General features: G+C 35.0%; 2 protein-coding genes across 5 annotated transcripts; one reads left to right on the top strand and one right to left on the bottom strand.

The window, feature by feature from the left end:
* Positions 1 to 2,349: 2,349 nt before the first annotated feature.
* Positions 2,350 to 5,049, bottom strand: LOC115722868 (protein TRIGALACTOSYLDIACYLGLYCEROL 1, chloroplastic). 4 transcript variants are annotated; one of them, XM_030652211.2, is made up of 4 exons: positions 4,686 to 5,049; positions 4,427 to 4,491; positions 3,587 to 3,722; positions 2,350 to 3,497 (listed from the first exon to the last, which is right to left on the bottom strand). In XM_030652211.2, the coding sequence occupies exons 3-4, from the start codon at positions 3,628 to 3,630 to the stop codon at positions 2,489 to 2,491; spliced, it is 1,053 nt and encodes a 350-aa protein (XP_030508071.1). In that variant the 5' UTR covers positions 3,631 to 3,722; positions 4,427 to 4,491; positions 4,686 to 5,049; the 3' UTR covers positions 2,350 to 2,488. The 4 variants fall into 4 exon arrangements, with proteins under 4 accessions (XP_030508071.1, XP_030508073.1, XP_030508068.1 ...); XM_030652213.2 differs by having other exon boundaries at positions 4,706 to 5,049; XM_030652208.2 differs by having other exon boundaries at positions 4,432 to 4,491; positions 4,686 to 5,048.
* Positions 5,050 to 29,288: 24,239 nt separating this feature from the next.
* On the top strand, positions 29,289 to 45,811 carry LOC115722918 (phosphoglucan, water dikinase, chloroplastic). The gene is made up of 20 exons (XM_030652293.2): positions 29,289 to 29,395; positions 29,579 to 29,939; positions 30,289 to 30,877; positions 31,263 to 31,349; positions 31,427 to 31,558; positions 31,974 to 32,099; positions 32,179 to 32,357; positions 34,127 to 34,211; positions 35,604 to 35,765; positions 35,872 to 35,924; positions 36,441 to 36,649; positions 36,744 to 36,862; positions 37,193 to 37,263; positions 37,427 to 37,544; positions 37,916 to 38,002; positions 38,084 to 38,170; positions 38,245 to 38,321; positions 38,458 to 38,608; positions 38,739 to 38,847; positions 44,369 to 45,811. Exons 2-20 carry the CDS (start codon positions 29,749 to 29,751, stop codon positions 45,271 to 45,273), a joined length of 3,537 nt encoding a protein of 1,178 aa, XP_030508153.2. The 5' UTR covers positions 29,289 to 29,395; positions 29,579 to 29,748; the 3' UTR covers positions 45,274 to 45,811.
* The last annotated feature ends 26,278 nt before the right edge of the window (positions 45,812 to 72,089 follow it).

Genomic DNA, 72,089 nt, shown 5'->3' with positions numbered 1-72,089 from the left:
AACAAGTATATTTAAAGATAAATACAATGACAATTAAGGTGACGACCAAGCATTAACTACGAAAATAACAACACATCATAAAAGCTCTAATATTATAGAAGATCTAATTAGGGTGAGAACAAAAGAAATGAGTATACCAATAAATTCAAAAAGGGCAAAAGCACATGTTTCAAACGATGGGCAGATTCAAACAAATTTGTAAAGATACAGATTATAATAAGCATACGTGTATGAGAAGGTCCACCAACACAAAGGTCAAGGGTGTTATTATCCACAAATGATTTATACAAGCCAACTCATTCTGAATTAGACTACTTTAATTTCAATGCAAACTCCACACAAGGCTCATTCCAATCCAATTAGCAAGATATTATCATATCATGCTTCTTCTTCTTCTTCTTTTCTTTTTTTAACATGAGGTACTTTTTAAATCATGTTGCACCATCTAAGACTATCATTATTCTCTTTTATCATGTTTTATTGTAATTATGGTTGAAAACACTAATTATTTGTAGCTTTTTTTGGAAAAATTCTTGTATTTCTTCTTGGATATTATCATCTCTACATGTATGATATTATTAGAAATTATGTACATTTAAAAATTATTAAAAAATAAATATCAAAACTATGCTCGGTCAAATCTATATTACTTAAAAAAATACATTAATTACTCTTAAATAGTCCCATTTTATGGGACACAAGCCTCAAGCTAGTGCTATCTTGGAATGGTGTAGCAAATTCCTTCATGAACTTCAAGAGAGTGTTGTGCCGAAGCAAACTGGACAGCAGAGAGAGGCTACAAGATGGACTCCACCTGTGCGGGGCTCTTTTAAAATAAATATTGATGCAGGAGTCAAGGTTGGGGAAGGAATAGCAGGTCTTAGTTCAGTCATTCGGGATCATGAAGGTCGTCTTTATGCTGCTACTAACAGCTTTGTGCAGAAGGAAATCACGCCTTTACAAGGCGAACTTCAAGCGATGTTGACTGGTCTTCAAGCTAGTTTACAGCACAACCTGTCCTCTTTTACAGTTGAATCCGATTGCCTCCAAGCAGTAAACTTAGTGCAGAATGAAAGGGTGGCAGGGATTTCTTTTGTATTTAGAGAAGCAAACCAGGTTGCGTATGTTTTAGCCAATGATGCTTTGATTAACAAAGCTAGTGTCATGTGGGTTGGGATTGTTCCCCTTGTGCGAGTCAAGCTATTCGGCGAGATTCGCTTTATTCATTGTAATGTCCTTTTGATTAAATGAATTCTGTTTTTTTAAAAAAAAAAAATAGTCCCATTTTATTATTGTCTGTTTAAATAGAATACATGTGGCAAGTATTACTAAAAGTAAATTACATTTAATTTTGGGATGGTTAAACTCAAGAAAATTACACTTTACACTCACTTTTTATTTTTTATTTTAATTTTAATTTTTATTTTATTAATCTTTAATTTATATCCAATTTTATCGATTATATTCTAATTACGTGTATTAGATAGAAACTTTAATTTGATAAGTTATGTGAAGTTATATTTAATACTTTGATTATAAAAGAATATTGTGTAATAAAAAAAAAAGATAGTTTTCAACATCTTAAACTTCACTCAAATGTTTGTAAGAAAATTAAGTAATATAAAAAGAATAACATTCAAGTTTTATCCTTAAAAAATAATATTATTAAATGTGAAATGTTTTGAGGCCACCCTTTATAGTTACCAAAACCGATTACAATATTATTAAATGACATCAGCATTTTCTACCGTATCTCAATTATAAAAAAACAATATTATATGTAACTATACTCACATTAAAATTATATATATTAATTTTTTAACAGGTCATGCCGATGGCCAGGTTTACATCCATTCTAAATTGAAGAATGTGTATTATTGTCATAACTTTCACGAGTAAAATGAACAAAAAACAAAAAATAAAAGAAAATGTTTACTAAAGATGCTATTAGAGCATTTGTAACTAACACCACACCACTTATATAATACTTTATAATTGGTTAATAATTTCTCATACTATTTATTAAATTAAAAATTTATAAAATATTAAAATACACCAATATTAGTATACTACATCTTTTAGTACTTAACACTTTAAGGTTATTCTTCCCAAAAAGAGGATTTAGAAAACATGTGGCACATCTTCCAATCTATAACGAGTAACGAACACCACCAAAATTTCTCAGGAAAAAAAAGGGTTTTTTTCGTAGAAGCTACTAGATTCTAGAGGATGCTCATTATAGAATGGCTATAGTTTTCACTTAAGCAGAAAAAAATTTGGACAACATCCATTTCACGAACTAAAAAAGGCTTATTTCCTAAACGTGTATAATCACAAAAGAGAAGAGAATGGCAACAAAATTATGAGAATTACCAAAAGGCATGCAATTGATCGTGCAAACACTTGATTCATTCCCTGCTCTAATCAGATCGAATTTGAATATACCCATAAACAAACAGAGAACACACTATTAGACAATGAAACTTGCTTACACACAATTCTTCAATGAATCTCCTACTCCCTGGAAAAAGAAGTAGGATAGAACGAAGTCCGCAATGAAGATACCAACTAGGGAGATGACAACTGATGAGGTTGTGGACTCCCCGACACCCTTGGCACCTCCCATGGTGGTAACCCCCCAAGCACAGCTCACAATAGAAATAATAGCACCAAACACCTGTGACTTAATCATTGCACTAATAATGTCCCATGGCTTAAGGGCTCTTCGAGCTGAATCCAAGATAATGTTGATACTGACACCATAAACAGCATCAGCAAGAAAACCGCTTGATGCCATACCTACTATGAAGCACATTAATGTCAAAAATGGCAAAGCAACAGAGGCAGCAATCACCCTTGGGGTCACAAGGTAATCAACAGGGTTAGTCCCAAGAACTCTCAACGTGTCAGTTTGCTCGGATACTTGCATTGTTCCCAACTCTGCAGCAAAAGCACTTCCAATACGTCCTGCGACCACTATCGACGTAACCACAGGACTCAACTCCCTTGCGAATGCCAAAGCTAGTACTCCACCAACAGATCTGCTTAATCCCAACCTGGTGAATTCCCTAACAAATTGGATAGTGAAGGCCATTCCAACAAAAGCTGAAGTTAGGAGACAGACCCCAAGTGATTTAGGCCCAACTCTCTCTAACTGTTGAAGAGTATTCCGCCAATGGATCTTTCCTGTTAAAATCCTTACTAGTACCTGCCCTGCAATAACAAGAACTGATAATCCCCTCCACAAAAACCGGGGAGGGGACCAATGGTGAAGCAAGGATTCCACTTCAGAGTTGGGGGAATGATTAGTGTTCGAGTCTTCTAGCTTGGAGACAGATGGGTGCCCATCATTTGTGTTCGGAACAGAAAACAGTCTAGTATTCTGCATTAAAAACTTACAATCCTGAGGTCTTCGAAGAAAAGCAATACTTTTAACCCGTTGAGGTGAACATGGGATTTGCATTTTAAACCACCCATCCGGTTTTATGCTTCTTTTTCTGCATTATTGACAAGGCATTTAACAAAAGATGACCAGAGAAACTCACCGTGTACAAAGGTAAATGACAAAATAGACGATAAAAAATACCTGTTAGGACAACAAAAGTATAGATGACTGGAAATTATTTGCATAGCTGATTGTGTTAAATATCCGAAGTCTATGAAATGAGTTCCTTCTAAAATACAGCAGCAACGCCAAACCAAAGCTGACTCACCTAATTTAACTGGACAAAAACAAAACATGAATTTTATGAGAATTGATCCGAGACACCAAATGTTTCAAATCAGTCCATGACCATAAAAGGAATAAAAGTAAAGAAAGTGTCCCCTTCTCCATCTATTCATGTGTTTACTGTACCATTTAAGAAACAAAATTATAATAGTACTCTTCACATGACTAGTAGATTAGTTTAATAAAAAAAAAAATAGTCCTCATTCCTCTCCAAACCTTTTTCCTTAATATTATTCTCTTCATTATACATTAGAAGACATTGCCTTAAATTTGAAATAACATACTGAAAAGAAATCCGATTTATCTCCAATTTTTTTTAATCCCATTTGGATTTCCGTAAGCATAGCTACAATCAATCAAGAAAATCGCAGAGTAATGGTAAGTTTTTATTTTGAAAATGACAAAAGTTCAGTCTCAGCCTCTTTTGATGATACATATGTGTTAATCCAGTTTAAGGGAGGAGAAAAAAATAACACAAACTGAATTCTTCTTTGAAGGTTATCAAATCTCTATCCCCAAGTTTTTCTCAAAATAAATGGAGGCAATGAAGAAAAGGAAAATGAAGTATCTCTATTTGGTTGAGTAATTTTGACAAACAATTGGTGAGTGTTGGCAAAAGAAAAAATCAGTACATGTAAGTATAAGACTAAGAGGAGGAAATCAAAAGTAAATCGATCATTGGAAGAAGGAGATTACGTTACCAGGTCATTCGGAGGTTCATCACCCGATTCAGTGGTTCGTCTTTCAGCTTCTCTTTTTCGCTGTCAAACCAATATTAGTATTAGTTTTCAGAAAGGTGAAATATGATCGAGAGAGTGGCCCAAGGGAGACTAACAACTACGGAATTTAAGATAATAATTCGAACCACTCCCAAATTGCAGTCAACCTAATAAAATTCTATCTCTATTTCACACTAAAATTTCAAAAGAAAACTAAAGGAAAAGCAATCCCCAACCTGTGAAAAAAAATACAGACCATGTATGTAGCTCTCTCTTTCTCTACAGATAATGTTAATCTGTCCACCAAATCGGCATTTAAACTCCACCCGTTAGCGTCGAGGTTTGGCCATAGAAGCAAGCTTCGAACTCTGTAGATGGCAGTAAGCGTCGTCAAACTCCGAGTTGTGGTAGCTCAGATCTGGCGATAAAAGCAAGCTTCAAGCTCCGACGATGGCAGCAAGCATCGTCAAATACTCCGGCTGTGGTACGTAGCGTCGACGCCAATTTAGGAAGATTTAAAATTGGTTTTCCAGAAAAGGATGGTGGTGCAGATAGACCAGAGAGGATCTCCAATGAAATGAAGTGACATAATTGGGATAATGATATATTTTGATAATTTTGTAATTAGGATTTTTGTCCCGACATATACCAAATTATATCCCTTGAATTTTCAATATCGTTAAAAATGTCCCCTGAATTTTTAATATCCTTAGAAAAAAATTCTTAAGTCCAACAATCTCAATATTCATGGGGCAGAGATTACATAGAGTCAAACATGTGCTAAAGGTGTTCAGTAGGCAGAGAGTGGGGGATGTTGCTCTTGATTATAAGTCAGCTAAGGAGATGTATTGTATTGCCCAAGAGGAAGCAGCTAGGAACCCGAATGACAACTTAGTTCAGCAATCGGTCAAAGAGAAACAAAAGGTGTATGTGATTGCAAAGGAGAGATTAGCTCATGTTCTCAGTCAGCAAAGCAAGGTCAATTGGATCAAGTTTAGTGATGAGAACTCAAGCTATTTTCATGCAGTTATGAGGAAAAGAAGATTGGAAAATAGGTTAACTACTTTCACTAAGGGAGATTTGATTGTGGATGATTTTGAGGAAGTAGTTAATCACTTTGTCAAACATTTTGAGAATTTTATGGGGAACAAGAGCACTGCAAGTAGCTCTATAGATAGGAAGTGTATAGAGTATGGGAATTGCTTGAACTTGGAACAACAGGTCAAGTTGATAAGGCCTTTCACAAAAGGAGATGTCAAGAAGGCTCTCTTCAGCATTCATACAACAAAGAGCCCTGGTCTTGATGAATTCGGTTCTGGGTTTTATAAGAGTCTTTGGAATAACATTGGTGATGATGTTTCTAGTGCGGTGTTGGATTTTTTTACTAGTGGTCGGCTCCCAAAGGACCTAAATGAGACAGTGATTTCTTTGATTCCGAAAGTGATTAATCCTTCCTCTGCTAAGGATTACAGACCTATTGCTTGTTGTAATACGGTCTATAAATGCATCTCAAAGATGATCTGCGCCAGACTATCAGAAGTGCTTCCTGATATTGTGGATAGTAATTAAAGAGCGTTCATCAAACATAGATCCTTGGCTCACAACATCATGATTTTTCAGGATTTGTTGAAAGGGTACACTAGGAAGAACATCTCAGCCAGATACATCATGAAAATAGACCTAAGCAAGGCTTATGACACGGTTGACTGGGAGTTTGTGGAGGACCTTCTCAGGGTGCTCTGTTTTCCTTCTTGGTTCATTAGTTGGATCATGACTTGCCTGAAGGGAACAAACTATCATCCTCGTCTCAACGAGAGAATTCAAGGTAGTTTCAAAGGGAAAAAAGGCCTTCGCCAAGGAGATCCGATGTCCCCATTGTTGTTTGTTCTGATTATGGATTATCTCACCAGGTTGCTTAGGCAAAGCTCAAAGGAAAAAGGGTTTGGCTTTCACCGTTTATGTAAGAATCTTAGATTGATGAACTTGTGTTTTGCAGATGATCTTGTTATCTTTTGCAAGGGTAATCTAAACTCGATTAGACTTACTCAAGATGTGTTTGAGAGATTCTGTAATGATACAGGTTTATCTGCTAACACCTTGAAGTCTCACATTTACTTTGGGGGAGTTAGAGATGAGATAAAGTCTAAGATTCTGAATATTGTGAAGATTGAAGAAGGGGGATTCCCCCTGAAGTATTTAGGGGTCAATCTAAGACCAACTAAATGAAAGGTTGAGGACTGTGGTGTCATTTTAGACAAATTAAATAAGAACCTCAAATATTGGGTGAGCAGAAACCTTTCCTTTGCGGGGCGAGCTCAATTGATCCACTCGGTTCTGCTTGCGATAAGGAACTTTTGGATGAACATTTTCATCATCCCTTCGAAGATAACAGCTGCTATTGATAAGAGTTGTCGGGATTTTCTGTGAGGATCCTCTGGGAATAGGAGCAAACTTCACCGAGCTTCTTGGGAGAAGGTGTGTCTCCCAAAAAATCTTGGTGGAATTGGGTTTAGAGAGGGGAAGAAGTGGAATAGGGCCCTGTTAGCTAAAAACTTGTGGGCTCTTGAAAGCAAACAAGATTTCTTATGGGTTAAGTGGATCAACTCAATTTATTTGAGGAACTATGACATATGGAACTACCCTAAGAAGACTGATGATAATTGGTATTTCAAGAAGATTCTGAATATAAGAGACAATGTGGATGAAACGAGACTGAGTCTAGCTGTTAAAGGAGGTAAATTCAGAGCTAAACTGTTTTATAATGTTTCTACTGAAGCGGAGAAGGCTGATTATGCTAAAGCAAGTTGGGATAAGCTCATTCTCCTGAAGCATAGGTTTGTGTATTGGCAGATTTTGAACTCTCAATTACTCACCCGAGATTACCTCAATCGAATCTTAACCATTCCTTGTGTGCTCTGCCCTGTGTGTGAGGCAAAAATTGAGACTCATGACCACCTTTTCTTCAAGTGTATCTTTACTAAACAGGTTGTTTCTCTTATCTTCGAGTGGTTGGGTAGCTTTACTTGGCCTAGCTTGACTGCTGAGTTACTGAACTGGTGCAGAAACTTGAACCAGCAGCCGCAATGGAGAGTGGTGAACACTGTTGTTGCAGCCACATTATACTCGGTTTGGATGAACAGGAATGGTTGTGTGTATGATCTGTGTTGTGTAGCACCAAGAAAGGTGAGCATGGAGGTTCGGAAAGTGGTTCAGCTAAGGTTGTTAAACAAAGGTCCTTTTGTTGATTGTAGGAAACATATGTATTATCTAAATGTAATCAAGAGCTGGTAGAGTTGTGTTGTTTGTTGTACCAGTTTTTGCTGGCTGTTGCCGAGACTTGTGGGCCTTGTGCCTTTGTGTGTTTTGTTTAGTTTTTGGAATAAAGTTTCCTCTTTTTCAAAAAAAAAAAAAATAGTTCATGGGGCATTTTTAACGACCTTAAAAGTTCAGGGGGCATGATTTGGTACATGTCAAAGTTCAAGGGGTGAAAATTCTAATTAGCCTTTTGTAAAAAATTGTAAGGTAAAGTCTGATTAAGTTTTTACTTTTATTTATATATCTTCACAGTGAAAACTCGTTAATTAAGTTAGTAATCGAAAAATGCAAAGTTATCAAAAAACATGATAAAGATAAATACAAAGATAAATGTGAGAAGATCTTTGAATATTGCTTTCTCTTTATTGAATTTAATATCTGAGTTACACCAAATGATATTTCAATCCCTTGTCACATCTAAGATAGGATATTTATAGACTCTAATGGCCTGGTGTACAAAGTGGTCTCGTGGAGACAAAATGTCGCTTTCCTACTCCATGTTGTAGGTGTTGGGGCGCAGTCTGGCCCCTCGTACCCTTGTCTTGTGTCAGGTGGTTCCCGGTTGCAGGAGAGTGGTCCCCGACTACAAGTTACAGGAGGGTGGTCGCAGTGTGTGGTCCCCGGGTACACGCGTGTGGTCCCCAATTACATGCAGGGTGGTCCCCGGGTACAAGTTGCAGAAGAGTGGTTGCAGCGTACCCTTGGTCGGGTTTTCAGGCCTCGGAGGTCTATTGTCTCAGTTACTTGTATGTCCTTGCTATCAAAGCTTCCAAAAAAGCATGGTTGCATGCTTTCCCCTCGCACGCCTTATCCTCTGATTCCTCTTCCAATGCCATTCTCATCAACACGCAATACCTTACATTCACGACCCTTGACCCATACTCACACAACACAACACACAAGCACCCTACTTGCTCCGTCACACACCCACACTACATACTCACACCTCACCATGCATACACCCCCACATGGCTCGCGTGCAAGCCTCCTACTTGCACCACTACACAATTGCACCTTGCCATGCCAGCATACACGCACGGCTTGCTGTGAGCGCCCTTCTTGCTTCAATACGCACTCGCACATGATCGCTCATATTTACATGTGCACCCCCTCATGCGCACAATTCTCATCCACATATATACAACTTCTCCCTCCTATGCCAGTACTCTCGTCATTAGATCACTAAGGGACTAAACATCGAATAACACAGGTGCTCCACCGTAGGTCGAACGGATGCTCCACTACTTGCATAAAGGCTCCATGACTCACCCAAATGCACTTAGCTCACCCAATAGCCATGGCTCGCACAACAGCCCATGGGCTTGCTGTTGGGTTTTATGCCCTAAATAAAACTCATTTCATATAATCAGATTTACTTATTAATAAAGATCAGAAATAACATTTTATGTTGCATGGTTCACATGATTTATTTCATGATTATATGTATATAATGTATGAATTCTTTTTAAGTCCAGAACATATGGGTTGGTTAAAGATTATAGTGTTGTCAGCACAGTGGAATATAATCTTAATCATATGTTCAAAAGTTTATTCCCTGATTTGTCAGAACACTGGATTTAGACTGACATGGTATAATCAGCGATAGGTATTCTTACACCGTGGAAAAGTGTTATGTCCTTTCCAGGACATTGGCAAAGTTTACCAGTATCGGATGTATGGAGTATACATCGGAAGGGACCGATATTAAACTTTGATTAGATATGTTAAAATTTACCGTAATATCTATTCAATTCAATATCACCTGTTGATCCTAAATCACATGATCGAAATCCTGATATGGTTAGGCTCAATTTCAAGAGTGTTATTCGTGTTCTTTGATTTGTTAGTTAAGCCTAGTTTTGTATCAGGGTGATACGTACATTTTGGGAACACGGTAATGCAATTGAGTGGGAGCGCTAACATAAATATGGAATCTATAGCTTCTATTTGGCAAATAGAAGTAAAGGATGATTTCCTTCGAGCTTCACCAAACGAAGATAAATGGTGGAGATCTCATTTCACTTAGTGAAATATCATTTATACAGGGTTAAGTGTTTTAAGGATAAAATACATTATAGGGTGTTACGGTAATTTAATCCCTGTACAGTGTAAATCATCTATATAGAGGATCATTGATCACATTAGGGTTATAACAATGGATAACTAATGACGTGTCTATATCGTGGAACATATAGAGCGTTTCTATATGACTGAGAGTGCAATTCCAAGTTCTAAGTGTGGATTCAATGAGGAATTAATAAGTTAGGGAATTTACTTGGTAAATTCGGTTCGACTTATTGGAAGCTCGGTTATATAGACCCATGGTCCCCATACTAGTTGAGACCATACTGGTTGTAAGACTCAGTTAATTGATTTTAATTAATCAATTAAAATTCTAAAAGTTAGACTATGTCTACTTTATGAATTTTCACTAAGCAAGGGCGAAATTGTAAAGAAAAGAGATTTTAGGTTTATTTATTGATTAAGAGACTTTATATGTCTAAATTAATAAATATATTAAATGGCAATATTATTTGATAATTATTTCTAAGTTATTTAATAATTAGAATTGGCATTTAAAAGGTTAAATTGGAAAATTGGTATTTTTTGAGAAAATGGGAATGGAAAATAACAAAATGGGAAAGTTGCAAAGTGAGGCCCAATACCCTTTGTATGGCCGGCCCTATGCATGAGAAATACCATTTGTAGTTTCCATTATTTTAATGCCATACAATTCTAACCTAAACCTAGAGGGTTTTCTATAAATAGAAAGTGTTGGCTTGAGGAAACTAAGACACACATCTTTGATCACTTTGTTTCTCTCAGAAAAAGCCTCACACGCCACCTTCTCTCTCTCTTTTCTTCTTTGTAATTTCGAAACTTTGAGTGAATGAGTAGTGCCCACACACATCAAGTGGTATCTCAATCATAGTATGGAAGACTATGGAATTTTTGCATCAAAGGAGGAGAAAAGAAGATCCAGGTTCAGATCTTGGTGATGCTCTGCTACAGAAAGGAATCAAGGGCTAGAGATCTAAACGGAAGGAGTCATATTATTCCGCTGCACCCACTGTAAGGTTTTCTAACTTTATATGTGTTTATTTTCATTGTTTTAGAATTCATATTAGGTTGTTAATCCAACATACTTGTTAGTAAATCTAGATCCTGGTAAAATAATTTCCAACACTTGCACGATAGCCATGGGCTCGCATACCAAGTTGTCACAATTCAGCAGTCTTAGTATTTTGGCCATTACTCTCTCAATATATATATCAAAATTGGGCGATTCAAGATTCGTTGAAAATATGAGAAAGAGACCTGTGAATCTTATGTTTATGACAAGATCCAATTCTGAACGTATCACTATGAAAATCCTCTAACAATTGTAACTTAGTAGGTTGATCTTACTAACTCTACTCATGAGTTGTTACGGGGTTGACCTCTGAGTTGCAAGGATATACCCTGAGACTTGCAAGCATGGATTCTCGAGATTAATGAGTCTTAGGCCATATGCGTTGATTCAGTCATTCTTCGACCGACTCTTACAGTGGATGTCTCTCGACCGCTGGGACTAATTGTTGACTAATCTCGAAAAGCAGCTCTGTCAATTTTTGGGGTTAACACTTGCCTCCTTGTTACGAATTTTATATTTACTACGCAAGTATACGCAATCAAGTAGTATCTCACGCAAGTGAGGTCGAACAACAGGGAATTGGACTAAGTACTACTAAATTATACTTATGAGTCTATCTGATAAAACAATACTTTTTGTGAATAAAATAGTACAATTCAAAAAATTAAAAAGAATAAATGAAGATTAATCAAGATGAGAGATTAGGGAGGTGAATCCTGCTGTTAAGTTACCAATGTTAATACCTAATTGCTATCCTTTTCTCAATGTGAATGACAGATTATGAATTAACCTAACTCTTTTCAAATCTTTTAGGTTCTAAATCTCATGTTCTCTAATTAACTTCTTAATTAAATCAACATGAAATCAGCATTAAGCAATAATCTAATTGTCACTAAGGCTATGTAAATACTTTCGTTTCACATCAAAACCTAGACTATCCAATTTTAGCATTCTCAATTCTCACTTTTCAGATTTCGAATTGAGATCATTAAACATGTAAAAGGTGATCAATCTTGCACATGGAATTAAACACAAATATAGATAGTATTCACAATCAAGATGGAGGAATGGCAATTATTTATTAACTAGGCATAAACTTAAACAACATTCATCATCCTCCCTTAATGGGAAATTTAGCTCATAAAAACAATAAAAACATCCATGATTAAATCTGAAACAAAACTAAACATAAAAGAAAGAAATAAGGGTAAAAGAAAGAAACTAGAAGGTGATATCGCTCCGGGTCTTCAAGATAGCTTCCTCTCCACCTTCATCCACTATTTAGGTCTATTTATGCTTAGTTTGACCTTCTGAGTCGTATTCCTTATATAGGGATGAAAGGTGTGCCTCCAATTGAGAGAAAAATCAAAATTAGGTCAAAAACCACGATGTCCGTACCTAGTCGCGACTACAGGAAAACCTCGAAAATCCTTGGTTCTGCCAAAATCTCGAAGTCGCGACCAGAGTCGCGACCACAGAAAAGGGTCGCGACCTGGCTCATTGGTGGTCGCGACTACTGACGTCTCTTGAGCAGATTTCTCCGATTTTTCGCCAATTTGTCCCGTCTTTTCACCAATTAACTGAATTTGAACTTTAATACCCCGGGAACCTGAAACAATGAAAATCAAGCGTAAAACCGCTCCAAAAGACACCAATAGACGAGAAAATGCTTACTTTTCAGACCCGAAACATATGCTAAATATAACCTAACACTCCTAGTCTACAAGAATTTTTTATTTAATATAAATTATTTAACAAATTAATATTAACGATTTAACATTCACACATATATCAAATGTTTAACTCTTTATTTAATAATTATTTACAAACTTTTCAGGGCATAAACCTAAACATATTTATAGGGGGAACAAATGTGGAGCTCTCTTCCTTTGTTACAATTAATTCGTGCAAACTCGCCCTTCATATTTCCTCGTGTTCTTCTCTTTTTCCTCCGCTCTTTAAGCTTCGTTTCTCTTGTTATCCAAGTTTTGATGCTCTTTAAGCTCTAACCCGCTACTCAACTTTTCTCTTTAATAAAACAATGTGTTTTGTAGTTATAAGAATAAAATTACTCTTATATCCCTAAATTATTTTTATCATTTACATTAGATATAAAATGTAAAAATAACTTAAAATACGTATTAAAATAGTTGTTTTGGTACACGTCTAATTATTTTGGCATCCAAAGAGTATTTTAATTTATTTTTTTCCTTTACAATCGTGTCCTTTGTAGTTATTTAGCACAACATGTAAATTTATAAACTTTCAAATAATTTATAAAGCTAAAAAATAAAGTTTAAATATTTTATTGCGTATGTAATTATTATTTTTTATACACGCGTATACAATTAAAAAAAAAACTCTAAAAACCCTCCCAAATGCCAAAATATATATAAGATTTATCGAATTAATTCTTTTAGAGATATAAGATTTATTATTATTATTAAAATAGGGTGTAAGACTTTCTGATAGTTAATATTTTGATTATATAATAATAATAAAAAATGATAGAAACAGAAAAGGAGAAGAAACATGGAGAGAGATTACACCAAAATTAAGCATCTCTTAGCCAAGATGCTAAGACCGCTAGGCCTTTCTATTTTGAGGCCTGGTGGACCAGGGACCCTCGTAGTGAGTTGATCGAGCATGCCTGGGGCTCCTTGTCTCATTATTGGGCCCCGGCGAGGATTTTCAAGAAAGTGGGGGCCACGCGCCTGGGGCTTAGTAAGTGGAGTAGAGATCAATTCGGAAAATTTGATAACTGGATTGCTAAACTGAAAGGTCAACTGAACTCCATCCAGGGTCTTCTTTTTGGGTCTAGGGTTTGGGCTGAGGAGTTGGAAATCAGAAAATCTCTCAACGAAGCTTTAAGACAAAAAGCCCTCTACTGGCAACAAAGAGCCAGGGTTTCTTGGATCAAAGAGGGAGAAAAGTGTTCAAAGTTCTTTTTCACCACTGCCACAATTAGAAATAGAAGAAATGTAATTGAGACTATCTTCAACAAAGATGGGGTGTGGCTGAGTAGCAGACGTGATATTGGTAGAGAGTTCTCAGAGTTTTTGGGAGGCATTTTTAAAAATACGGTATTCGGGCCGTTGGAGAGCTTAGACCATATGATTTCAGACCACCTTTCTGTTGGAAATTTATTTTACCAGGATCTTAGATCTACTCACAAGTATGTTGTTTAAACACCCTAAATATGAATTTTCTAAAACGATAAATTAAACACATATAAAGTTAAGAAAACCTTACATTGATGCAGCGGAATTAATGTCTCGATCTCTAACCCTTGTATCCTTTCTGTAGCAGAGTATAATCAAGATCTGAGCCCGAATGTCCTTCTTCTTTGAGTTTGATCCTTCACAGTCTTCCAATCTATGATTGAGTTACTGCTTGCTGTGTGTGGGCACTTACTCTTTCACTAGGGTCGAAATTTATGAAGAGGAAAAGAGAGAAGAGGGTTTCGGCCAGGTACAGAAAATAGGGAAGGCTCAGTTTTTCTGAAGAGAGAAATTTCAATCAGATTACTTATGAAAGCATGTTATTTGACTGAGCCATCACTTTTTATTTATAGGCAACTACTAGGTTTAGGTTATGAATTATTTAGCATTAAAATAATGTTAATATTAATTTGAAAATCCACAACTAGTGGTCGGCCATGGTGTTATAATGGGTCCCACTTGATTTTTGCAGTTTTATCAAATTTTATTTCTATTTTCTCAAAAACGCCAATTTTCCAATTCTAACCTTTTAAATGCCAAAACTAATTATTTAATAACTAAAATAGATTATTAAATAATATTGTCATTTAATTTAATTATTAACTAGACATATAAAGTCCAATAATAAATAAATAAACCTAGAATCTCTTTTCTTTACAATTTCACCCCTGCTTAGTGAAAATTCATAAAATTAGACATAGTCTAACTTTAGAATTATAATTGATCAATCACAAATCAATTAATGAGTCTTACAAGCAGAATGTTCTCAACTAGAATGGGGACCATGGATCTATATGCTGAGCTTCCAATAAGTGAACCAAATTTACCAAGTAAATTCCTACTTATTAATTCTTCGTTGAATCCACTTTTAGAACTTAGAATTGCACTCTAAGACTTATATAGAGCATATTATTGTTGGAATTTATTTTACCATGATCTTAGATCTACTCACAAGTATGTTGATTAACACCCTAAATATGAACTTTCTAAAACGATGAAATAAACACGTATAAAGTTTAAGAAACCTTACATTGGGTGCAGCGGAATAATATGACTTCTTCCGTTCAGATATCTAGCCCTTGATTCCTTTGTGTAGGAGAGCATTATCAATATCTGAACCTGGATCTCTTTCTTTGAATCTTTGATGCTGAAACTCCTTTGCTGAAAGTCTTTCTTCACGATCTTCCTCACTATGGTTGAGGTATCACTTGCTGTGTGTGGGCACTACTCATACACTAAGAATTTCGAAATTGAAGAGGGAAGAAAGAGAGAGGGAGTGGTCGGCCAGATAGGGAGAGAGAAGGCTCAGGTTTTTCTGAATCAGAATAAGTGTCAGAAGAAAGTGTAATTTTCCTAAAGCCTTCACTATCTATTTATAGCATTCCACTAGGGTTAGGTTTGAATTATTTGGCATTAAAATAATGAAAATATCAGTTTAAATTGCCTACAAAAGTGGTCGGCCATGCTTAGTGGATTTGGGCCTCACTTTTTGCAATTTTGCAGTTTTACCTTTTCTGCATCTAATTTTCTCAAAAACGCCAATTTTCTAATTCAACCATTTAAATGCCAATTCTAACTATTTAATAACTATAAATAATTATTAAATAATATTGTCATTTATCATATTTATTAATTGAACCATACAAAGTATCATAATTAACAAATATGCCCCTAAAACTCTTTCTTTACAATTTCGCCCTTACTTAGTGAAAAAATTCACAAATAGACATAGTCTAAATTGAGAATTATAATTGATTAATCAAAACCAATTATATGAGTCTTACAAGAAATATTATCTCAACAAGTGCGGGGACCATGGGTCTATATAACCGAGCTTCCAATAAGTAGATCAAGAATTTAGCACTAAAATTCACTAACTTATTAATTCTTCGTTGAATCCACGCATAGAACTTAGAATTGCACTCTCAGTATATAGAATGCTCTATATGTTCCACCATATAGATGCATCATTAGTTATCCATTGTTATAATCCTAATGTGATCAATGATCCTCTATATGAATGATCTACACTGTAAAGGGATTAGATTACCGTTACACCCTACAATGTATTTATTCCTTAAAACACTTGACCCCGTATAAATGATATTTCAGCTTATGTGAAATGAGTACTCCACCATTTATGTTCGTTTGGTCAAGCTCGAAGGAGATCATCCTTTGCTTACTATTCGCCAGATAGAAGCTATAGATTCCATGTTTATGTTAGCGCTCCCACTCAATTGCACTACCGTGTTCCCAAAATGTACGTATCACCCTGACCTAAAAGTAGGCTTAACTAACAAATCACAGAACACGAATAAACTTTCAAGATTGAGCCTAATCATAACAGGATTAAGAACATTTGATCTAGGATCAACTAGGCGATATTGACTTGAATAGATATTACGGTAAGTTTAATAAATCTAAGTCAAAGTTCAATATCGGTCCCTTCCGATGCATGCTCCATGCATCCAACCTGAGCTTTACTTTAACCAATGCTTTGGAAAGAACATAGCACTTCTCCAAATGCAAGTAAACTCTTTGTAGATTATCATATCAGTAAAACCCTATGTCTTATAAATCTAGAAAACTTTATTCACATAGTCATGTTTACTTTCCAATGTGTTGACAGCACAATAAACAGGATCAAGTATGTGAAAATGGTTTTAGATGAATTCATACATTATATACATATAATCATGAAATAAATTATGTGAACCATGCAACATTAAATGTTATTTCTGATCTATATTAATAAGTAAATCTGATTATATTGAAATGAGTTTTATTTAGGGCATAAAACCCAACAAACTCCCACTTGCACTAATATAAAACAAAAAGTGCGTTTCAAATAATCTCAACACCTTGATATACAAATCATGTGTAGTAGTAGTAAACTCCTCGTAATAGGATCTGAAAGGTTGAATTAAACACAACCTTTTTCCACCATTACTCTTCCTAATCACAATATCATTGATAATGTGAAATTTCTCTCTATATGTCTACTCTCTTGGGATACTGGATTCTATACCTTTGGCAACTACTTTTGGTTAATCAGGAAATTAACTCTAGTAGTTTAGGCAATTTGGAATGGTGCCAAAAATGTATAAAACTTTCCTTAGACTGAATAAGTACCTTTCCTGCAACTTTAACATTCAGTCTCTCTCTGGTAGACCTAGAGACTTCAGATAGGTTTTTACACTTCTCCAAAATCACTATTCCACCCCCAGAGTAACCACCATCTTATGAGAAAGATTTTCTAGCACAAAGGCAAATTTCGAAATCTGATGTGGTTTAGTCTAAGAGTTTTAAACACACCCTTATAGACTAACATATAGTTCATCTTCTTAATCTTAAGATTTACTTGATTGTCTTCCAATGTTCTTCTCCTAGATTAATCTGATACCTACTCATTACTCCCACTCAACAGCAGGTGTCTGGTCTAAGGCATACTAAAGCATATCTAAGACCTCTCACTGTTGATTTAAGAAATTCTTTCATGGCTTTATCTTTTCTGGAATAGTTGAAACTTTTCCTTAGATAAATAAAAACTATGTTTAAGAAGTTGTGAAGCTTCTATAGATTTCCATTAGAAAGAAAATGCTTCAGCATCTTACTAAAGTAAGTTGCTTGCATTAGAGTAAGTAATTACAAGGTATACCACAAGCCATAGGTTTAGATGAACTCAAACCTATAATACTAGGAACAAGAAGTTTCGTTAAGTCCATTGAATAGACTTATAAACGAAAATTTCCTTTTATGTCCTTGTATTAGAAAACTTTAGGTTATTCCATGTGAATGGATTAAACCATAGTTCTATTGGCTTTTCTTCTTAGTTTCTTATCTTGACAAACCATTACTTGTTTAAACTCACAATGGATTTTAATCACTAGTGTCTCCCAAGTCATAAGAAGGTGAGTTCCTAGAAACTCTCCCACTACGACAAGGTACCGTGAATTATGTCTAAGAAAAACTAAATGGTATTTATCTCTTCGGTTGTGACAAGACAACAGAGGCAGTGGGATCATCATATGTCAAATAAGATGATAGAACACTTTTGGAATCAAGAAATAAATATCTCTTTTATTTGTTACTTTATTTTCAGACTTAGTCATTTTCTTATAAAAGTAGTATTTGTTTAAACAAATACTTTCTTATCTATTGACTATGGGACGGTCCACCCCTAATCACTTAGAATAGCTAACAAACCATGGTTAACAGTTCTAGCTTTTCTTAAGATTTTGATTAGGTCATCCATGAATCTAGTAATGATTTACATTAAGTATACAACTATTACATCATTCTGAAATTGTATTACCATAGAAGGAATTAGGCAACCACTAGTAACTAATCATCAATATGCAACTCGAAATTTCTGGGGAGGTAAGTTTGGATATAATTCAAAAATCAATTGAATGATCTTTGAACTGCATATCTACTAACTATTTCTCCACCCCTATCAGTTCGCAAGATCTTTAACCACTTACCTTAATAGTTTTAACCATTGCTAGAAATTAATGAAATTTTTCAAACATTTCAAATTTCTTTGCATAAGGTATAATCTAGAGTTACGTTTTAAGAATACAACGAAAAACTCATATCCACCCCTGAATGTATATCCATCTGCGAATGAGATGAACTACTTTCAGTGGATATAGGCATATTAACTCTTTGCAGAGATTGATCTTGTCAAATCCACTATGAACAAGATACAAATGCCATAGATTAAAAAAAATGTGGTAGTGGCTTTTGATGACTTAGGTTTAGTTACATCAAAGAATTCTTAGAATAGTGCAAGTGGATTCTGGTCACAGAATACCTAACTCATATTCCATACAGTTTGAATCCATTAATAGAAGATGGATATTAAACATTTGGAAAGTGTAACTGTATTGCATCCTGGAATTAGAAATATAAGAAAATTTCTGTTTGGAATCTAAAATTAAAGTCAAAGACTTAAATTTATACTAAATATAATGAGTAATTCTATCTTGGACCACCACTACTAATTTAATTCTAAGTCTGATTTGCCCATACAAGTAGGAGATTTCTAAGATTGAGGATTTATATCAATTGGGAATAGAATTTCGGGATTATAATCATATGCGTCATTTAATTTCTTAAGAGAAAATATAGAATGACATGAAATGATTTATAGACCATTCATCCAATGATATGTTTTGAAGCTAATTCGAAATGAATAAGCTAAGAGGAATTAGGATAATTTCGTTGTTTAAATAAGAATCCAACGAGGCTTCGATTAACGAAAGTCAAAGTAATCTTATTTATACAATCTTCTTGTTTCATATCGTAAAAATACTAGTCTAAGGTGTCATCAATTAATGAACAGCTAGATGTCGCATATACAATATTTATCTTTCGAGATCTAACACTATTATGTATGTCTAATGGTGAAAATCCACTAGGGATTTATCTCATTAGATAAACAATCCAAGTTAGACCAACAATGAAGATTCGAAATTAAACTACAACTTAATAACAGAAAATAACATGGTTCAATATAAATTCATACACAATTCAGAAATTATAAGCATATAGCAAGTAGGAATGACAAGTGAAAATACTAAAACTTACAATCCTAAATAATTTCCAAGGTTTTTAACAAACTGATATCAGTGTCCCGTTTAGGCGAGAGTCAAAGCTACCATCCATTGAATAGAGTTGTCAGCTCATCTAAAATGTTAAACATTCTAGCAACCTTTTATTCGATCAAGATTGGAATTCAGCGTTGTCCCGTTTAGGCGAGAGTCAAGGCAATTCTATCTTATGAGCTTCCACCATTGTTTCGCAATTTGCAAGTCAAATATGGTCGCCACCATTAGGGTGATCCATACCATATAAAACACTTACAAACTACTTATCTTTCGAGATTAAACGGTGCGAAATCGCTAATGAAAAAATCATTGATTTAAGTTGGTCCAAAATTAAAATAAATAATTTACAACTTTAATCTATTTTTCAAATAAAATTCAAAATTCCAGCATTTAAGAAATGCAATTTCGAAATTTGATTAATAAAATAAAGAAAAAATATATTTTGAAAATTATTTAAATTTAGTTGAAAAATTAAATTTCAACTAAAAATAATTTTCTATTTAATTAAGTGTCATGAAAAAGAAATATTTAAGTATCATGATGAACATCAACTTAGATATTTAATTTTCAAATTAATTAAATGTATTAAATTCAAGAAATAAATAATTAAGTGTAGAGAAGGCTTAATTATTAACCTCTAGTTTAATACTAGGAAAAATATACTTAAAATAAATTGTACCAAAATTAATTATATAAATAATTAATTTCACAATGTATAATATTTTCCTATTTAATATTAGAAATAATAAGTAGTCTAGAAATAACTATCTAGAAAATATCTTATTTGACTAAGTATCTTTTCCACAAAATTTGAAAAAATATCTAATTTAAGTTGTATTAGAAAAAATCTAGAACTTAAATATTTTCAAATTTAAATTTAAGTAAATATCAAAAATTAAGTTGTAACCACTTAATTTAAAAAATATTCCATTTTAAGTTAATATTCGAAAAGATATTAACTTAAAAAATAGGGTAAATACCATTTTGGACCTTGTATTTTGCAAAAGTTACCAATTGGACCCTGTGTTTTGTTAAATGACAAAATGGACCCTGTATTTTTTAAAATAGTACAAATAGGACCCTGAATTGATTTTTAAAGTTTAATTATAATTCGATCTAAAAGTACTATGACAAAACTGTTTACATTTTTTGTATATGTTCGTATTAGGAATTATCTTCAAGTTGGTTGTATTAAAAAAAAAGTTGTCTAAAACTAAACTCAGGGTCCTATTTTTACCATTTTAAAAAATATAGGGTCCATTTTGTCATTTAACAAAATACAGGGTCCACTCTGTAACTTTTGCAAAACACGGGGTCCAAAATGTTATTTACCCTAAAAAATATCTAAAATATTCCATTTTAAGTTAATATTCGAAAAGATATTAACTTAAAAAATATCTAAAGAATCTTAATAACCAATGCCTAAAATTCCTCAACTTAATTTTGAAATTTTAAATCCAAAAGATATTCAGATTTAAGCTGGTTAGTTATAGATAACTAAATATCAACTTAAATAGGAATATTTAATGAAAAATTTAAATTAAGCTTCAGAAAGAATCTAGATGGTTATAATTCTATATTTAATTAAATACAAGAAAATACATATAGTTTAGCTTAGAATATAAAATTCTTTAAACTATGGTTTTCTTAAATTAATTTCAAAATAAATGAAATTAATTATGTTGTTAATCAATTTTATTAGGTTAAACTAGTGTAATTAACCTAGTACAGTTGTTCAAATCAGGCAAATGGGCCTTCACAATTGGGGTGGTTCATGTGAGGGGGTGTTGGGTTCAGTATGTCGTACCCACTTCTATGGCTCTCAACTCTCACACAAGGCCTAAAAGAGAGGAATTTAACCTTAAAATGAACAACTGTTATTAATTGAATAGACCCAAAAACTAAATGGGCCTAAATAAAATCTATCAAGAACTATGATAATTTATTTAGCAACAATAACCTATATGCATCTATAATGAAATTAAACACATAGGCTCACACATGCACACTTTGGATGGGTCCTATCATGTTGCTAGGTCATACACAGATGAAAGAAGATTGTAAATATACCTGTTACAAATTATTTACTTGACCAAGGGAGCCATCAGATCATTAGATCTGGCAAAAAGTAACCATGGCTATTTGCAATCAAGTAATAATAGGTTTTGAAAGCTTACACACATGCTAAAACACATACTCCTGCAACAAGGTTAGTTGGATAGTTGGATGTAGGATTTATTTAATTTTAAATTAAATAATTAATTTCGAAATAATTAATTAAATAAATAAATAAATAAAATATTTATTTTCGAAAAAATTAAAATAAAAAAAAATTCGAAATTTTTTTAAAAAAATTTAAATTTAAAATTAAACCTACAATTTTAAAAAATTAGGTTTCAACCAACCTAAATATCATTTCAAAATTTGCTAACCACTTTTAAAAATTAAATGTTATTTTATAAATAAAAATTAAATAAAAAATTAAAAAAAGATAAGTGAATATCTTTTTCAGATTTTAAATGTAATTTAAATAAATAAAATAACAAAATTTAAAAGTTAGCAAAATATCTTACATCTTTTTAAAATTACATGATTATAGTTATCTTATTTTAAATTTAAATTAGGTCAAATTATTTAAAAAAGATTTAATTTAAAATATTTAAAATCTGACGTTAAATTTGAAAATAAGATAAGATATAATCAAATTTAAAAATAAGATAGATTATTAAGCAAAAAAGATAGATACTAACTATTTTTAAATTCAAATTACACTAATATCATGAATTAAATATAAAAAATATTAAATTAATTCATTATGATAATTAGAGTTGAATTAGGAATAGTAATAGTATAAATACAGAACTACACAAAAAATCGGAAGTTAATTCCATGAAAAAGCATGAAAAAACGAAGAAAAACGAAAAAATTGCGAGCTCTACGGACTAGGGCTGTACAAAAAAATTTGTAAACCGCCTAAACCGAATAACCCGCCCAAACCGAACCGAAAAAACCGATAAAAATTACAAACCGAAATAACCCGAAAAAATTACAAACCGCCCAATCTGTTAATTGGGCGGGTTGAAAATAGGTCCAACCCGCCCAATTAAACCGACCAACCCGACCAACCCGATTTTGCACTTTTATTTTTATTTTTTAAAACTTTTTAATTTTTATTATATATAATATAAATGATTAAATATATAATAATATAAAGTTATATACTTAATTATTAGTTTTAAAGTCATATATATGGTATTGTACTTTGGTGGAATGTGATATTTTTAATTTATTTTTAAATTTTTTGTTAATTTTGACTTTAAAACTGAAAAAAACAAAAAAAAAAAAATTGGCCGGTTTGGGCGGGTTAACCCGACCAAACCGCCCAAACCGTTGGTCGGTTTATAGAATTTTTTTTTTTAAATTGGGCGGGTTGCACTTAAATTTTAGCAACCCGAACTTTAGATTGGGTTAGAAAATATATAGGATAAACCGCCTAAACCGACCGATGTACAACCCTACTACGGACATACTGTCCATGGGCGTGCATGGGCTGGCTTGGGCGTGAAACCTAGGCGCAGGGGGCTGCTAGCAGCCTCTCCGCGCGCGCAGGTGGTGCAGCGACACAACCCGATTTTTTCGAAACTTCAAAAAATCATAACTAATTCAAATTAAATCGAAATTGAGTTCTGTAAGTAACTTGCTTAATTTTTTCCATACTATCCAATAAAAATAATTCTAGAAACAGATACTCAATTATTTTTCACGAAAATTCACAAACATCAATTAATCATCAAATAACACTCAATACAACATGATACCATCCAAAACATCAAACAATCGTTTTAAAGTCCAAATTTCTTGCAAGCAAATCAATTACCATGGCTTTGAGGCCAGTTGTTGGAATTTATTTTACCAGGATCTTAGATCTACTCACAAGTATGTTGATTAACACCCTAAATATGAACTTTCTAAAACGATAAAATAAACACGTATAAAGTTTAAGGAACCTTACATTGGGTGCAGCGGAATAATATGATTCCTTCCGTTCAGATATCTAGCCCTTGATTCCTTTCTGTAGCAGAGCATTATCAATATCTGAACCTGAATCTCTTTCTCTGAATCTTTGATGTTGAAACTCCTTTGCTGAAAGTCTTTCTTCACGATCTTCCTCACTATGGTTGATGTATCACTTGTTGTGTGTGGGCACTACTCATACACTAAGAATTTCGAAATTTAAGAGGGAAGAAAGAGAGAGGGAGTGGTCGGCCAGATAGGGAGAGAGAAGGCTCAGGTTTTTCTGAATCAGAAGAAGTGTCAGAAGAAAGTGTAATTTTTCTGAAGCCTTCACTATCTATTTATAGCATTCCACTAGGGTTAGGTTTGAATTATTTGGCATTAAAATAATGAAAATATCAGTTTAAATTGCCTACAAAAGTGGCCGGCCATGCTTAGTGGATTTGGGCCTCACTTTTTGCAATTTTGCAGTTTTACCTTTTCTGCATCTGATTTTCTCAAAAACGCTAATTTTCTAATTCAACCATTTAAATGCCAATTCTAACTATATAATAACTATAAATAATTATTAAACAATATTGTCATTTATCATATTTATTAATTGAACCATACAAAGTATCATAATTAACAAATATGCCCCTAAAACTCTTTCTTTACAATTTCGCCCTTACTTAGTGAAAAATTCACAAATAGACATAGTCTAAATTGAGAATTATAATTGATTAATCAAAACCAATTATATGAGTCTTACAAGAAATATTATCTCAACAAGTGCGGGGACCATGGGTCTATATAACCGAGCTTCCAATAAGTAGATCAAGAATTTAGCACTAAAATTCACTAACTTATTAATTCTTCGTTGAATCCACGCATAGAACTTAGAATTGCACTCTCAGTATATAGAATGCTCTATATGTTCCACCATATAGATGCATCATTAGTTATCCATTGTTATAATCCTTATGTGATCAATGATCCTCTATATGAATGATCTACACTGTAAAGGGATTAGATTACTGTTACACCCTACAATGTATTTATTCCTTAAAACACTTGACCCCGTATAAATGATATTTCAGCTTATGTGAAATGAGTACTCCACCATTTATGTTCGTTTGGTCAAGCTCGAAGGAGATCATCCTTTGCTTACTATTCGCCAGATAAAAGCTATAGATTCCATGTTTATGTTAGCGCTCCCACTCAATTGCACTACCGTGTTCCCAAAATGTACGTATCACCCTGACCTAAAAGTAGGCTTAACTAACAAATCAAAGAACACGAATAGCCTTTCAAGATTGAGCCTAATCATAACAGGATTAAGAACATTTGATCTAGGATCAACTAGGCGATATTGACTTGAATAGATATTACGGTAAGTTTAATAAATCTAAGTCAAAGTTCAATATCGGTCCCTTCCGATGCATACTCCATGCATCCAACCTGAGCTTTACTTTAACCAATGCTCTGGAAAGAACATAGCACTTCTCCAAATGCAAGTAAACTCTGTTGTAGATTATCATATCAGTAAAACCCTATGTCTGATAAATCTAGGAAACTTTATTCACATAGTCATGTTTACTTTCCAATGTGTTGACAACACAATAAGCAGGATCAAGTATGTGAAAAGGGTTTCAGATGAATTCATACATTATATACATATAATCATGAAATAAATCATGTGAACCATGCAACATTAAATGTTATTTCTGATCTATATTAATAAGTAAATCTGATTATATTGAAATGAGTTTTATTTAGGGCATAAAACCCAACAATTATATGTTCCACGATATCAATATGCTATCTCATTTAACCATTGTTATAATCTTATTGTGATTTAAAGATCCTCTATATAGATGATCTACATCAAGATGGGATTTCTTTACCGTTCTCACCCCTCAATGTATTTTGCCCCTTAAAACACTTAGCTACCTGTAAATGGTGTTTAGTGATCTAATAATTAGTCAGTTAAACAAGAGCTCATCCATTTACTTCTATTTGCTAAGCTCGAAGGGAATCATCACTTGACTTCTATACACCAAATAGGTTATAGATTCCATATTTATGTTCAGCACTCCCACTCAATCATACTATCATGTTCCCAAAATATACGTATCACCCTGACCCAAAAGTAGGCTTAACTAATAAATCAAAGAACATGAATAGTACTCCTGAGTTGAGCCTAAGCATATCAAGATTTAGATTCTTTTAATCTTAAGATCAACTACTGATATTGACTTGGAAAGATATATATAACGGTAAGTTTGTAATATCTCAACTTAGTTGCAATATCGGTCCAGTCCAATGTATACTCCATACATTCGAAACTAGTATACTTTACTAATGTCCTGGAAAGAACATAACACTTACTCTAAGTGTAAGTACACATCATCGCTGATTATCACATTAGTGTAAATCCAATAACACTGATGAAACAGGGACCAAGTCTTTTGATTCATATGATCACAAACACATTCCACTGTGTTGACGATACTGTAATTGTGAATAAACATATGATCTGGATTTAACTGATTCTGTGTGTGAATGTAATAAACATATTAAACCATTAGCATGTAGAATTCATGCAAACATAAATCACTTCAAATTTCTTATATTGATAACTAATCAGATTGTAAAGAGTTTTATTTAGGGCATAAAACCCAACACTTTCAATCCAGGAGCAAAGAGATTTGGTTGTCATTCCGAATTCTGAAGAGATTAGACAGACGCTCTTTTCCATGGGTAGTCTAAAGGCTCCGGGTCCGGATGGTATGTCGGTGCTATTTTTTTAAGCATTACTGGATTCAATTGGTTATGATTTCTGTGAGGTTGTGGAAGATTTCTTCCTTTCTGGCTATATGCATAGAGGAATCAATGCAACTAATGTTATCCTCATTCCCAAGGTGGCTAACCCAAAGAAAGTCTCTCAATTTAGACCTATTTCCCTCTGCAACGTGGTTTATAAGGTCATATCTAAAATTATAGCTAATAGAATCAGATCGGTGCTCCCTAGACTGATCTGCCCTACTCAGGCGGCTTTTTTCCTGGGCCGAAGCATCAATGACAATAATATTTTGGTTCAGGAGATTATTCACACGTTTAAACATAAGAAGGGCAGATAAGGTTTCTTTGCTATCAAGATTGATCTGGTTAAGGCTTATGATAAACTCAGTTAGAACTTCTTGGATCACGTGCTCAGTAGTTTTAAAGCTCCAGACATTTTCCGGAAGTGGGTCTCCCAGTGTATCACCACTACTTCATTTAACATTCATCTCAATGGAGGGATGGTTAGCAGTCTTACTCCTAAGTGTGGATTACGACAAGGAGACCCCTTGTCCCCGTACCTCTTTATTTGGGCCGCTGACATTCTCTCTCGGATTCTCGAGAAGGCCATGGACCATGGCACCATTAAAGGTATCAGGCTGAGTAGAGATGGCCCTAGTTTATCTCATCTCTTCTTTGCTGATGACCTTATTCTGGTGGGCAGAGCGACTATTGAGGAGGCTAAGGGCTTTTGGAGCTGCCTTAAGAAATTTTGCAGTTGGTCGGGGCAATGTGTAAATAAGCTCAAAACCTCTGTCTTTTTTAGCAATAATACCAGTGAAGGGATGAAAAGGGTATCATGCAAGAACTAGGGTTGAACCTGGCTACCACGAATATTAATTACTTGGGGCTCCCGCTCTTTTGATCTAATCGCAAGGATGCAGATTTCAATTTCATTATTGACAACCTTGTGTCGAAGTTGCATGGTTGGAAATTAAAATTATTGTCTAAAGCTGGTCGTGCCACGCTCATTAAATCTGTGGGTCTGACTCTTCTGGTGTACACTATGCAAACTACCAAGCTCTCTAAGAAACTTGCTTCGAGAATTGATGGGATGATTAGAGACTTTTGGTGGGGCTGTGAGCAAGGAAATCGGGGCTTGTATTTGAAGGCCTGGGACCACATTTGTCTTCCCAAATCTAGAGGAGGCCTTGGTTTTCGTAAAACTATGGAGTTGAATCAGGCTCTCCTGGCTAAGTGGGGATGGGCCCTCCTTACTGAGGATCAAACTCTTTGCTCCAGGGTGTTGAGAGCCAAATACCTGAAAAGAAAACCTTTATTTTTTGGAAGCTACCTATAAAAATTCAGACTCTTGGTTCTGGAAAAATGTGGTCAAGACTATTCCTATCATCAGAAAGGGCGCTTGCAAGTTTGTCTCGGATGGTGAAGATACGAACGTATGGAATGATCCGTGGATCGTTCATGGAAAGGATTTTTACCCCAAACCCATCTCTTCGTGCCATGAGAGGGTGGTTAAGGTGGCGGATCTGCTCACGAATCATGGGGACTGGAATATCTCCATTCTCAAGTCCTTGTTTGACTCTGACACGATCTCGAATATCCTAAAAGTGGGGACGCCTTGTGGCCAGGGGAGAGACAGGTGGATTTGGACTAAGGAAAGTAGCGAAAAATTCTCCACTAAGTCTGCTTATTTGCTTCAGGCGGAGGAGAGAGCCCCTGCTTGTGTGGTGGCGCCGACCTTATGGAACAAACTTTGGAACTCCAAAATTCTCGAAAGGCACACATTCCTTTGGTGGGGTATTCTCTCTGATGCTTTACTGACCTGCGGCTTCCTGGCTAGGAGGATCCCAATCGATGACGACACTTGCCTCTTGTGTGGGGAGGCTGCGGAGTCAATGGAACACCTGTTCCTCTTTTGTAACTTTGCTTACCATCTCTGGAGATCCTCTCCTTGGGGAGTGTTCCCGATCCATGGTTTTGGGGGTCGAGTTTGGGATTGGGTGAAATTTTTGTGGAACATAAGGTTGGATGGGGTGGACTCAGACAAGCTGTTCCTTTATGCTTCTATCGTAGTGGACACAATCTGGACTACCCGTAATAACAAGGTACATAACTCTCTTCAGAGTAATATTGTGACTGCCATTGACTCTATCTCTCACTGCTATATAGATTATGCCTCCTGCTTATTCCCTCCGACGGTTCCTGCGACTTCTCCGATTTGGACCCCTCCGCCGAATGACTGGATCAAAATCAACTGTGATGTCAAGGTTGGTGGAGACTCCATGTGCATTGCGGCCCTAGCGAGAGATCACACCGGGACGGTGGTTTGGGCCGTTATTTCTAGGCTCAATTTCAGAGACCCGCTGATTGGTGAGTCAGCGGCGTGTCATCTTGCATTAGATTCGGCTCGCATCAGAAATTATAACTATGTCTTGGTGGAGAGTGACTTAGAAACGGTTATCAAAGCGCTGAAAGGGCTTCACTATATTTGGAATCTTGATAATTATGTCTCTGTCTATAATCAACTCTCTAAGTGTTTTTTATCTTGTAATTTTTCTTTTATTTATAGAGTTTGTAATTTCGCTGTCCATAATTTGGCTAAATGGGTCTTGTCCCAAAACAATACAGGTTTCGTAGAGTTATCCTCGATACTTAAATCCTTTGTAATGAGAGTGAGGTCTAATTTTTCGATCTATCATTTTTGTTAGAAAAAAAATCAACTATAATTTTCCTGTTTGTCTTTTCTCTTTGGAGTATGTGGTGACATATTTTTTATTTTCACGGCCAGAAATTATCGTTCTTTGTAAGAACGAAATTTGCTCCTTACATTTGGAGTGCATCTATTGTCCAATCATACCATTATTCAAGTAAGCTCCTCATTTTTTATAAAGAATTTTTAAGAAATATTATACCCAACCGAGGCACGTTTATTTTCAGAAATTTCTGTTTGGAAGAAAATATCTCACTTACAAGATCTTTCTTTATGTGAATAGATATTAGTTTTCCATTAGTTATATGTATTAAACAAAGAAAACGTCTCACACTCGCAGTAGCAGAGAGTGATGAGTAGATTGATTGATTCGTTGCCTCGAAATCCGAATCCACGTGGCAGATCGTTGGACTTCTAACTTCTTCTTCTTCTTCAACAACACTCCAATCCTCTTGGAATTCTCACTCAGAATTTCTCTCTCTCTTCCTCTGCATTGATCTGAAGTAGGTAATGGATTCTCTGCGTTTGTTTCGAAGCTCAATCCTTCACCAGAACCACTTCAGATTCGCTGATAATCGTTCTTCTCATACAACTCGTCTTCTTCCTGCTCTCTCTACCCGAACCAGAGTTTCTAGTCCACTCCATCTCCGCCATTTTCCCCCTGTCGTTCGTGTCGCTGCCGTTTCTTCCACTGAAACTGCGTAAGTTATCCGTTTTCCTTCTCTTACCGAACATAGCTCTTAGTGGTGTGTATGTTTGTGTAAGAAATTAAACTTAGCATGTTTATGTACAATTGGAGATTGAATTTGAATAAATGGCTTTTGCATATCTTGATTCAAGTATTTTTTAGGGAAATTGTGATCTATGGGCTTTCATATTGTCTGTGTTGTTTCGTAAAGTACATTTGATCTATTTGGTTGTATTAGAGAAACCCGGTCTCCACTGAGCATCGTGTATTTTTAGTTATTTGGAGCTAATGAAAATGGTGGCATAACTTTATTATTACTGTATTTTTGAAAAAGTTAATGATTTCCATTTTTATTTAAATAGAGAGGAGAAAACTAAGAAGAAATCAAAACTGGGGCGTGATAAAGTGCTGCTAAATATACGGTTGGATCACCAAGTTGAATTTGGAGAGCATGTTGTTATTTTGGGGTCAGCAAAAGAATTGGGCTCTTGGAAGAAGGAGGTGCCTCTGATGTGGACAGAGAGTGGTTGGGTGTGCAATTTGGAATTCAAAGGGGGTGAGCCCATTGAGTTTAAGTTTGTTATTGTGAATAATGATAAGAAGAAATGGGAAGGTGGAGATAATCGGGTTGTGAAGCTTCCAAAACAGGGTAGTTTTGGAATTGTTTGCCATTGGAATGCAACAGGAGAGGCTATGAATTTATTGTCGCTGGAGGAAGGAGAGGCTGTAATTGAAAATGGGTCTACAACTGCTGATGGTGCTTCTGCTTCTCTTTCAGAGGTGGAGACAAGTCCTTTTGTTGGGCAATGGCAAGGAAAGGATATCTCCTTCATGCGCTCGAATGAGCATCGGGACCGTGAATCAGAAAGAAGGTGGGACACCTCAGGTCTTGAAGGACTGGCTTTAAAATTTGTTGAAGGTGATCGAAATGCAAGAAATTGGTGGAGAAAGGTATTACAGGCTCTTTCTGATAAAGTTTTATGCTTATCTATGAGGCTTGTTGTCCTAACGACAGTGACAAGTGTTTATTTTAGCTAGTCTTGCTAATCTAAGAGTGTGGGCAGTACAAGCTGAAAGGCCTTACATACTGTTTTTCAAAAACATGTGTGTACATAAATTCCGCCACTCATTCATACAACTACAAACATATGTGCACAGTGCACATCCTCTAAGGTTTAGTGGACTGAATTCAGTATATGAAAATTCTGAAATTAGGGAATTTAGTAATCTTTTGGTCACAACTGCTGAATTTAATGCCTCTTCTTAGGTTTATTTATGGTGATCTTTAGAGTAGCTTATTTAGTTTCAGACACTAATATAACTTTCTTTGCTGAAGCTTGAAATTGTACGTGATCTTTTACTTGAAAATTCTCAAAGTGAGGAACGATTGGATGCGCTCATTTATGCTGCCATCTATTTGAAGGTTTCTTCATATCATTTCTCTGTCTTTTGTTATTCATTGGTTCCTGCCTGCTTTTCTTATATCTTCTTCTTATGCAGTGGATAAACACTGGACAAATTCCTTGCTTTGAAGATGGAGGTCATCACCGCCCAAATAGGCATGCTGAGATTTCAAGGCTTATATTTCGCGAATTGGAACGAATTTCCACCAGGAAAGATACTTCGCTGCAGGTGCGTTTCAGTTTCTCTTTCTATGATGACTCTTTCTCTCTCTCTCTCTCTCTCTCTCTCTCTCTCTCTCTCTCTCTCTATTATTAGTTTCTTGAATTTTGTTTAAAGTGGGTGTTAGAATAGCATTGTTTATGCCTATCTATTATCCATGCTTCTGTGGATTTCTCAAGTATTCATTCATCCATTCCTTATTGCTGGTCATTTAGAAATCACAAGGTGCATTTTAATGATAAATGGCTTGTAAATTATATCAACTGTCCTTAATCCCTATTATAGTCCATGAAAACGACATCTATATATAAACTTATTTGTACTTTTTTATATATTTCTTTCTTGCATGTTTTGATAAAATTACAGCCTAGAAGTCTTCTGCTTGTCACTTACCTCAGCTAATAATTTTGTATATGTGATACAGGAATTACTTGTTATCCGCAAGATTCATCCGTGTCTCCCATCTTTCAAGGCAGAATTTACTGCTTCTGTGCCACTAACACGCATAAGAGATATTGCTCACCGGAATGATATTCCTCATGATCTCAAGGTTGTTCTTTGCACAGGGCTTGGTGCTTTTAATTGTAATGCAGTGGATAGCTTGCTAATTTCGAGCTCTTATATTGCAGCAAGAGATTAAGCATACAATACAAAACAAACTTCACCGCAATGCTGGTCCTGAAGATTTGGTTTCTACAGAAGCAATGCTTGCAAGAATAACAAAAAATCCGGGAGAATACAATGAAGCATTTGTAGAACAATTCAAGATATTCCATCATGAACTAAAAGATTTTTTCAATGCTGGAAGGTTTGCTTCAATACACAAACACTTAAATTTGCTTTGGTTCTGGTTTAATGTTTGCAGAATATATTATCATCTTTCCTGCTTTTTGGTAATTGTTTTGTTAATAATTATTTGGTTAATTATAATTTTCTTAATGATAATGAGAAGAAATAAAAGTTCTAATGAAATTTGTTTTACACAAAATGAAAAGTTAGCCACTTGAATGAGGTGATGATTAAATGCATTTCTTGTGATAGTTCACCAGTATTGTGTCTGCTATTACCCCGGGCATAAGTTTGGTCCTGCCACCGTGCTCTTCTTTTGTTGCCTTCAGTGTCTATCTGATACTACTTGTTGCGATCTTTACTAATTCAATGTTTCTGTAATCATTTATTGTATTATTTCCTATACAAAACTCCAGATAACGGAAATAATTTTTATTGGGCAAGCCTTGAAACATGTTATTCATGATTTCGACGGAAGATGTTTTGCACAAATAACTGTAGTTCCTGTAAAAAATTAAATCACCCTCTTTACGTTTGGTTTTATCCAACAAAAAAAAAAAAAAGACTTTTATTTCTCTGTAGTTTGACCGCATGTAGTGACATGGTACTTCCTAATTAAAAAAACCTCTTTGCGTGCATATATTTGATAAATATCAGCTTGGTGGAATCTGATAGGACCCCATTTCAGGCTATCTATGCTAGGAGTGTCAGTTGGATTGCTGTTAGTTTGTTAATATGGACAGATGTCATTCTGTGGAAAGGGGAGAATTTTTTAGTATGGGAAGTTGGGCGGTCTTAGAAGGTTATATATAGTCAGGTTGGTTAAATGAGGAAAGGAGGAAATGGGTGAGTAGAATTGGAGCTTAGTTCTTAGGAGGTTCAAGGCCACTCGAAGTTCCTGTGGCTAAAATCTGTGTTTTCTTCCATTTTAGCATCACGCTCTTTCTTTTGCCCGTTTCTTTGCTTTTTCTACTTTTTGGTGCTCTCTCTAGTTGGGTTCCTATCTTTTCTTTTTGTTATTTGTTTCTGTTGATATAGTACTTCCTTTTATTTGTCATGGATCCCCTCATTCCTCTCTATGTTGCGGCATTAATTTCTTTCGATAGACATTGTAAAGAGATGTAGCCAAAATTTATAAATTTCTATCCCTATAATAGAAATTAGTACTAAAGAGACCTGTTTTGGCCCTTTTGAAATTATTATGGTTCAGGTCCTGTCAAACTATATAGTTTCAAAATTTTAAATGACCTTTTTATTTTATTTTATTTGTTTTGGTAAAACTTGCTCACAAGTTTACATTTATGCTAGCACAAGTATTATATAACATGTACATGCAGTATGGTAAGGCTACTTAGTGCATTTTTTGCTTATGCATTTCAATAGCTGCTTATTTTCTTTACTATAGTATCATGTATGATCTTAGAAGCTGCAGTGTTTTTCTTCATCTGGTTTTAAGGGAAGTCCAGGATGGTGCTTGAGCTTTCACATTGCTACAAAAATCTCTAATTTTATTGCATCAATCTTTTTGCATAAAAGCTTTATTTCTTTTATCTTGGAACAACTTAGCATCAACTTATCAAAAAGCTCTAATTAATTGTCTTTAACTGTTAGTAAAATATCTATGCTTCTGAAATACAAGAAACTTCAGCTGAAATGACCAAAGTTTATGGAACTGTAAAGTTTAGTTCCTTACTCTTTGACTTATTAGTGTGCTTTTCTGTGGGTGGACTGATCAGTTATTTTATCCATTATTTTTCTGATTTATTTTATTATTTATGTTGCTGTAAGCCTTGCTGAACAACTTGAAACCATTAAGGAATCTCTGGATGAGCGTGGCCTTTCAGCCCTTACCTTGTTTTTGGACTGCAAAAAGGTAAACACATGCTACTTTGAGGTTTTGATGTCAGTTGTGCAATTATTTATTGAATGACCATCCAGATGCTCTTACTATATAAGTTTAATTATGTCAATGCTTCTCTAATTGTTTATTAGGCTTGTTGAACCGTTGGTCTTGGTTATTCAGTTGTCTTATACTGCCCATTGACTTCTACTGTTACAATATGATTTTAAGGAGCGTCTTTTAGATTGTTTGGCAACAATTTGCCTAAGGCTTTAGCTAGTTCTTGAGAACATTAGATATTTGTTGTTTTCCCAACTTACTGCAACATTCCATTATGGTATGAGACCCTTCCATGTGCATGCCCTACTAGACTGCTGAAAGATTTATTACAATAGAGAAGGGGATGTCTTCTTTTTTATTATAAATATTTGAAAATCATCAAGTGTTAGTTTATTTTCACATTATATAGGGGATTTTTGATTTGCAAAGCAATTCATTTGACTTGTTGGCTGTTTCTTACTCAAATTCCTTCTGAACTTCAACCAAGAGGTGTGGCCCATATTGCCGACATGTGATTTGCTCCCACAAAATTGGAGATGCAATCTATCCTGAGCACCTAATTTTTTTTTTGATAAATCAGGAAGTTGTATTGCACAAATCAATCTTTACACACTAATAGCACTCCAAATTCGGAGCCTAAAGACTATCTATACATTTCCTTTTCCTCTTCTTTTCTTTTTTGACTGAGTATGTATATCCTTATAATCATGAGCACCTAATTGCTCCTCAAATGTTGTTAAATTCAGCAAGGAGCTCTGTTTCTTTCTTTCTTTCTTTCTTTTTTTTTTTTTTTTTTTTTTTTTATTTTTAAAAAAATCCTTTCAAACTTCATCTATAATTTTATCACAATCGTTCCCTGAAATTATTTGTTTAGTCTCTCTTGCCATTCTCACAGCCATTTAGTTTGCAGGAATTTAGGAAATAATGTTGTTTGTGTCATTCTCCTGCAAGAGCCCTCTGTTTAGTGAAAGGAACTCATGGATCAATAATTTTACTTTTGTTATCTTTGAATGCCAAAGTTTGCCCAAAACTGTTTCACCGTTAGTGTTTCATTATCTTTTCTTGCTTACTTCATACTTTGTGATCCTTCACAAAATTGAGTATAGTCTACAATGGTATGGTATGAGTCCTAAAGACTCTCATCCTTTCTGAAGAAAGGGGAGGTGTAAGAATCTTTCATTTTTTATTTTTTTTGCGAAGATAAATTCATGATGGGTCTGAGACAGTAGGCCACTTAAGAATTTGAGTTTGCATGCTTTTTCTGTCTTTCCTTTGAAAGTAAGTTTTGATCCTTGAGGATTTTCCTCATTTGAATCATGTTTACTGTGGCATAACAATTAGAGTAAACTGTATGTTGATTTTCAGAGATTGGATGCTGGGGATGAATCAAGCCATGGTAATAATACCAGCAATGTGTTGTTCAAAACTATGCAATCACTGAATGCTCTCAGAGGCGTAATTGTAAAGGGTCTTGAAAGTGGCCTTCGAAATGATGCTTCTGATGCTGCAATAGCCATGCGTCAAAAGGTTAGATAGGTTTTTAGCATTAGGAAGTATAAGCAAAATATACCATCATAGTTTTTGTTGGAACCTACTAATTATACATGTGACAATTTTTTTTTGGGGAGCTTAGTGGCGACTCTGCGAGATTGGGCTTGAGGACTATTCATTTGTTATTTTAAGCAGGTAAACATACTTTTGGCCTTAACACTTACTTTCTTGTAATTTAATAACCAAAAGTGCTGCCCTGTGTTCCCAGATAATAAAGGTTTCACATCTAGAGGTCTACTTCTGAGTGCTATTTGTTTGTTTGTTTTTTGTTTCTAATATAGGGAAAAAAAATTCATATACTATAGTGATTAATTTACAGGGTATGTATCTGTTTTTCTTCACTGGGTATATATAACTCTACAGGTAAACAAAACAAGAGATTACCTTGTATCTACTGAAAATAAAGTGTGCTGGGGAATGATCAGAGATTTTTACTGCAATTTTTGTCAATGGTGCTGTATATCGCAAAGTTAATATATCAGAAAGAGATGGGTTGTTATGTTAATGTTGATTTGGGTCATGAACATCTAAATTGAATAAAGAAAAACATAAAATCTATTTATTAGCAATAGAAGTTATAGAACTGTTTTGTTTCTTTCTTAGCAACTTGATGGGTCCAATTCACTTTTGACAACAATTAACATTTTTTAGATTCCTGAATGGACTTGAGGCTATTGGTGGTACTAAGTGGCTGGCAGAAAATGTGAAATCAAAGAATGTAAGCTCTTGGAATGATCCAATTGGTTCGTTGATTGTCGGGATTAATCAGGTAAAGTTATCTGGATGGAAGTCTGATGAATGTGATGCGATTGAAAGTGAACTTCTTGCTTGGAAAGAAAAAGGTCTATCCGAATCAGAAGGTGCTCACCTCATCTTTCTTGGTTCAGTCAGTTACAATTACGACTTCTGTTTCTATGTTGAAGAGTTCGCTCTATCTTTTTTTTACTTCTGTAGGAAGTGAAGATGGCATGGCAATATGGGCATTAAGGCTCAAAGCTACTCTTGACAGAGCTAGAAGGCTAACTGAAGAGTATTCTGAAGCACTTCTTCAAATATTCCCTCAGAAAGTCCAGGTTATATATATTTACATACATATGTCTAACTCTATTTATTTATTTTTCTATTGTGGTGCAATTACAGCATATGAAAAACTTGTAGAAGTGATTATTTTGACATCTAGTTTGCTCGGAAGCTTATATGAAAACCTTGTATGAAAAGTTTGCTTAGAAGATCCACCTTTACAAAAGCAAATATACTTGAAACAATATGGTTTAGTTGGCGTGATTATTAGGAGCCTGACAAGCATCAAAATTTACAATTATTGTACTCAAGATATCATAACTGCTATAACTTTGAAACTGACAACCTTTGTTTCTTTTAAATTATTTTCACGATTCTGGCAGACATTAGGAAAAGCTTTTGGTATCCCAGAGAACAGTGTAAGGACATATGCTGAAGCGGAGATTCGTGCTGGGTAACGCCTTCTCTTTAGCATATCTAATTTTTACTTCCATCACAGCCTGCATTACTAGTTTTTCTAACTTTGTTGTTCTTATAGGTTGTGCTTATGCAATGTACATATAAGTTACTGATCAGATGAAAATATTGTTTTGAACTTTTTTTGTATGCTTTCTTAGGGTAATTTTCCAGGTTTCAAAACTCTGCACCCTTTTCTTGAAAGCTGTTAGAACTACACTTGGTTCTCAGGGTTGGGATGTTCTTGTTCCAGGTGTTGCTGTGGGAACATTGATTCAGGTACCTCATAGGCATTTAATATGGAAAAGCATCAGATGACTCTTCTTTTATAAATTGTAATTCCTGTAGATGTACTTCAGATTATTTCTCTTTGTTCTTTGTTATACATACTCTTATGGTTTACCATTTCAATTGATACAGACATTTAAATAGGTCAAAGTATCACATGTTAATCAATTTAACATTGTTGATTATCCTTAGGTTGCTATTTTTCCTTCCCCTTTGATATCTTTCCCCTGCAATCTGGTGGTGTTGGAAGAGTTATATCTGACATTAAATAGCCTATATGAACTATTCGCATTGATAAATATTTTTGGCTGTTGGGACTTTCAAAGTCAAATCACCTTTTAACATAAGTTATTTGACATCAGGTTGATAGGATTGTCCCTGGTTCAATACCATCTTCAGTGGAAGGACCAATTATTCTTCTGGTCAACAAAGCAGATGGAGATGAAGAGGTTCTTAAGACTAGATGATTGTACATCGCCATTTTTTAAGATAGATGTCTTCTCATAGTCAATACATTTTGGTTTTTGCAGGTAACAGCTGCAGGGAGTAACATAGTTGGTGTCGTCCTGTTGCAAGAGCTACCCCACTTATCTCATCTTGGTGTTCGGGCCCGACAAGTAAGTACCATGTCTCCTATGTGTTATTAGTGTTGTTTGTTAGATCATACTTTGCTTATTAATGGACGTTACAGGAGAAGGTTGTCTTTGTGACATGTGAAGATTATGATAAAGTTGCTGATTTGCAAAAGCAGATTGGGACATCCCTGAGGTTAATTTCTTGGAGACCTCCTGATTCAGAATACTTGTTCAAACTCAAAATTGTGTTTTTAAATTTCATTGATTTTACAAATATATTTGATTTGATCTTTTTCGTTTTGGTATTTCTTTCATGGGAAACAATGAAGGCTGGATGCATCCTCAAATGGTGTTGATATCTATCCATTTTCATCTGATAAAAGCAGCCAGAAAGTTGCAGCAAATGATGATTCATCAATTGTTGGAACACCTCGACCTCAAGATCTTTCTTCTGCTGCAAAAAACCCTTCCGCTAGTCAGGTATGATCCTGTTTATGTTCACATTATACTCTTCTTAGTTAGGTTGCAGCTACCCTATTACTATTATGATGTGTTAATGATGAAGATATTTCTTGATTATTGATTTGTTACTTGTCATGTTTCCCACAAGGGATCCGCTGGAGGAGTACTACCACTTGCTGACGCAGAAGCTCAGACTTCTGGTGCTAAGGCTGCTGCTTGTGGTCGTTTAGCTTCATTGGCTGCAGCATCTAATAAAGGTATTAGCTTGTCATAACTGCATCTCGTTTAAGGTGTTAAGGCTATTGTGTGTTTATTTACGGACTTTGAGTAAAATACTCTTGAAGGCATAGTCTGATTGGCTGATTTATAACCACATCTCACGTAACCATGCATACCCCACCACCAATATTTAGGCTAAAGTTTCAAAGTCCAAATTTGCAGCCAACATTTTAGGTGATAATAGATTGCATTTTATTTGTGGTTGTAGAAAATAGTAAATCGAATTGTGTATGTATTTCATAAAATAGTACATATTTATATACAAAGTTAGGAGACTAAAATAGGAAACTACCAACAAAATAGGAAACTACTAAATACAAGTTACTCTAATTCTTTTACAACTAATATACAGCTAATACTCTAACACTCCCGCTCAAGCTGGAGCATAGATGTTAATCATGCCCAGCTTGTTACAAAGATAATCAACCTGCACCCCATTTAAAGTCTTTGTAAAAATCTCCTAGTTGTTCTCCGGTCTTCACATATCCTGTGGAGATCAGACCTTGTTGAATTTTCTCACGAACAAAATGACAATCAATCTCAATGTGCTTAGTTCGCTCGTGGAATACGGGATTTGAGGCAATATGAAGAGCAGCTTGATTATCACACCACAATTTTGCTGGAATAGAAGTCTTAAACCCGAATTCAGTCAAAAGCTGATAAATCCATATTACCTCACACACAGACTGGGCCATAGTTCTATATTCTGATTTAGCACTGGATCTAGATACAACATTTTGTTTCTTACTTTTCCAAGAGACCAGATTGCCCCCAACAAATACACAATATCCTGAAGTGGATCGTCTATCTACTTTGGAGCCTGCCCAATCTGCATTAGAAAAACACTCAATCTGGGTATGTCCATGATCTTTGTAAATTATACCTCGTCCTGGTGCTCCTTTCAAGTAACATAAAATTTGCTCTAATGCTGCCCAATGATGAATTGTTGGAGAAGACATGAACTGACTTATGACACTAATCGGGAATGCAATATCTGGACGAGTCACAGTTAGATAATTTAACTTTCCAACTAACCTGCGATATTTCTCAGGATCTTCAAATGGTTTCCCATCACGTGTAAGATGCACAGCTGGATTCATTGGAGCATTACAAGGTTTTGCTCCCAATTTTCCTGTCTCAGTTAACAAATCAAGTACATACTTTCTTTGAGACAGAAAAATACCTTGTTTACTCCGAGTAACTTCAATACCCAAGAAATACTTGAGCTCCCCTAAATCTTTCGTGTTAAACTGGGTGTGAATGAAAGACTTAAGGGATGAGATGCCTTCAGTATCATTTCCAGTAATAACGATGTCATCAACATACACCACTAACAAAATGATACCAGCAGTTGATCTTTTATAAAACACAAAATGATCTGACTTACTTTTCAACAAACCAAATTTCTCAACAGCCTGACTAAATTTACCAAACCAAGCACGAGGGCTTTGTTTCAATCCATATAAAGATTTGCGAAGATGACAAACTCGCCCTAACTCCCCCTGAGCAACAAACCCAGGAGGTTGCTCCATATATACTTTTTCCTCAAGATCTCCATGAAGAAAAGCATTTTTAATATCAAGCTGATGCAAAGGCCAATGATGAGTAGCTGCCATGGAAATGAAGAGTCGAACAGATGTGAGTTTAGCAACAGGAGAAAAAGTATCACAATAGTCCACTCCATAGGTTTGAGCATAACCCTTGGCAACAAGACGGGCTTTTAAGCGAGCAATTGTGCTATCTGGATTGAATTTAACCGTAAACACCTATTTGCACCCGATGGCCTGTTTTCCGGAAGGTAAGTCAACCAAGACCCAAGTATTATTTGCAACTAAAGCATTTATCTCTTCTATCATTGCAGCAAGCCAACCAGAATGAGACATTGCTTCACGAACAGTTTTAAGAATAGTGATAGAATCAAGAGAAACAATAAAAGAGCAAGAAGAAGAGGAGAGATGATTATAAGACACAAGAAGAAATAGGAAAAATACATTGGCGTTTACCTTTACGTAGTGCAATGGGAAGATCATCTGTGATTTCCGGATCTGATGACGAAGATGCAGGTGCAGGACATGAAACAGGAGGTGGAGGAGGGGGGCGCCTGGTGTATACTATAGGAGGCCGAGGGAGTGGTGGAGGTGGTGGATGTGTAGACATTGTGGGGGTGACGACCGAGGCAGGTGAAGGAACAAGAGACTCGCCAGAACATGTATCAGGCGCAGAGGATGTGACAGAATAAACCAACAAATCATCATCCTCCCCCTGATTAGTAGAAGTAGTGGAAGATGAAAAATAAGGTGTATTTTCTACAAAGATAACATCAATAGAAACAAGATATTTGTTGAGATCAGGACAATAACACTTATACTCTTTCTGAAGACGAGAATAATCAAGAAAAACACACTTTAGTGCCTTAGGGTCTAATTTGGTGACAGATGGGCAGACATCGCGAGCAAAACAAACATTGCCAAATACTCGCGGAGCAACTGGAAACAATGACTTATTAGGAAAAAGAATTTTAAATGGAATTTCACCATTAAGGACAGAGTATGGCATGCGATTAATAAGAAAGCATGCCGTGGAAACTGCATCGGCCCAAAAAGGTTTAGGAACTTTCATTTGAAACAAGAGGGCACGTGCAGTTTCAAGAAGATGTCTGTTTTTACGTTCTGCAACACTATTTTGAGGTGCCGTATCAACACAAGAAGTTTCATGAAGCATGCCATTAGAGGTCATGTAAGATTGAAATTGAGTAGACGTGTACTCTTTGGCATTATCACTTCTCAAAGTACGAACAGATACATTAAATTGATTTTGAATCTCAGCACAAAAAGCACAGAATATAGAAAACAACTCAGAACGATTTTTCATTAAATATAACCAAGTTACACGAGAATAATCATCCACAAAAGTAACAAAATACCTGAATCCAGGTTGAGACAAAATAGGAGAAGGACCCCAAACATCAGAATGAACTAACTCAAAAGGAACACTAACACGTTTATTGACTCGAGGACTCAAACTAACACGATGATGTTTGGCAAACTGACATGACTCACAATCTAATGACGACAACGTACTATATTGGGGACAGTTTCTTGAGCAAAGGAAGAGATGGATGACCCAAACGATAATGAGTCTCAAAAGCGAAAGCAACACTCGAACAAGCAATAGAGCTTGGTGGAAGTGGGTCAAGAACATACAAGCCACCAGATTTATGTCCTTTACCAATAATCTTCTTCATCATAAGATCTTGAAACACACAATGATCAAGAAAGAATGAGTACCACAATTTAGATTACGAGTGAGTTGACTAACAGAAAGCAAATTAAAAGACAAATTAGGTAAATATAAGACAGATGACAAAGTGAGTAGAGGTGTAGGAATAACAGTGCCAGATCCAAGAACAAAAGATGGTGATCCATCAGCTAATGTAACAATAGACGTGGGACTCTGAGACTGAAAAGTTGAAAAGAGACTGGAATTACCTGTCATATGATTTGTGGCACCAGAATCAATGACCCATTTTGAGGATTTGGAAAGAAGGCATGCATTAGAGTTACCTGAATCGGCAATCGTAGTGACAGAAGAAGATGAAGACTTAAGTGTTTCCTGATACCTTGAGAAATTGGCGAATTCATCAGCAGAAATAAGGATCGATTTGTCAGATGCATCACTAGCGCTTGCAATATTAGCAGAGTATTGTTGTCGATTCTTAAACTGTAACTTCCTACACTCAAACTTGGTGTGGCCTGGTTTCTTACAATAATTGCACATGATGCTCCCAGAATTTGGTATGCGATTATCAGGTCCTTGTGAATTACCTCCTTTAAATCCACTTGGAGTAGAGTTTCTTTCCGGTGCAGAACTATTACGACTCACCAAGGCGCTATTAAGAGGAGTTGAAGAGGTAGTTTCTGTGCGAAGAACACGAGTAAACACATCTTGTAAAGAGGAGACATCAGAACCAGAGAGAACTTGTGACTTTGCAGAGTCAAATTCAGATGAGAGTCCTGCAAGAAAACTCATAATAGTCAACTGTTCTCGTTGGCGCTGTTGAACTTTTACATCAGGATTAAAGGGTAATAGCACATTAAGTTCTTCATACGTTTTCTTGAAAGCCATAAAATAATTCATAAGAGACTTATCTTGTTTCTCCGCACGATAAAAGGCTTTGCAAACATCATATATGCGAGATATGTTGTCTTTGCCAGAATACAAAAACTTCAAGTAATCCATTAGGTCTTTAACCAATTCACAATGATTAATCAAACCAATTACCTCATTATCGATAGAATTTTGAATTTGAAGGAACAAGCGAGCATCCTCACGGAGCCATATTTTCCTTGAATCGTCTGTTTCTGTGGGAGGACCGTCAACAAGTGATCATCTTTGTCAATACTCCTCAAATACAGTCGAATTGTCTTACTCGATTCCAAATAATTCGAACCAATCAACTTATGGTCTGTGATTTTCGACATCACGGGAACCACATCAGAATCAACTGATTTTGAATCTTATTTTATCTCTGCCATAATCTCAAAAGCAAACACAATTGACAGAGAAAAAGAACAAAACATACACCAAAGAATGAACACCCAAACACGAAGAAGGCAAGAAAATACCGAATTACAACCTTAAATAGATGCGAGTGGACTTAGAAGAACAAAGGAAAGAACCGGCAAAAGAACGCCGTCACACGCGCCTCCACACGCCAGCGCGTGGGAAGACGTGCAGAAACTTCAGGAGGCGCGTGAGCCCCACGCGCGAGGAATCGGGCGACCGGACTTTGGGGTTTCGTAGATCGGCTGCTGGGCAACACTGCTGAGTGGGTGGTGAGAATAAATTCGCACTCCAAAAAAGATTTTCGAAAAAGAACCCTAAACTCAAACCCTAATATTTTTTTATTATTATTATGAAACCTAATTTCGAATTTTGAATTTTGAATCACAATGCTCTGATACCATGTAGAAAATAGTGAATCAAATTGTGTATGTATTTCATAGAATAGTACATATTTATATACAAAGCTAGGAGACTAAAATAGGAAACTACCAACAAAATAAGAAACTACTAAATACAAGTTACTCTAATTCTTTTACAACTAATATACAGCTAATACTCTAACAGTAGTTTTAGGTGATAGTAGATTGCTTTTTTATTTCATTACATATGCCATATAATACATGAAATGGTGCTACTGAACTTAGAAGGGGTCATTAGCAAAGTGGGCAGGGCACATATGTGTTGAAGAAATGAAAAATGAATAAATTTTGTTAAGGTTTGCTGCCAGAATATCTCTTTACATATGTTCACTGTCTTTTGGCTGTTTTATTCTGTGTTTTGTTCAGTATATGTAAGTCATATATTTCACTTTACCTAAATTGAAGAGTGATGACTAGCTATATTTATATGTATGTATACAAACATATATCACAGACAATTTAGCGAAATTCTGAATATAAGTTTGTGATGCTTCTGATGGTTCTTTGTTGGCAGTTTACAATGACCAAGGTGTCCCAGCATCATTTTTTGTTCCTGCGGGGGCTGTAATACCATTTGGCTCAATGGAGTTGGCATTAAAGCAAAGCAAGTTAATGGAAACTTTCAGGTCCTTACTGGATGAGGTAGAAACTGCAACATTTGAAGGAGGTGAACTGGACAAAATATCTTTTCAACTACAGGAAATCATCTCTTCCTTACAGCCACCGAAAAATATTATTGAAAGCATTGAGAGATTGTTTCCTGGAAATGCACGATTGATTGTTCGTTCAAGTGCTAATGTTGAAGACCTGGCTGGACTATCAGCTGCTGGACTCTATGAATCCATTCCCAACGTTAGTACTTCAAATCCTACAGTCTTAGCCAATTGTATTAGTCGAGTATGGGCTTCATTATACACCAGGAGAGCAATTTTGAGCCGTCGAGCAGCTGGTGTTCCTCAAGGGGAAGCTTCAATGGCAATTCTAGTACAGGAAATGCTTTCACCGGACTTGTCATTTGTGCTCCACACACAAAGTCCAACAGACCAAGATCACAATTACATTGAAGCTGAGATTGCATCTGGCCTTGGTGAAACTTTGGCTTCAGGCACTAGGGGCACAGCCTGGCGTCTATCTTCTGGGAAGTTTGACGGAAATGTGAAAACACTCTCATTTGCAAATTTCAGTAAGGAGCTTCTGGTTCTTGCTGCCGGCCCTGCTGATGGAGAGGTTATACATTTGACTGTGGACTACAGCAAGAAACCATTAACCATTGACCCAGTTTTCCGTCGCCAACTAGGTCAACGCCTTGGTTCAGTGGGTTTCTTCCTGGAGCAGAAGTTTGGCTGCCCACAGGATGTGGAAGGGTGTGTTGTTGGCAAAGACATCTTTATAGTTCAGACACGTCCACAACCTCTGTAAGAAAATTTTGAGTCAATGCTTTTGTTGGTTAAGATGAATGGCTAAGACTGCTGGTGGGAGTTTCTGGTAGGCAATAGATGAAATGCTTACTTTATTGATATCGAGAACAGAGAAAGATACAATCTTGCCTAAGTAATCGAGCTACTTGTCCTTGCAAGTTGCATGCACTGGTACTTTCTAAGATGACATGGTAGGATGGCTCCTGAAGGCTTGTTGCAGAAGGTTTCAGATGAAAAACTAGAGTGTGCTTTATCATTCTAAGGTCTTGTACTCTAAAGGGCATTGCATTGATGTTACAATCAATGATGCTGAGTAAAGGAGATATATTGTGCCTTCCATCATTGGTTTAGCTGTTTAAGGTAGGAATAAAGAATAAGTCATCTTCTTCGTTTTGATTAGTTGTCTAACTAACAGCATAATAAAGATTAAGATACAGAATTTACGCTCCTTCCGAACATAAATAATCTTTCCATTACCTTTACTAATAAGTAAATAGTAAGATAATCATTTTTTCACAATTATTTACTTACATTATTAAAATTAGGAAAGGGAGTCCTTGATTAAATAAGAGAGAAAAGAAAAGAAGAACTTCTCCCACCAATTTTATAAAGAATGCCAAAGGTAATGGATTTTTAATTATTTTTACTTTATTTTTTAATATTAAATATATAATGATAATTTTGTCTTTCAAAATATATCTTACAAAATAACTACCTTATAATATAGTTTAACTCAAAAGGACAATTTAGTCCATTTAAGCATTCCAATTACGTTTTCTAATAATGTAAACAAGATAAATCACAATTATTCTATTTTCAAAAAATTTTAGTAAACAATATATTACAAATATTGATTCTAATTATTTTTTTATTTATTCCGTTACATTTCTCTATTAATTTATTCTGATTCTTAATACTGTTTAGTAAACGTGGGTTTATAAAATATAAAATTTAATCTGCACGATCCAATCTAATTTCAATTCAATCTATAAAGTGTGAATATTTGCACTTGTATGGATTGAATTTTGACTGATATGTTAAAGTAATCGATTTAAATCAATTTACACATATTTATATTTTTTTAGAAAAAATGTTTACAATTAATATTTTAATGTAAAAAGATATTAATTTAAAAATCTAATATATATATATATATATGATATAAATATATTTCAAAACTTAATAAATGAAATATATATTTTATTCTTATTAAATATTTGTTTCTATATCCAATTTTTTCTTTACTTTCTTTAAATTTGTTATTATTTATTTATTTATTTAATTGGCTGTGGGAATATATATCAACAATAATTTATTTTATTTTATTGTTAATTATGTGAAGAGAAGATATATTTTTAATAAATATTAAATAAATTTATATTAAAAAGTAATAAATTCAAAATAACTGATCTAATTCGTATTTTTATAGATTTGATTGGATTAGATTTAAGTTATTTTATGGATTTAATTAGATCCAGAATATGAAATTTATATTTAGTGTGAATCAGATGAATTATGAGTAAATAATGCGAACTAAATTGGATGAATAATCCCCAAACCACAAAGTAGAGTCCATTAGAAAAGCCAAAGTTAGCCAACACATGAACAACTTTGTTACTAGACTTCATGGAATAAAAAATAGGCCCCTAACAAGCCTAAATCTCTGATAGATTCAGAACCAGTTCCTCATATTAAAGGTTATGCCTTAAAAAAGTATGAAGACATTTTAATTGTTAAATAAATTGAACAATTTTATTATATTTGATGATTAAATTATTATTAAATAATTTATAGTATATAAATATAAAAAAAAATTTATATTCATACATGAGATTGTGATCTAGTAGCTACACAAGAGATTTAAGATTATAAATTATGAATAAAATAGTCAGCAACATATTAAAATATAAAATCCTTAATCAACAGTTCCTAATATGGTTTACTGATGTCCTTCAATCAGTGCAAGCAATTTTGATTCAAATTGTTGATGTAGTTTGACATCTCGATAAAGGTACTGCATATAATAGAGATTATGTATGATAGGACTGATATGTGATTACTTTGTCTTTATCGTTTATCATAAAGACATAATTCATATCATAAAGATAATCAATTAGTATATCAACCTAAGTCCCTGAGTTTTTATGAACTTCTGTTCATGTTATTACATTCTTGGATTCACTTGTTAAAATCTCTCAGATAGGGAATCGACAACTTCTGTTTTGGGAGTTTAATAATGTGGATAGTTGGGAACATAATTTACAATATAAAATCTTGACTTTTCTATTAGATTGAATATTAGTTAACTTTAAGTGTTAACTCTAGTACCGGAAAATTGTACACGAATTTGTGATATGATCATAAGTTAACTACCACTAGTAAATTAATGGTACTAAACAGTAAAGAGATAATTATGAAGGTAAAATAGTAATTTGACCAATTTAAATTATGAATCAATACAAGAATGGCGAACAGCTGCTAGTGATCACTTGGAAGGACCAAAAATCTCTCAAGCTGGTCAATGACCCACACCCTCATCTCAGCAACAAAAGGTGAGTCTCAAATTATTATGCCGAGTCCGCACGAACCAAGATAAAAAGTCACAACCAACAAATCAACTAAAGTCAAGAAATGTTTCACATGGAACTAAAAGTAAAAAGGATCTAGTTGGAATAAATATATAAAACCCCATCACCTTTCAGTAGTGGCGGACCCGAAATTGAAGTTCAAGAGGTGAATTTTTTTTTTCGTAAGTTAGGAGGGGCATAATTTAATTTTCTACATAATATAATATATAAAAAGTTGATACAAACTTATATTTATATAGTATTAAATATAATTCAAAGTAAAAAAGTAACAACAAAATTGTTGGTTTTAATGGTTAAGGCGCTAAACACATTTGAAATCCTTAAACTATCTTTTCAAAAAATAAATTTTAAAAATTAAAAATAAAAATTTCTAAATTGAGATTTGAAATTTTGACCTTTATATTGCATGAAGTACTTTAACCATTGAACCAAAACTAATGCTTTGTTAATATTTACAACATTTAATTACAAATATTGTAATTAGCTAAAATAATATACATTACACTAAGAAAATGCCAAAGCGCATGAAATTTTTTCTCATCCATCAGATGACAATATCAACACTGAGGATCAAGAGACATCCTACACTTCCACAGAATAGAACTAATCAGGGAGCCACTGCTTACTCACCCACCATAAATATATATATATTTATATTATATATCTTGGGGACAATAGGTAGCTTCCAACAAAACTGCCACCAACCTTCCAGGAAGCTCATATTAGAACAATCAAGCTCATGGTGCAAAGAACGACTCAAATGATTGCCACTACTAACAATAAATTTCCCATTCGAATAAGGTAATGCCATATCAATTCATCTGCACGAGTAGTATGAAAATGATAAAGGGAAAGCACCCAAGACACACCATCCTTAAGAAACAACACTTCGACCTTAACCTCATTCCACGATCCATCCTTATTATGAGGAGGAACTTTAACCGAATGAAGAAGGGTAAAGGTACTAGTAGGGGGATCCATCAATCCTCATTAATATGAACAGTAGCACCATCCTTAAGAGACCAATTAACCCTATTTTTAAGCAGATCACGTCCCAACAACTAAGTAAGTTTGAGGCTTGGCAATGATTGTGCATATCGTGACAGTACAACCTGATGAGTTTCGGTCTAAACATATTTTGGATTTAGTTTTGTTGTCACTATGTGACATGTAAAAAAAATATATGTATATATTGTATTTTCCGAAAGCAATTTTTATACGGGATCCCGACTTGTAAAACTTTATATGCGTATCTATATATGATTATAATTGGTTTATATGATTAAAATTTAATTCCAAGTGGTTTTCAAGTTAATTTGGACGTTACAAGTAATATCTAATCTAACTAATTGAATCGATTCAATCTAATCTAAATATAAAAAAGTAGATATCCAATTACAATTGAATTGGATTGAATGCTAAAAGTTAAATTCTAATTGGATTGAGATCGGTTATTGGATATCAATCTCAAAATTTAATTAAAACCGATTCAATCTAATTATATTTATATATACTAATAAATTTTTTTATATATAATAAAAAATATTAAAAAATTAAAGAATATATATTTTAATTATTTTTAATCTTTGTTTTTTGATTGAATTTGTAACACTTATTATATTTTGTGTATTTATTTTCATATATTTTGATCTCTTTTATTACTTAATAATATTATTGTTTTAGTTATTTTAAATTTTAGTTGCATTAAACTTGAAAAGATGAAATCTTTATATAGTATTACATTTGAATAAAGGGTGATATTTAGTTTTTATATATTTTTTATTTTAAGTCAATATTAAAAAATTAGGTATGTAATAGAATATGTAATTATAAAATTGATCAAATCTAATCAATTTGATCCAATGTGTAATTAGAGTAAAAGCGATAATAATTTTTTAAATATAAGTATTAATTGAATTAAATTATAGGAAAAATAAAGATTGAATTGAATGGGAAGGCCAGCCCAAATCGTGATCAACGAAGACTTTTAAGAAAAACTGAATGGAATGTTGCATGAATGTGGCACGTGAAGAAGAGAGATTTTTTTGGGGATTGAGGCCTTTTTCAATTTATTTCTTATCATCAAGCTGTCAAACAAAGTCATTTTCAACTAATTTGAACTTTTACCATTTGGTAGTAAGAATAGTTATTGAATTTTTTTTAGTACACTCTTTAATTATATTATTATAGTTTTTATTTGTGTTGGCATTAAATGAAATTTTTAGTTTATAATTTTTAAAGTATATGTTGTAGTTGTTTAATTTTTTTTTATAATTTTTTAATAGTTTATAATATTAAAAATAAAATTCAAACAACTATTTATTATATATATATATAAAAACTAACAAAAAACTACGTGCGAGACACGTATATTAAATTTTATGTTAAGTTTTTTTTATGTTATTTGAAAATGAGATTATTATTGAATACTGAATGCAATATATTAGTATTTAAGAAAACTTAATGATTTAAATATATTTTTAAGTTAATCCAAAAATAAACTAAAAATTGATGTTCCAATATTTAAAGAAACATTACTTAAATGAGGTAAGATAAAAAGAAAATTAAAAATCAATCTCTAAATTGTTGATAATTGAAGATAGCATTAGTCTAAAAATTGTAGATAAGAAAATTAATGATAGTCATTGGTGGATTTCAATCTTGATTTTCTTTGATAGAGACAATAGTGTAATTTTTGTATTTTGCACTTTTCATTCTAGCCGGGTCCGTATATATCTGGATTATCCCTTTTTTTTTGATAAATTGAATATGGTAGTGTCAACAAAGCGGCGGTGTTCCTGCAAACAGTGATGTATTTTCATTTAAGATGATTAGACATGGTGTGCATAATTTATTTAATTAAAAAATCAACTTATGAAATGCATGTAAAACTATTTTATTTTTTAAAAACTACACATTTGCAGTATATTTCATTAGTTGGGCAGCATTACACGAAAATATTTTTTCCACAATATCTGCGAACATGACAGCAGATAGGCTCTTTGTATTGTCATCAAGTTCAACATATGATATAGCACTGTAAAATGCATAATAAGATTGTTAGTATATTTTTTTTATTTTAACTTAATTTCAATAACATCATATGTTTTTTGTAATATACCGTGGTGTAGGAAATTCTTCTTGGCCGCATGTTGGCTTGTCACATATGGTTTTCTCATCGCGATTGTATAAATCTATTTTTTATGACATGCGTCACATGACATGTAATAAAAATTCTGGAGAGTATCAGTTATTTTTATTGCCGCCTCAATCCAAAAGTATTTTTTCTACATCCAAATCAAATGATGTTAATAATAGTAAGATATTGAAACGAAAGTTTTATAAAGTAAATATTATAGTAGTTTTTACCTAATTCAGTTACAGATTTTTCGTCAACTCTGAAATTTGGATGTTAGTCACTATTTCGTGTAATCCAACAAAAGATTTTGGAGAAGATTCATATGTCAAGCAGTTTGTTATTGCGTTTTTAATTTCTGTTTCGTTACTCTCCGCCCTTAAAATAGAGTAAGTATTATTATAAATATAGTATACAAAAATTTAATTTTTTTTTGTAAAATGTGTAGCTATAATAGTATGTGTATTTGATTTTATGAGTATTTCCATTCCTTTCGTGCTTCTGCCTCGGGGAGTTGAGGATTGATTTTGAAGGTACTCGTATCGCGTGACGATAGAGACAGCCCTAAATCAAAATGTATGTGTTAATTGAATTTTTGAATTTTCGCTTTTAATAAAATTAGAGGGTATATGATTCTATTATATATATTGGAATGAAAAAAGAGAGAGAAGAGATGAGATATAACTGGGTTTTGGATTGATGACATATATTATTATTCTCAGCTAGCTCTGATATAAATTAGAATAAGAATGTCCAAATTATAATAGGAAAAGGAATACATAGATATTTAATTTTTAAATTCTTTATGGCGAAATAAATAAGATGGATGTGTTACCTTTTATTATCAATTGGTTTTAAAATATAACTTTATTCATCTTATTCTAAACTGAATAACCATTTTTCAAAAGAGGCTCTTTGAGTCTTGTCGTCTAAAATTTACAAATTTCCTGACATAAAAAGGTGTATTAGAGTTAGTAATAAACTATCATATATATATATATGAATGAATAAAAAACTCCTTCTATTATTAATTATTATTATATATTTAAATTAAATCATTATAGCATTTATTAATTCAAAGTATAGTACTTTCTTTTTTATAGCTAGTCTTTTGAGATTTTTCATGTTTCTCAATATCACAGCCCATGCACACTTAAAAGAGTAAGAGTTAATATACATTTTTACCAAGCAAAAAGACATATTTGAAAATTGTGATCAAGTGTAGAATTAGACCGGTACTAAACTTTGAGAGACTATAAAAAATGATATATTTATAAAATATTACATAAAAATGGTATTTTTGAAAATTTGAGAATTCTTTGTAAATAAAATAATTAAAAATGATATCGTGAGTACTAATAAATGTTTTGTTTTGTTTTAATAATTTCATTATGAAAAGACGATGTTCAGCATAAGCCACATTTCAAGAGATATAGCAATAAGGAAGTCAGATGATGAGGGTTTAGGAATGATGGATGGAAAATACATGTTAGTGGTTTCATTGGGGACAGGTGCACCCAAAAATGAAGCCTAGTACAACGCAGCCATTGCCTCCAAATGGGGAGCCTTCCATTGGATGTATAACTATGGAAAAACTCCTCTCATCGACATTTATAACGATGCTACTTCTGATATTGTTGATTTTAATGTCTCTACCATCTTCGGATCCTTTCATACCAACAAAAATTATCTCCGTATTCAAGGCCTTCCTTAGGACAAGCTGCAATGTTGTCATAAGGTCCATGGGCTCCCCTGGGGCAACAACAGGGGCAGGAGTCTCAACAGGGACAGGAGCAGCTCCGTCTTCTCTGTAGTAACAAACACGCAACAAAGAAGATAAATAAGATGCAATAAACGCAACAACAATCATATGATGATCATGCTCAATGACCATTAAGCCCACCAGGAAAAAATAATGACATGTACCAACAACACAATTAACCAGAACTCAGTAAAACACTAAATGTAGTAGCTATCTAGTAAGAAAGCCGACAAAGTCTCCTACAATAGCAAAATATGTAACAACCAACTGGTAAGGATGACTAAATTTCCCTCTCATTAATAATTACAAATCAGGGAGGAAGTGTTACGATCAGTATTGCAAAAAATAAATTCAATATAATACTGTGCAGTTTAATATTTCAACAATAAAAAAGTATAGATTGCAGAAAGTAATAATCGTAATTATATGATCTCAGAATAAACAAAGAATAATATAAAATGTTTATTTAAAATTAATACATATATGTATATATGAAGGGAAAAAAATATAATTAGAAATAATGGGGAAAGTAACCTTAATATCCTCGTTTGAAACACCATATTTCAAGATTGATATGTAAAGCTTTGTCCCTGTTTCAATTGCAGAAGCTCGGCCAGCCTGACCAGAGAAAGCAGCCCCTTGATCCATAAATAAATCGTGCTGGCATGGCATCTCCGGAGCCTGTACCATTTTCAACACCAATAAAAAAATGGAAATTTAGTAACCACAATTACAAAAAGAATAACAGCTTCGATTATACAAACAACAACGATTATAATGAAAGAAAAACAAAACAGATTTGAGAAAAAGAAAGATGATGTGACCTTAGAGGCAGCATAAGGAGCGATACGATTTCACAATAAGAGTACATCCACAACTGTAAGTTCTCCTCCATAGTAAAATCCTCATATAGGGACAAGGAAAATATGTGATAAAGTTATTAAGAAGTTGACACCAACTGATACTACATTATCTCAAGTCAAACTGCAGAAAACATATGTTGTTCTAGTCTCTTCAAGAAGGATCTTAAAGAATTAAAATTTTAAAAGACCACACAAGACAGAAAGACTAAAAATGTGTCAAATAATATAATGGACCATGGAATACTAATGAGGTGGTAACGAGATATACCTTGAAGAACTCATACACATGGTATTCCGAAACTGAATGGTTTGAAGAATAACAGTCCGCAATAAACCTGTTCAAAACCGACACAAAGTTTCCCAGAACTAAAAAGGAAAGAGCACAAACCATGTGTCAAACCCTAATAAACCCCACTCACAGATAGAAAAACCTACATAAGTTAGAACCCCATGCCTTAATACACAACTACTATAAACTTGTAATTTGTAAATAAAGAAAGCATAAGAGTACATCAAAATTGAACCATAAGTTAGAACCATAAGTTAGAACCATCGTCAAAATTGAACTTTTTTGACAATTCTACCCAAAAGAAAAAAAACTGGTACAATTGTAATGGCATACAAAAGTAAAAAAATGAGAGTTTCAAACATTAAAGAAAAGCATTAAAAAAAAAGCTTGAGACAAAGAAAAATACCCTCGTCTACATCAACCGCAACAACAATTTTTTCACGGGGCAAAGAATGGTTAGGAAATCCAAGAAGCTTGCTACGCCCGTATGAAGCTGTGTCACTTCCATTTGGGGCCACGGTACGAGCATCAGTGGTACGAAAGTCTTGCAATGCAGAAAAGCCCTCCAATTCCAAATCACGAACGAATTGAGCCTTATGGTGATCAAAGCCATTGCTTAGACGACCCCCATTGTTGGCTTTACTACTATTAGTATGGAGTGAATGACCACGAGGGTTGCGATTATTGTTGTGATTAGTAAGAGATTCTGAATCAAAGCAACCTCTCACATACGGGTTGTATGGGACGATTGGGGAGTCGTCGAGCGGGGCCGGGGCCGGAGCCTCTGCCTCTGTTCCTAGGGGCGCGATTGGAAATTATGCTGGACTTGCCATCATCTTTGTTTCCTTCTTTCTATTAGTCTTTGGAATTGTATATGTTCAGGTATGTGTTTTACTTGTATATCACCCTTTTACTCAACCTGTAAGCTAAGGTCAATTACTGAAAAACTTGTTTGTTGAGCGAATAAAATTATTCAAAATAATTTCATAAAGTGTATCAGGAAGCAGAGAGGAAAATTCCCATTAACTATGCCTCAAGATACACCAGTAGAAGTGGAGGGCTTGAAAGATCTGCTTATCTACCCTTTACGGTTTGAATTCTAATTTCACTTACTTCTTTGTTGTTGATTTATAATTCGGATGGTTGTTTGTGAAGGAACAGAGATAGTTAGGGTTTCGTCGATGGACAAAGAAGAGAAGAAAGAGGTTTGAATTGAAAGGGGAACAACTATTTTTGAGATTAATCCCCGGTTGTTTTCTTTTTAAATGGGTTGTGATTCTCCAATATTTAATATTAGTTTAAATATTAATAGGATTTGTTTTATTATTATTTTATTAAATAAAAATTAAAAGTGACCCATAAATTTCTCATAAACCAAGAATTTCAGTTATATAGGCACACTTTATATAGAATAGATAGTTACGCATATAGTAAAAATATTTAAATCTTCTTTTTAGTATTATAAATTATTTATTTTATTTTTAAAATATTACAAATATCATAAATAATTACATTATTTTTTATTTTTAATAAACAAGTAAAAATAATTTATGAAAAAGAAAAATAAAAATGTTGTCATAAAGTGAAATTTTTACTTACTCATGGATTACGCGCTCACTCTTTGGAACTCTTTAGAGTAATAAGATTGGGAGAAAACAAAATCCTCCCTATATGTTTTGGAAATTTAAGTAGTACAATAAAAGAGGGGTCTTCTGATAAACTTTTTATTTATTTCGGTATACTAAAAGGTTTTTTATAGTTCAATTATTTTATAATTGTGTATGTTGTAGCTATATAAGATTATTTGTAAATTTTCGAAAATTCTGAATAGTTTATAGTGCAAAAATTAAAATTTAAACAATTACTTATCATACGTGTTAGAAAAAATAATCGCACGTAAAATAAAATATTTTTTTCAACTTTATTTTGGATAATGTAAACTATTTGAAATTTTATGAAAATTTTCAGGCAATCTTTAATAACTACAAATATACATGATTACAAAAAATAATAAAAAAAATCAAACTAAAAAATTTTAGATACTTTAAAAACCGTGTTTTTGCAAATGTCAATTATATATACGAAAATATAAAACTGTATACGTTTGCAGAAGGAGAATGTAATTGTGATACTGCAGAAACCAGTTTTGCAGCGACAAAACAGAACAGACAGAATATATAAATATTTGCAGAAAAATAAATAACTTGACACAAGAGATTTATACGTGGTATTAGTGTTCTCCCGAACACTCCCCAGAGAATGAAATCAATTGATAAAGTATCAAAATTACAAAAAACAATTGACTTAAACAAGTTTAGACTCCCTCTAAAGTATTGCCGCAATCCTTTGTAATTCTCTTTATGAATCTGATTTCTTGAAACACCTTCAAGCCCGAACTCCCTTCGTCTTTGAAGTGTGAGTGTTTACTTCCTCCCGAAGTAAGGCTTCAACAAGTCTTCTCCCGAAGACCACGTGCTTACTTCCTCCCGAAGTAAGGCTTTATCAAGTCTTCTCCCGAAGACCAATCTCTTGTTCAATCAAGTAATTCTTCACAACCTCTAGGACAAAGTAAAAACAGAAATAAACAACTAGAACCTAGATGAACAACTAGGCTCTCACAAAACAAAGAAACACTCTTCTCTCAAATAAGATAAGTGCAAAAAATGAATAATGGAAGAGCTAATTCGAATGGCTGCTCTCTAGGCTATATTTATAGAACATAGAAGCCTTAGAGACAGTCACAAGATCGAATCTACAGCTGTACAAAAACTTTCCTAAGAAAACACGATTTGCAGCATCAGATTCGGATGCTGACGCAACAAATTAGACCAAAAATGAAAAACTTGCTATAATCGGGTTCGATCCTCTATCAATACTTGATTCCTGCCAAAAACCGATTAGATATTCTGATTGTATCAAGATACAATCGAAATCAATAAGGAAAAGGCAATAATCAAAGTTTCCTTAAAAAACCAACTTTCCATAAGAGAATTACTTCTCTTACAAGAAGTTTCCAAACAAAGAAAAGTCAAGCTGAAAAGTGCAACTTTTCTAACAAGGAAAAGAGGAAATAAAAACTGAAAAAACAAGGTAAGAAATTTGGTATGTATGCAAAAGAATCTTACCATAAAAGAAAAAAAATATTTTGTTAACTAACTTGCCAAAAAAGGACTTTACAATCTCCCCATTTGGCACTTTAGATAAACAAAATATTTTTTAACACAAAGTACCTGCAAAATAAAGTTAGCCATAACAAATAACTACTCCCCCTGAGTAACACAATTAAAAACCAAAAATAACTAAATGAACATGATAACTTTTAAACCAAAATAGTTCACAAGTACTAAACACAACTTCCCCTGGAAATTGGGTCCAGAGTTGGTCAAAACAAACAGTTAAAAATCAAAATATTACTCCCCCTTTTTTTTTTAACTAAGGGCCAAAGAAAAAAAATATGAAAATATAGTAATATGTCCAACAACAGCAAGGAAAAAAAAACTTAGTCTCTGTAAAGCTTGACCAAGGTGGACAGCTGCTTTGACATCTCTTGTTGAACTTCCTCCATGGCAGCAAGACGATTGTTCACCAGCTGAACCTCATTCTTAACCTCTTGGATTTCTGCAGAAGCAGAACTCGAGCTTGCAGCAGCACCAACACTAGCTTTAGGCCTCTTTTGAAAAACTCCATCAAAATACTCTGAGGGTTGGAATGTTGTTCTAGTCAATGAAGGCTCAAGAGTTTCATGAGATTGGGCCACATTTTTCTGAGAGGACAAAACCTTAAAGATTAAATTTGGAAACACAAGCTTAAAAATTGGCTTTTTACCTCTTTGAAATGAGACAATTTGGTTCAAATGTGTGACGCCAAGTCAATAGATGCTCCTGAGGTGATACGGTAGAGGAATGAGGCCACATCTTGAGACACCACAGTCTTGTTTGAGTTTGGAACCCAATTGCTAAGAGCAAATCGCATGAGAGATGCATGAGCAAATGTGAGATGTGTAATGCGAAGACTCTCCCCCGATTTCAGTTCAGCCCGTGCACCAGTGAGTTCAGTGAGCATCAATTGGCGATCCATAGACATTATGGAATTTGGGACATTCTCTGGCAGTTGCAAGGCTTGAGATATGTCTTTTTCAGAGAAGGAAAACCAATGTCCTCTAACATACACTTTTCGAAAAAGTCTAGAAGTCTCATCAGATAAATTAGCATAGAAATCTTTGACAATATTTGCAATGTACCCTTTGAAACCAGTGAGAGTGTTCTCCCATTGATGGTATTGCATGAACTTAACAATTCCATACACCCTATGAGCATGCAAATCATAGTTCCTTTCACTCTCAAACTTTTGGGTAGCATATAAATTCCAATCACGCTCATTATCACGATAGTAAAAACGAGGACAATAGGAGAGAGATGTAGGAATGTTACCAGGAGACGATTCCTTCATTGGGTGCTGAAGAGGATCGAGCAGGAGTTGAAGCAGATTTGGTCAAAGGAGGCTCTGGCTCGAGTTCAGTTTCCTCACTGTCTGAGGAAACTCCAATGTCCTCTGGAATCTCCTTCTCTGAAAGAAGAGACACGGATTTGTTCGAGGAATCAACAGAGGGATCCTCCATGGGTTCTTCTTCTTCAGAACTCAAAGAAATCGAAGGGGGATTTACCTTTTGTTTCTTGGCTGGAGGCACTGGCTTGTCACGACTTCGAGATGATCGAAGTTCCTTCTCGACAGAAGCTTGCTGGGCACGAGTGTGAGTGGAAGGACCAGTTGGAGTAGAAGTAGCAATGTCTTTTACTGATGCAGTAGGAGGAGAAACTGCAGCATGTGGAGGAGATCCCTTTGAAGAAGAAGACGATGAGGTCTAAGTTTTGTATGGGTGCACAGATTTTCGAGCCACTTGTTTAGGAATTCGTTTGGGCTTCTCGGACTGAGATTCACGCTGAGGAAGCGATGAATCTCCTGTTTTTTGCAACAGTAGGAGGCACGGTTGAAGCAGCAGGAGGAGGATTTGAGGGGGTTGCATCAGTTTCAACCACCTTTTTGGGATTCCCTAGGTTCTTTGTTCTAACTATGGTGATCTGAATGAGACAATGAACAATAAACAAGGAAGAGAGACAAAGCAATAGAATCGGGTAGGTGGTGAGAATAAATGACGAAAAATTGGTTTAAATAAACATGGGAGAGATGAGCAAAAAGGAAACTAATTTCAAAATTTTGAGTAGCCACCAGGCCACGACCACAAAAGGAAACGCCCACTCTTGCAAAAATAAGATTTTCTCATTTTTTTTTTAAAAAAAAATAAAAATAAAAGGAAACTAGAAATACCAACATAATTTCCAAAAATATCCCATTTAAGAAAATCTTTCAAGATTAAAGACACATTTCAATACAAGAGATCAAAATTTAAATGGAAACATATCAAAATAAATCAAGGAAGAATAAATATTGATACTTACCAATTAAGCACAAATTTCCTTAGCCCATGAATCAAGACACCAACGCCTCCCTCTTTTTTTTTTAGGAACCGAAAATAAAATATGTACAATGAATATAAGGAATTCTAAACCAAGCAATTTAATCGAAAAACATTACAAATGACAAAAATACATGTTATGCTTTCAAAAAGAGAATAACTAATTAGTATCTCAAGAACAAATCATACTTAATTGATGTTGAGGAAAAATATGCATGTTACTAAAATTTGTGAACCAGGATTTTTAATTTATTTTAGAAGATGAGACTTACAAATTTGAACACACTTGTCAGACATAAGTGTGTGCAGTGAAAATAGGATCATTGTCCTTGGCAAGATTTTTCATTTTCGCCTTTTTCAATTTGATCCCGCAACTGGATGCTGTCACACCATACTGAAGGTAGCCCTTTTCTATGGTAGTGCATCCTCATCATAGTTACTAATTACAGTTGTAACGCCCTAATGCTAAGGCACGCTACAGTGCTTTTTCAATTAATCTGCAATCTTTCCTAATCAAAGAAATTTCTCGAAAAACGTGTCAAATTAAAACTTTTGCTTTAAATACTAAACTTTGTAATATAATAAAATATTTACAAATTCCGGGATCCCGTTTTCAAGCTTTATAAAATTTACTTTTCAAACTATACATTCCAAAACACACAATTTCCAGGTCGCACAGCGACTTTCAAAATACAACTCCCAGATGTCCCGAGGCCGAACACTCCAAGTCGAGCTGCTTGACATGTACAATCTCACCCGAGCTCAGGTTCATTCTTGTTCAGCCTTTGCCTTTCCTTTACCTACACATGGAAGCAGAAAGTGTGAGTCAACGGACTCAGTAAGAAATGCATATAACATACCATATAATTTCCGACCTGTAAATAGGCGCCCATACACCTATTTACAGAGCTTAACAGATGAGTATGAACGTTCAACACTAGGGTACAACCACTATACCACATACACATCGTACCTCACTGTACGAGTGTTGGTAGGGTTTACCCCGAACACTAAGTAACACTGAGTGATGTACCACACACCTTAGTATTTTCCTGTGCTTGTGTTGGTAACACTGTATCGTACTCACAACGACAATAATCACTATACCAATGCACTCTATAACTTATTCATACAAGTGTTGGTAGTGCATAACATAATTCAAGCATGCATATACAAACACATATACACACATTCAGATAATCACATCATACATTATACACAGTTCTTACCTGCTTTCCGAATTCAAGTGTGCTGGCCGACCTGAACGGAAATCTCGTGCTAGATGGATGCCCTAATCACAATAATTGCAACACAGATGAGTGACTCACTAAATCACTTTTCGGGACTTAAACTTGAAACTAAAAGTTCCCCTATCGATAAACCTCATGGCAATACCCTAAATATCTCAAAATTGGGCAAAACTAGGGTTCTGAAAATTCCCCCAACAGGCAGACCGGTTCCCAACCGGAAATCCGGTTCTGGGCCACCAACCGGTCGACCGGTTGCCACAGGTCCCCTAGAACCGAAATTCCGGTTCTGTGCTGGGAACCCAAAAATTTCCCCCATGACCTCAAAACTCAACCAAACTTTATCAAACTCTCCAGTACACCTATACAATGCATAAACAACAATTTCCAACCAATAATTCACAGAACAAACCAATAAATCTCAAGTTGCCATTAAAGCTCAAAGCTTGAGTTTCAAAACTCAAGCTTGCTTAAAACTAACATCAAGCATCAAAACCAGCTGCTAGGGACTTAGATTAACTCAAACTAACCCTAGAAATTGAACCCTAAGCATTTTAAAACCTAACAGCTCCCAACACCAAGAATCACATATTCAACCTAAATAAAAAGCTTAAAAACAACAATCAAAGGTCTAGGGTTTTACCTCACTTGTAATAGCCTTGAATCCTTTCTTAATCCCAAAGAAAAGAGAAGAAAAATCTGGTCCTAGCCCTTGGTTTGTCCCAGCCGAAAGAAAGCAAGAGAGAGAGAGAGAGAGTTCAAGAGGATTTTGATTTTTTTTCCTTTTTAATTTCCTTTATTTTCCTCCAAAATGAAATGAGTTAATCAACTTAACTCTTGCTAAATTAACATGCTAGGTGTCACTATACAAGGCAGCCACCTAACCCACTATTTTACCAAATGACAAAATTGCCCTTTGACCCAAAACTAGGGTAATTCAAAAGCTAGGGGTAAAATGGTCAAATTCCATAACCCCGCTTAAATCCGATAATTTATTTTCTCTAAAATATTTCCCACTATGAAATAAGGTTCTAAACTTACCCATGTGATCAATCTAGCCATCCATCGCATTTTCCGTTGTCGCCGAGCAAAAATTACAAAAATAACATATTACACATATAAGCTAAATAATACCCCTAGAGTTTAATAAAATCTCCGGAATTGAGAAATTATAACTCTAATATTTATTTCTAAATATTGGGGTTCATAATTAAATAAATTCATAAATAATAATAAAATAATAAAAATTAGTGCTAATTGCCTTTGTTAAATCAAAAATTACTAGAGCGGTCATTAAAATTATCCCCCCGTTAATAGGATTTCGTCCTCGAAATCTAACCTGAATATCTCTGGATGTTGAGTTCTCATATGCGACTCCAATTCCCAGGTGGCTTCTTCCACCTTACTGTTCCTCCAGAGCACCTTAACCAGTGCAATAGTCTTATTCCGAAGAACTTTTTCCTTTGTATCCAAAATCTGAATAGGTTACTCTTCATAGGATAAGTCTGGTTGTAGTTCAAGGGCTTCATAACTCAAGACATGAGTCGGGTCTGACACGTATTTCCTTAACATAGAAGTGTGAAATACGTCATGAACAGCCGATAATGCTGGTGGTAAGGCTAGCCGATATGCTACCTGCCCGACCTTCTCGAGTATCTGAAATGGCCCAATGAACCTAGGGCTTAACTTACCCTTCTTCCCGAAGCGCCTAATACCCTTCATCGGTGAAACCCGCAGGAAAACATGTTCCCCTGCCTGAAATGTAACATCTCTGCTCTTCGGATCAGCCTAACTTTTCTGCCTGCTTTGAGCACCAAGCATCCAAGCCTTGATCTTATCAATAGCTTCATTGGTCTTTTGCACCAACTCTGGACCCAAGTACTTCCTTTCCCCCGTCTCGTCCCAATGAATAGGAGAACGACATTTTCTACCATATAACATCTCATAGGGAGCCATCCCTATTGTACTCTGGTAACTGTTGTTGTAGGAGTTCAATTAAAGGCAAGTACTTACTCCATGAACCCTCAAAGTCCATGACACAAGCTTGCAGTAAGTCTTCCAAAATCTGAATAGTTCTTTCTGACTGACCATCAGTCTGAGGGTGAAAGGCTGTACTGAACTTTAACTTGGTACCCATAGCCTTCTGAAGACTCACCCAAAACTTCGATGTAAACTTTGGATCCCTATCTGACACAATAGATTTAGGGGCTCCATGGAGACGAACTATCTCCTTCACATACAATTCAGCGTACTGATCCACTGAATATGTAACTTTCACTGGTAGAAAGTGAGCTGATTTTGTGAATCTGTCCACGATGACCCATACTGAATCATACATCCCCAAAGTTCTAGGCAAACCAGCTACGAAGTCCATTGCAATGTCCTCCCACTTCCATTCTGGAAGGACTAAAGGTTGCAATAACCCTGCCGGCCTTTGATGTTCAGCTTTGATTTGCTGGCAGGTTAAACACTAGGACACGTAGTCCACCACATCTCTTTTCATCCCATACCACCAGAAGTAGGGTTTCAAATCTTGATACATCTTGGTAGTTCCCGGATGCAACGAATAAGGCGTGGTGTGAGCTTCATCCAGTATTTCTCTCTTAAGCTCATCAACACTAGGAACACAAACTCGAGCTTTATATAACAACATTCCACTATTCGAGACTGAAAAGCCTCTAGGCCGACCAGCCATTACTTCGTCTCGAACCTTAACTAGCTCGGGATCTTCTAGCTGTACCTTTCTGATTCTCTCCAACAGATGAGACTCGAGTGTTAAATTATGTAATTTCCCGACCACAAACTCAATCCCTGCACTAACCATTTCCGAGGCTAGTTGAGGGGCTATCATAACTGTGGTACAAATTTGCCCGGGACCTTTTCTGCTTAAAGCATCGGCCACAACATTGGCTTTCCCGGGGTGATACAGTATTTCACAATCGTAGTCTTTAACCAACTCCAACCACCTTCTCTGCCTCATATTCAGATCTTTCTGGGTGAAAAAGTATTTGAGACTCTTATGATCTGTATAAATTTCACACTTTTCACCGTAAAGATAATGTCGCCTTATCTTTAAAGCAAAAACCACAGCAGCGAGCTCCGAATCATGAGTTGGATAACGTTGCTCATAATCTTTCAATTGACGAGAGGCATAAGCTATGACCCTGTCAGCTTGCATCAGAACACATCCCAGACCCTGTCTGGAGGCATCGCAATAAACTACAAATTTCTCTTGATCTGATGGCAAAGCTAACACCGGAGCTGTTATCAAACGTTGCTTCAACTCCTGAAAGCTTGTCTCACACTTATCTGACCACACAAATCTCTGATTTTTCTTGGTCAACTCGGTTAGGGGCATAGAAAGTTTAGAAAATCCTTCGACAAAATGCCGATAATACCCTGCTAATCCGAGAAAACTTTGAACTTCTGTCACAGACTTGGGCCTCGGCCAGTTCTTCACTGATTCTATCTTATTTGGATCAACCATAATTCCATTCTTTCCAACAATATGACCCAGAAAGGACACCTCAGACAACCAGAATTCGCACTTTTTGAACTTGGCATACAACTTGTGATCTCTAAGTCGCTGTAATACCATTCGAAGATGATGCTCGTGCTCCTCTTCTGACTGAGAGTATACAAGAATGTCATCGATAAACACTATAACGCAGTTATCGAGGAAATCCTTGAATACTCTATTCATGAGATCCATAAAGGCCGCAGGAGCATTAGTCAATCCGAATGACATTACTAGAAACTCATAGTGCCCATATCTGGTTCTAAAAGCAGTCTTAGGTATGTCCTCCTCTCGAATTCTGAGTTGATGATAACCAGATCGTAAATCAATCTTCGAAAACACTGTCTTTCCCTGAAGCTGATCGAACAGATCGTCGATTCTGGGTAACGGGTACTTGTTCTTAATCGTCAACTTATTAAGTTCCCGATAATCGATACACATTCTGAGGGAACCATCCTTCTTTTTCACAAAGAGAACCGGAGCTCCCCAGGGCGATACACTGGGTCGAATAAACCCAATGTCAAGCATCCCCTGAAGCTGCAACTTAAGCTCTTTGAGTTCTGCTGGAGCCATCCTATATGGAGCTTTAGAAATAGGTTCGACTCCAGGTGCCAAATCAATTACAAAGTCAATCTCTCGCTGTGGCGGCAATCCCGGTAACTCCTCGAGAAACACATCAAGAAAATCTTTTACCACCCTGACTTCCCCAGGCCCAAATGTTTCAGGTCTGCTGGAGTCAAATACCACTGCTAGAAATCCTACGTAGCCATTGCATAGTAAATCTCTAGCCTTCAGTACAGAAATAATCGGGATCCGAGACCCCTGAACTGATCAACCATAAACAAATGGATCTTCACCTTCCAGCTGAAAAGTCACCATTTTCCGCCTACAATCTATACTGGCCGAATACTTGGACAGAAAATCCATTCCCAGTATAATGTCAAACTCAGTTAATTTCAATTCTATGAGGTCAGCGCTCAACTCCCTATCTTCGATCCTAATTGGCACAGACCTAATGCGCCTATTAGAGATAACCAATTCCCCGCTAGGCATTAGGGTTCCAAACCCTCTTTCTAAAATATCACAAGGCCTACCCAAAAGATCAATTACTCTTGTAGCTCATATGAGCGTGTAGCTCCCGAGTCAAATAATACTGTAAACAATAAGTTTTTGACGGGAAGCTGACCTGTCACAACAGAAGGACTGGCTGCAGCATCAGCTTGGGTGATGGCAAACACTCGAGCAAGAACCAGTTTCACTTCTGCTTTTGGCTCCTCTTTCTTTGCCCGGGGGCAATCTTTCTTGAAATGCCCCACCATGCCACACAGGAAGCATGTCTTCCGGTTACACTCTCCCGGATGATGTTTCTTGCACCGTGGACACTCAGGGTAAGAGTAAGCCTGGCGTCCTCCTCTGCCTTGGTTCCCACGGAACCGCTTACTTTGCCCCGAGCCACCAGAAGCTGAAACAACTTTTCTTTTCTACTCAGTGGTGGAGTCACCACCATCCCTACCATAAATAGGAGTAGGAACAGCGGGGGTTCCACCAACACTCGGAGTCACCCGGGGCTCCTGAAGGAATTTCACTGCACCCTCGGCTCTCAGAGCCTTTTCAACCATCTCTGCATATGTAGTTGCCTCAGTAGTAGTAATAACCAGATCATGTCTAATCTTTGCACTCAAACTCGCCAAATATTTCTCTTTCTTACTAAAGTTGGTTGGCACAATTCCCGCTGCAAGCTTTGCCAAACGGTCAAACTTTGTCGTATACTCTGTAACCGACATTCCCTCAGTTTGAACTAATTCAGTGAACTCTTTCCGCTTTGCACTGCGGACTGCTTCATTGTAATACTTGGAGTTAAATAACTCTTTGAATTCTTCCCAGGTCATCACTGTAACGTCTCGAGTGAGGGTTATCAACTCCCACCACACGAGAGCGTCTTCCTGAAACTAAAAAGTGGCGCAGGTCACCCGGTCATTTCCAACTACTCCCATAAAATTGAGAATACGATCAATCACCGAAAGCCACTGCTCGGCCTTCATCACATCAGGACCTCCCAAAAACACTGGAGGTGCCTGTTTCCGGAATCTTTCGTACAACGGCTCCATACGGTTGCCAGCAACAGGTTGATCAGGAACTGCAACGGCCTGAACCACTTAAGGACGCACGGCAGGAGGACCCTGCTGCCTCAATCTTTGGATCTCTTCATCTTGTTGGCGGATTCTATCTTGCATCTCCGCAAATCTTTACTCCCAATTAGGAGGAGCTTGAGGTGGATTTACAGGGCAACCACCCTGAGCTCTGCCACGGCCACGGCCGCGACCACGAGGATTTTGAGGATTCCCCTGACCGCCTCCGGTCTCAACCATGCCACCCTAACTTCTTGTATTTCGCGGGGCGTCCATTTAATAGGACTTAGCCTGCGAATCCATAACCCAAGCAGGTTAGACAGCGATCAAAACTTAACACCGCTCTTAAAGACTTAAAGGCAACACACTTTTATAAACAATTAATTAAAATCTAATTTGCTTTCACATTCATATTTATTTAAAGTACTAAACAAGTACGGGCTTACTGAGCCGTGAATCGAGCTTTCTCTGATGAAGATTATACATGTCTTAGCAAGCTTCGGTAGACAAACTTGGCGGCTTTGATACCAAAATTGTAACGCCCTAATGCTAAGGCACGCTACAGTGCTTTTTCAATTAATGTGCAATCTTTGCTAATCAAAGAAATTTTTCGAAAAACGTGTCAAATTAAAACTTTTGCTTTAAATACTAAACTTTGTAATATAATAAAATATTTACAAATTCCGGGATCCCGTTTTCAAACTTTATAAAATTTACTTTTCAAACTATACATTCCAAAATACACAATTTCCAGGTCGCACAGCGACTTTCAAAATACAACTCCCAGATGTCCCGAGACCGAACACTCCAGGTCGCGCTGCTTGACATGTACAATCTCACTCGAGCTCAGGTTCATTCTTGTTCAGCCTTTGCCTTTCCTTTACCTACACATGGAAGCAGAAAGTGTGAGTCAACGGACTCAGTAAGAAATGCATATAACATACCATATAATTTCCGACCTGTAAATAGGCGCCCATACACCTATTTACAGAGCTTAACAGATGAGTATGAACGTTCAACACTAGGGTACAACCACTATACCACATACACATCGTACCTCACTGTACGAGTGTTGGTAGGGTTTACCCCGAACACTAAGTAACACTGAGTGATGTACCACACACCTTAGTATTTTCCTGTGCTTGTGTTGGTAACACTGTATCGTACTCACAACGACAATAATCACTATACCAATGCACTCTATAACTTATTCATACAAGTGTTGGTAGTGCATAACATAATTGAAGCATGCATATACAAACACATATACACACATTCAGATAATCACATCATACATTATACACAGTTCTTACCTGCTTTCCGAATTCAAGTGTGCTGGCCGACCTGAACGGAAATCTCGTGCTAGATGGATGCCCTAATCACAATAATTGCAACACAGATGAGTGACTCACTAAATCACTTTTCGGGACTTAAACTTGAAACTAAAAGTTCCCCTATCGATAAACCTCATGGCAATACCCTAAATATCTCAAAATTGGGCAAAACTAGGGTTTTGAAAATTCCCCCAACAGGCAGACCGGTTCCCAACCGGAAATCCAGTTCTGGGCCACCAACCGATCGACCGGTTGCCACAGGTCCCCCAGAACCGGTTCTGGGGTTCATAATTAAATAAATTCATAAATAATAATAAAATAATAAAAATTAGTCCTAATTGCCTTTACTAATCAAAAATTACTAGAGCGGTCATTACAACAGTGTTTCAGCTTACTCAAAAGATGACTTTCACACCTCAATATGGGTAGCTCTATTCCAGCAAGGGGCCTGACAAGCAATTGAAACAAAAATCGCTCAACTTTGTATAAGAACATTATTTAATCGCAGACACAAATAAAAGTAACATGAATCTTTTAACTCAACTTCAAAGAGTGTGATAAGAATGAGATCCTAACGAATTATAATCCAAAAGCATAAACATAATTTGTCAAATTAGAATGAAAGAAGATTAAATGCTAGTAAAGAAAAAACTTAACAATATTGTACAAAAAAATATGAACAAGAGAGATTAGACAATACAAACTCCCAAAGACTTTCTGAGGGAGTCAAAGCGACTTGAGTCTAGGGCCTTAGTGAAAATATCAGCTAATTGTTTTTCAGTGTCAACATATTCTAATTGCAAGGATTTATTTTCAACAAGTTCCTTGATAAAGTGATGCCTTATATCAATGTGTTTTGTTCTAGAATGTTGAACATGATTTTTAGAAATATTTATGGCACTAGTGTTATCACAAAAGATAGTTAAAACACCCAATTCAAAACCATAATCAATCAACATTTGTTTTAACCACAACAATTGAGTACAACAACTACCAGCAGCAATGTACTCAGCTTCAGCTGTGGACAATGAAATGGAATTTTGTTTCTTGCTATGCCAAGATACTAAATTATTTCCAAGAAAGAAACAACCTCCACTTGTACTCTTTCAATCATTAGCATTGCCTGCCCAATCTGCATCACTAAAACATGCAAGATTAGAATTAGTATCTTTAGAATACCAAATTCCATAATCAAGAGTACTATTAACATATTGAATAATCCTTTTTACAGTAGATACATGAGATTCCATGGGAATACTTTGATATCTAGCACAAACACCCACACTGTAACAAATATCTGTACGACTAGCAGTTAAATATAATAGACTTCCAATCATACTACGATAAAGTGTAGTGTCTACCTTTACTCCATTCTCATCTTTTGTCAATTTTAAAGTGGTGCTCATTGGAGTATTTACCTGCTTAGCCGACTCAAGACCAAACTTCTTGACAAGGGTCTTAGCATACTTACTTTGAGATACAAATGTACCTCCCTCCATTTGTCTAACTTGAAGACCCAAAAAGAAAGTAAGCTCACCAACCATGCTCATTTCAAATTCACTTTTCATTTGATCAGCAAAAACTTGCACTTCATGGTTAGATGTAGAACCAAAAACTATATCATCAACATAAATTTGAGCAATGATAAAGTCAGATTTTATATGCTTGATGAAAAGAGTTTTATCCACACTACCTCTTTGATAATCATGAGAAAGTAAAAATTGAGTTAACCTTTCATACCAAGCACAAGGAGCTTGTTTCAGACCATACAAAGCTTTTTCAAGCTTGTACACATGGTTTGGAAGTTGAGGATATTCGAATCCTTTTGGTTGCTCAACATAAACTTTCTCACTCAAAATACCATTTAAGAAGGAAGATTTTACATCCATTTGAAACAATTTAATATCCAAAATACAAGCAATACACAAAAGTAAACGAATTGATTCTAATTTTGCAACAGGAGCAAAAGTTTCATCAAAATCAATACCTTCTACATGTGTGTATCCTTGTGCCACCAATCGGGCCTTGTTTCTCACAATTGTACCGAACTCATCACTTTTATTTTTAAAGATCCACTTTGTTCCAATTATATTGATACCTTTTGGTCTTCGAACCAAAATCCAAACCTTGTTGCGAACAAATTGGTTGAGTTCCTCTTGCATTGAATTGAGCCATTCTTCAAAGGTCATGGCTTCTTTCACATTTTTCGGCTCATATTGAGAAACAAAATAAAGAAAGCTAATGAAATTAACATACCTTCTTCGGGTTACCATGCTTTCTTTAGGATTTCCAAGAATGAGATCTTTTGGATGATTCGGTTTAACTCTGGTGCTTGGTTCCTTCTGGATAGAATCAGTGATGATGTTTGGATAAGTCGAGATAGACGGTTCTGATTCTCCAGTCTCAGTTGCAGCAGCAGACTCGTCATTTGCATTATCTGAATTGGGTTCTGCTACATCAGAATCCACTTTTGCTGCTTCTGGAGGAGTATCCGTAAAACTATCTATCTTGGCTTCTGTAGAAAACTCTAAAAAATCTTTAAAATCATCAGCAACCACATTAGCTGATTCCAAAACAGTTTGAGTTCTCATGTTGTAAACACGATAAGCTCTACTGTTTAAGGAATATCCAATAAAAACACCAACATCACTTTTAGCATCAAATTTACCAATATGCTCACGATCTCTAGAAACATAACAAACACATCCAAAAACATGAAAATGACTTACATTGGGACGTTTACCTTTCCAGATTTCATAAGATGTTTTTGAGGTACCTGGACGAATAAACACTCTGTTTATTATATAGCAAGCTGTGTTAATAGCTTCAGCCCATAATCGCTTTGTCAACTTCTTGCTATTTAACATCACTCTTGCCATTTCCTGCAATGTTCGATTCTTCCTCTCAACAACTCCATTTTGTTGAGGAGTTTTGGGAGCTGAAAATTCATGAGTTATACCTATAGACTTACAAAAATCATCATATACAGAATTTTCAAACTCCTTACCGTGATCACTCCGAATTCGAACAATTTTCCCAATATTACAACCTTTTTCAACTCTTAATCTCAGACAAAGAGTTTTAAAGGCATCAAAAGTGCCAGACTTTTCTCTTAAAAAATCTACCCAAGTGAAACGAGAGAAATCATCAACACAAACAAAAATATGTCGTTTACCATTTAAACTTTCAACTTGAATTGGACCCATAAGATCCATGTGAAGCAATTCTAATACTTTTGAGGTATTGATATCAGACACAAGTTTGTGAGTGATTTTTAATTACTTACCAAGTTGACATGGTTCACACTTACCAGCACTTTCTTTATTAAGCTTGGGTAGTCCTCGAACAATGCCTACATTAGACAATTTTTTTAGATTTTTATAATTAATACGCCCAAGCTTGGCATGCCACGAATCCGTGGTGTTGTTGATGGCTGAATGACAAGTAAACACAGGAGTTAGGGTATAACAATTATCATTGGATCGAAATCCTTGCAAGATACATTGATTATCATCATTAAGTACATAACAATGATCACTGTCAAATGAGACAATATACCCTTGGTCACAAATTTGACTAATGCTAAGTAAATTAGCCCTTAGTCCTTCAACTAACATCACATTTTTCAATCTAGGTAACCTTCAAAATTGAGAGTTCCCATACCAATGACTTTTCCAGCTAAGCCATTACCCAAAGTGACTTCTCCACATTGCATAGGCCGAATGTTAGTCAAAAAATCCTTGTCACCTGTCATATGTCTAGAGCAACCACTGTCAAAATACCACATTTGAGATGCAGCACTTTTATTAGAAAAACCAGCTAGACAATTTTTCTTAACCCATATTTGTTTCAAACCTTTATGTTTCTTTTAAGATTTTTCCAAATTATCAAAATAATTTGTTTTAAACATATTTTTCAACATGAAACATTTAGGTCTGATATGTCCTTTTCTACCACAAAAATGACCAGTAGGAACAAATCTTTTTACCTGAGATCTTACTCTTTTTGTAAATCCTGGAGAATTTGCGGCAGCAGAAACTGCTTCTGCTATGATAGGTTGTGAGACTGTTACAGCAGACTTCACATTTGTAGCCTCAGGAAGATTTGTTGGAACACTAGACTTTACAAACTTCGTGATTCCAAAACTTTCCATACCATTTGATCCAATGCCAGCAAAACCTCTTTGACCTGCATTCTGAGCTTTTTCAAAAATAGAAGATCCAAGGTTAAGCATTTGAACATTTTTCTTAAAATTTTCAACTTCCTTCTTTAAGAGAGTGATTTTTTCATCTTTAACACAAAAATCTGTCTCATAATCTTTTATTTTTAATTCACACATTTCAATTTGATGAGACAGTTTTTTATTCAATTTAACCAACTCTCTATTTTCAGTAGTAACATGAATCCATTTTTCATACATGACTTTGTATGATTCAGCAAGAGACTCTTCACAGATCTCAGAATCATCAGAATCTGATT

The sequence above is a fragment of the Cannabis sativa genome, chromosome 9 (genome assembly GCF_029168945.1).
Source record: "Cannabis sativa cultivar Pink pepper isolate KNU-18-1 chromosome 9, ASM2916894v1, whole genome shotgun sequence".
Classification (NCBI taxonomy): Eukaryota; Viridiplantae; Streptophyta; class Magnoliopsida; order Rosales; family Cannabaceae; genus Cannabis; species Cannabis sativa.
This window is presented reverse-complemented; position numbering and strand designations above follow the sequence as displayed.

What these genes read in the sequence shown, in the direction of transcription:
- LOC115722868 (XM_030652211.2), bottom strand. Translation starts at nt 3,630, where the DNA reads ATGCAAATAATTTCCAGTCATCTATACTTTTGTTGTCCTAACAG. An exon ending in TACTTTTGTTGTCCTAACAG is followed by an intron (nt 3,498 to 3,586) that starts GTATTTTTTATC and finishes TCAATAATGCAG; the next exon opens with AAAAAGAAGCATAAAACCGG.
- LOC115722918 (XM_030652293.2), top strand. Translation starts at nt 29,749, where the DNA reads ATGGATTCTCTGCGTTTGTTTCGAAGCTCAATCCTTCACCAGAACCAC. An exon ending in TGTTTTTGGACTGCAAAAAG is followed by an intron (nt 34,212 to 35,603) that starts GTAAACACATGC and finishes GTTGATTTTCAG; the next exon opens with AGATTGGATGCTGGGGATGA. An exon ending in AAAACCCTTCCGCTAGTCAG is followed by an intron (nt 38,609 to 38,738) that starts GTATGATCCTGT and finishes GTTTCCCACAAG; the next exon opens with GGATCCGCTGGAGGAGTACT.